Source organism: Urocitellus parryii, chromosome 12 (genome assembly GCF_045843805.1).
Source record: "Urocitellus parryii isolate mUroPar1 chromosome 12, mUroPar1.hap1, whole genome shotgun sequence".
NCBI lineage: Eukaryota > Metazoa > Chordata > Mammalia > Rodentia > Sciuridae > Urocitellus > Urocitellus parryii.
In genome coordinates this window covers 1,129,829-1,201,917 of record NC_135542.1, presented here as the reverse complement: position 1 = coordinate 1,201,917, position 72,089 = coordinate 1,129,829, and the positions used below count along the sequence as shown (strand labels likewise).

General features: G+C 37.1%; 1 pseudogene; it reads right to left on the bottom strand.

The window, feature by feature from the left end:
* Positions 1-21,227: 21,227 nt before the first annotated feature.
* On the bottom strand, positions 21,228-60,405 carry LOC144249831 (small ribosomal subunit protein uS10 pseudogene; annotated as a pseudogene).
* Positions 60,406-72,089: the final 11,684 nt, after the last annotated feature.

Sequence of the window (72,089 nt, the reverse complement as noted above, 5' to 3'; positions counted from 1 at the left end):
GTAGGTGGTCACTCATGTGTAGGCTGCTCAATTCTTTGTTCAGGACAACAAGGACCTGGACCCCTGCTGGACACCAAATGGTAACAAGAACAATGGCTGGGGGTTTGCAGAGTCAGAGCCACTATATGGCTGTGGTGAGGTCCTCACGGTCAGATGTGGCCTGAGCAGAATTTGTCAGGTGGGTCCTTGTCCTGATAAGACAGTTGCTCCTGCCTATGACAGAGGGTTTACCCATCAGACCTCTTGTTCCTGGAATCCAAAGTGACTGCAGAGGAGAACCACTTGGGAGGATTCAGAAAGAGAAGGGGGGGGGGCGTCAGAAAGGCAAAATGTAGACAAAATGGGCAAAACTAGACCCTCCTTCAGGTGCAGATGCACAAAAGCCCACAGGAACCATTCCCGGCCTCTGTGTTAGAGGAATTACAGAGCCAGGAAGAGGCCCCAATGAGGATTTTGGCTGTGCAAAGCTGAGGAGGTATGCTTGGCCTCGAGTCTAAGGTACAAGTAAATCATTGAGACATGTTGACACACACTGGGATGCCCGGAGACGTCTCTTATATTAAATAATTTAAAATGTCAAGCTGTAGAGAGCCACATAGAGCCAAGAGTCAGAGTTTTAAGATTTTCAAAATATGCTCTGCACACACTTTCTTTTTCTGAAATTGTGTGTATTGAGGGGAGGAGGGCTGCATTTTTTAAATCTCTAGCTAATGGCAGGGAAAAGAAAAATCTAAACACTGTCTGGACATACACGTAACTAAAAACGTACGTCACCACTGTCACTAGTAAACTGTTAAATGCAACTTATAAGCAAAGACATTAAAATCTCTGTTACCCAGCAGACTTTCCATAGTTACTGAATGGGACTGTTGGATGTCAGTTATTATTAATTTACAAGGCAAAAGTAAATGTATACAGAATCGTGACCCCCACAGGCCCAGAGGGGCCCTTAAAGGTTATCTAGATGAATTTGTATTGCAAATGAGGTTAAGTGAGGATCAAAGAGACAAAGCAATTTGTTAAGTCACCAAAACCCACACTCCATCTATTGCTTTCGCTTCTGTAATTCCAATAAAACTATTTTCTCTTCTTGGTATTTAGTTTCATGCAGCAGTATTTCCCATTTCCTTCTGAAGTGCTGCCATCATGATTTCCCTGTGGGACAGTGTAATATTTTAAGGATCATTTAATTTATAATGTTCAGGCAAACGAGATACATTTTCTGCAGATAGGATTTCCATGAGTAGTCGCAGAAATCCAGGCTGCCCCCAGAGCCTGTGCTTCTCACAAAATGTGTCCGGGGGAACATAATGGAGCCCATCGTATGTGAACAAAAGGGCACTAAGGAATTCATGCCGCCCTCCTTGTCTGTAGAACCCCCAGAGTCTATGCAGAAAGTGAGAATGATATCATATCAGGCTCAACTCTGAAGACCCCCCCCCCACACACACACACTTTGGCTAATGAGGTGAGGACTGCTTTGGAGTCAGTAAAACGTGTCCAGACCAATGTGAATGCAGAAGCCCTCGGAGCCCTTCTCGTGAGTATCTTCTGCAGTTACTTTTGCTGGTTAAAGTTTCTACATTGAATGTCACTCCTTAAAGGCCCCTGAAAAGGCACCTGGGTTCCTCTGAGTTAACAGTAAACATTCACTTGTCAAATACAAATCAAGATACTTACTTCACTTTTGGATCTAGGAAGGAAAATTCAAATCCATGTAACAAAACCTGATTGTTGGCAACCAGGGCATTAAACGATTACGATTGAAACCAGTGACATAACAATAGGCTCACAGAAATGGAAGCCGACGATCCTGAATTATCGTCCTCCAACACAGTCCAACTGCTGAGTAGGCTCTCACGTTGCCCAGCATCTTCCAGTTCTCTCACGTACTAAATCCCAGCAAGATTCAACAGGGAAGAAGTAGAAAGAGTGGATGGTGCGTTAAACTCCACTGAGCTACATGAGGTGGCTGTCGGCAGAATAGTCTAGTGGTGGAGGAGGTGACAATGAAGAAGGTGATTGTTGACAGAGGGTTCTACTATATTGACATTCAGTAAGGGGGTGAGCAATGCTGATGAACTGTGTCCAGAGATACTCAGTAGTGGTCTTCACTTACTGAATCGCATCAACCCAGCAAAGAGGCCCAAGACCCAGAGAGAACATGAAGTTCATGGGGCTATAAGAGGTACTGGAAAATAAAGCATGCAAATACTGGGAATGCACAACTATTAGACCAGAGAGAAGCCAACCCTCGGGTACAGGAACAACTAGAGGCCACACTGAACCTCCAGAGGAGAGACCCACACTCAGGATATCTCCTCTTGTGTTTATTTCTTCTCTCTTTTACTTATTTGTACAAATGTGGTCTTGTTCTACATTCTTTTTTTGGATACATTTATTTTATTTTTTATTTTTATGTGGTGCTGAGGATCGAACCCAGGGCCTCACTCATGCTAGGCAAGCACTCTACCACTGAGCCACAACTCCAGCCCCTTGTTCTACATTCTTAAGATTATTGATTTTAAATATTTTTTTTTTATTTTTCAGCATTTGTAGTATAAACATATATTTGTTCATGGTTTTAGCAGATCACACAATTTTAATATGTTGACTATTAATTTTCTTGGTTCAAAATATGTTGTTAGTCCTCCCCTGACACGGCTTCTCTGATGCCTGCATTACACTGAAATGTGTTTATTTGGCAGGGGGCGGGGCGATACTGAGGATTGAACTCAGGGGCACTCTGAGTTCTTGAAATAGTGCTGCATCCCCAGCCCTATTTTGTATTTTATTTAGAGATAGGGTCTCACTGACTTGCTTAGTGCCTCGCTTTTGCTGAGGCTGGCTTTGAATTTGCCATCTGCCTGCCTCAGCCTCCAGAGACACTGGGATTACAGGCGTGTGCTACTGTGCCTTGCAAATGTGTTTCATGATAATTAAATACTTGGTGATTTTCCAGGTGTCTTTCTGTTCCTTGGTTCTATGTGAATTTTTTGTGATCAAAGAAAAAATTCTGAAATGATTAGAATCCTTTCAAATTCAGATATAAACTGATGGTGTTTGGCATCCTGACACATGAACTTGAAAAGAATATGTAGTGTTCTAAAATTTTCAATTAGATCTGAGTAGTAGACAGTGTGGCTCAAATGCTCTGTCTTCCCTGAATTTATTGCCATTTATTTTATTAATCACAGAGAATCAAGTATGAAAACCTCTCACTGATTTTCAGTTTGTCTAGATCTCATTTTTGCCCTGCAGTTTTTTCTTTATGTGCCTTTATAAACTCAGGTACAAAAGCATCTAGAGTTTCTTCTGTTTATTAAAGGGCCCTTTTATCCTTGGGTGTCCTTCTGTTTGCAGATGCAGAATTTTCAAGAAGGTTAATGGGTCTTTTTCTAGAATGTTAATTTCTACACAGAGTCCCCAATATCCTTTTTGTTCTCTTTCCCTTAAATCCTTGCATATATTTATAAAAAATACCAGTTTTGAGAGCCTTATCTGATAAGTCCAGTATCTCTTCCTATAGTCATTTTCATTACTTTCTGAAATTGTGTCTATGTTGCAGAAAATATGACTTCTACTAATTTCTTGGAAGAAGATTGAGCTCTATTTTATTCATTTAGTAGCCAAACAGCTTCATTACATGAGTGATACTTTCAGGCATTTGGGGGGTAAGTCTAGAGCATCCCTTACTCTAGAGTGGGTAAAGACTTTTTCTGTGCCTCTGTGAGGAGGGTCTTAATTGGAAGCCCTAAGTGTTCACTGTAGCTGGTAAAATTGCTATCTCCCATGATGGCACAAAAGTCCCCAGCAACTAATAGCTGTTCAGGGAGACTCATCCTGTATGTATAGAGTTAAGTCTTTGGCCAAAGTCTTAAGGGTACTTCTCTACAGATTTCTTGACCTCCTTCTCTATTTATACACCTTGTTCTTTATATCCTGCTCCTCACATTTCCGCCGCCTCAGTGTGCCTGAACTTTGTTTTTTATTTTTCCCCCTCAACATCATCACTGGTCCCCAAGCTCCATTTCCTTATGGCATGGCTTGGAAAGAACCACCCGCAAGAAAACCAAAGGAAATGCATGGATTATTTCATGAGGGTCTCTCCTCCCAAGGACCCAACTGTATGATGTCTCTTGTCCAGTACATAAACAGTTGCTTCATACATTTTAACCTGCTTTATAGTTTCTCCTACAGGCAAGGTAAGTCTGCTGCCCATTACTGCATCATGAAAACTCACAAAGCTTTAGTGACTTGTGGTCTAACATACATGTGATTGGAGTACCAGAAACCACTACTGCATCATGGCTCAAACCAGCATTATTTTCAATGTAATAGAAACAAGTATTTACAAAGATGATCAAATGAAGGTTGAGATGCAATGATGGCAAAAACTTTTGAAATTTCTGTAATTAAAAATAGCTTCATATGAGTTTCACAAGTTTGGAATTTAGCTCCCAACTCAGTGATTTGAATTAATCACTTAATCTATATAAGCCTCAACTTCCTCATTTCTAAATTAAGGAGGGAATACGAGGTTATATTTAAAATCTGTCTTAGTTTTAATATTTTGCTTCTGTATCACAAGATGAAATTCCTGATTTTTCAGTTTTTAGGAAATAAAAAAAATGTCCTTTTATTATTTCTGATAATAGTGTATAAATGTTTTGATAGAAGAGATGGAAAGCCCTGAGCACTTAATGTACTACCAAGTTGTCTTTTATATGCTGTTCTGAATGCTTAACACATTCCAGGCATTTAAATTTCCCACAAGAATAAATGTAACGTAGTAAATAGCTCAATGAATAATACCATCAAGAAATTATTCCTCCCAAGTGGAGCAGACTGTGTGTTCTACATTAATTCTAAGGAGGAGTTGAATAATAGCTGCCAATTCACTCATTTAGTCTTCTTTTCCCTTTGAAGACTGTTCTGGTTTAGTGGTCAAACTTAAATAAAATTGAAGTTGTTGGCATAAGTTGAGGGCTGAAGAATCACACCCTTCCTCATTTATTTATTTATTCCACAAATGACATGGAGAACCTATTGTAGACCAAGCACTATGCTAGCTTCTGGGGACAAAATAATGAACAAAATAGACTTGGGTCTTGGTATCCTAGTTTAGAATCTAGTGGAAGAGCAAGTTAGTAATAAAATAATCAGAGAAACAGGAGAGAAGCTTCAGTTTTGAGATAATTTATGAAAGAGACAAATGTGGCTTAATAAGAGTTATAATTATAGCTGGGGCGGAGGATCAAAACATCATATGAGGAAAAAGGAGCAGCATGTACGTAGCATATGGTGGGAAGAATTTGGGCAAATCAAAGGGTCTAAAAGGAAGAAGTATGACAAAGCCATGGGAGTGAGGGAAGCCAGGAACGAAATATGGATGGGGTCAAGTTATTTGACTGCAGTAAGCCGTGATAATATGTTTTGTTTTGTTTCGTTTTTGCTAAAATAATGAGACACATGGGACATTCCCCAGGTTAGATCACAGGTTAAGCCATTAAAGAAATTTTAGCAAATTTTTAAAACTAAATTATCCAAAACATCTCCTCTATCACAATGCATTGAAAAGTAACATTAAGAGCAGAAGTGAAACTGAAATTTTAACAAATATGTAGAAACTTAATAAAACAATTCTCCTTTCAACAACCGATGGTCCAAAAGAAATTACAGAAGGAAAGTAGAAAACAATTTCAGATAAGTGGAAATGAATACACAATGCACCAGTACGAAATGCAGCAAAATTCAGAAATGTACAGCTCAGAAATTTTAAAAGAGAAAAAATCCTCAAATTGAAAAACCTAACTTTACACCTTAAGACCCTAGAAAAAGAGGTACGACCTAAACCCAAAGCTAACATATAAAAGTAAATAATTTCAGCTAGATCAGAGATAAATGAATTAGATAATGGAAAAAAATAGAGAAAATCAAAAGTTGTTTTTCCACAAAGATAAATAAAAGTAATGATTCTTTCACTAGTTTGACTAAGGAAACAAAAAGAAGATTAATAAATCAGAGAGTAAGGACATTCCTTACCCACATTGTAGAAATATACATAAAAAATTATAAGAAAGTCTTATAAATAATTATACACTAGCACACTTAGGTAACAGGTTAAATGGACACTCAAACTTCAAAAATGAATTGAAGGAAAAATGTACAACCTGAAGAGACTTGTAACCAGTGAACAGATTGAATCAGAAATCAAAATCCTCCCCAAAAAGGAAGATCCAGGACCAAATGATTTGCTAGGTGATTCTACCAATTATTTAAAAAAAAAAAAAAAAAAAAAAAACAGAAGAAGAAAGAATACTTTCTAAGCCACTTTTATGAGTTCTGCATTATCCTAATACCAAAGACAGACAAAGACATTGCAAAGCACAAGACAGTCACTGAAGAAAAATTGTTAAAAGTATGGATATGAAAGTTGTCTATAGAGTACCAGCAAAGCAAATTCAGTGGCTTGTTAGTATTAACACCTTAACCAAGTAAGATTTGTCCCATGAATAAAAGAGTGGTGCACACATGAAAGACAACCAGTATAGAATAACCAGTATAGAAAAGTACATGTTAATATCAACTGAAGGGAAAAAATCAATAAAGTCCAAAAGTCTTTATACTAAATGCACTAAAATAAACAGAATAGGGGCTGGGGTAGTGGTTCCTGGTAGAGCACCTGCCTACATGTGCAAAGCACAGGGTTCAATTCTCAGCACCCATATACATAAACAACATAAAGTTCCATTGACAACTAAAAAGTATTTTAAGAAAACTAAGAATAAAAAGGAACTTTCTCTACCTGGTAAAGAACATTTATGAAGAATCTGTAGCTAATCTGAGCCTGAAAGTCTTTCCCCTGAGACCAGAACAAGACAAGGATGATTGCTTTTACCAGAGTCATTGGGAAAGAAAAACAACTTAAATACATCCAAATTGGAAAAAAAAGTAAAATTATTCCTATCTGTAGTTATCATGAACTTATATATAGAAAAACCTTTACAACACACACACACACACACACACACACACACACACATTTTAGAAATAATAAATGAATTCAGAAAAATTATTAGAAACAAGATCAATATTGGTTATACTTCTATGTGCTTGGAAGGAATAATCTGAAAAGAAAATTTAAAAATCAATTGCATTTAAACCAACATCTGAAAGAATAAAATTCGTAGGAATAAATTTAAGAAATGGGGTGAATAGCTTGTACACTGAAACCTCCAAAATATTGTTCAAATACATTGAACATGACCTAAATAATGGTAAGATATCTGATGGTCATGTTTTAGATGACTTACAATTGTTAACAATCCAGAGACTACACTGAATGATCTATATATAGATTCAGTTAAAACACCAATGACCTTTTTGCAGACATAGAAAGCCAATCTTCAAATTCCTAAGGAATTGTAAAGGAATCAAAAGAGCCAAAATAATATTGAAAAAGAAGAAAAAAAAGGCCTTATACTTACTGATTTAAAAACTCATTACAAAGTAACTTAAAGAAGCTAAGCAAAAAGACCAGTGGTATAGAATTAAGAGTCTGGCCAGCTGTGATAAGGCGTGCCTGTAATCCCAGTGGCTGGAAGGCTGAGGCAGGAGGTGGTGAGTTCAAAGTTAGCCTCATCAAAATTTTTTTCTTTACTTTTTAATTGATTTTTTAAAAAAATAAATGACAGTGGAATGCATTACAATTCTTGTTATACATATACAGCACAATTTTTCATGTCTCTGGTTGTATATAAAGTATGTTGACACCAATTTGTGTCTTCATACACGTACTTTGGATAATGATGTCCATCACATTCCACCATCCTTGCTAATCCCCTGCCCTGTCCCTTCCCCTCCCACCCCTCTGCCCTATCTAGAGTTCATCTATTCCTCCCCTCCCCCCTCTACTCCACTATGAGTCAGTCACCTTATATCAGAGAAAACATTTGGCATTTGTTTTTTTTTTGGGGGGGGGATTGGCTGACTTCACTTAGCATTATCTTCTCCAACACCATCCATTTTCCTGCAAATGCCATGATTTTATTCTCTTTTATTGCTGAGTAATATTCCATCGTGTATAGATACCACATTTTTTTTTATCCATTCATCTACTGAAGGAATCTATGTAGGTAGCACAGTTTAGCTATTGCGAATTGTGCTGCTATAAACATTGATGTTAGCCTCATCAAATTAGCAGGGCCCTGAGCAACTTAGTGAGACCCTGTCTCAAATAATTAACTAACTAAATAAACAAACAAATAAATAAATAAACTGGCTAGGGATGTGGCTCAGTGGTTAAGCACTCTTGTGTTCAATCCTAGTATACAAAAAGAAAAGAAATAAGAGTCCAGAAATTAATTACTTCTTGCCAAATGATTTCAGAAAAGAGATTTATACCCCAAAGAATTGAAAACTACAGATACTCAAACAAATAATTTCATTTGCATGTTCATAGCAGCACTATTCACAAAAGCCAAATGGTAGATACAATGTCAGTGTCCATTATCTGATAATAAACAAAATGTAGTATATACATACAATGAAATGTTATTTAGCCAACACATGCTATAATATGGATAAAACCTGACGACATTATGCTAAGAGAGCAGACACAAAAGGTCACATAAAATATTTTTTCCATTTATGTGAAACATCTGGAATAAGTACATTAGTAGAGGGAAAATAGTAAATCGGTGGTTGGCAGGGGTTGAGGGTAAGGGAAAATGGAAACTAATTGCTTGATGTGTTTGGATTTTCTTTTGGGTTCATGGAAACACTTTAGAACTTGATATAAGTGGTGGTTACACAACACTGTCAGTGTGTTATATGCCAAAGAAAAAGAGAGTTTTGGTTTGTGTAGAGGGAGTCAGAGTTTTGAGAAAAGGAAAGACGATACAAAGAGACAGACATTATCACCCTACATACATGTATGATCACACCAGTGGAGTGACTCTGAACCGTGTACAGCCAGAAGAATGAGAAGTCGTACTCCATTTGTGTACTTCTATGTCAAAATACATTCTACTGTAAAACAAATAAATTATTAAAAAGGAGAGTTTTAAATGGTGAAAGTTATTTATGTGAATTTCATCTCCATAAAAATTTTACAAAAATAAAAGTATAACAGACTTCACAATAAATATCATGGAAAAATGCACACTTACATTATTAGGAACAAATTCTTCCTAGGATTAACACGTCAGATTTAGATTTTCTGATATTGGCTCATGTTTCCAGTAGATTCTTCACTATTCAGTTGCAACTTATGTTTCTAGTTCTAACAGAAACTTTATCCTACCTTCCATCAAACATATAGTACAGTTAAACACATTTCAACAATTCTCCATATTAGGTTCACTCATCACTCTGCATTACACACACTACTCATAGTATTAAGGCGACAAAAAACTACAAAAGATCCTAAGTTCTGACAATACCATGTGCACAGTCATCAAACATTATGACATCATTCATAAAATTTATTGATGAAACACGTTAATGGTAGTTTCCTAACTTTAAAAGAGCAGATTGACTTTCCCAGTGAGTAATTTGATGTTGGCCTCATCAAATTAGCAGGGCCTTGAGCAAATGTCATGATTTAAAACTTATTACTGATTTAAAAACTTATTACTGATTTAAAAACTTATTACAAAGTAACGTAACGTAACTATTACCTAATTTGGAAATATGTAGGTATGTTTGTATATACATAGAAAAATATCTAAAATATATGCACCACAGTTTTAGAAATAAACATTTTGGAATAGTATTTTTATTTTTTCTTTATAATTTTGTGTATGATTTACTGATAAATTGTGTTAATTTTATAATTCATAAAACCTATTTTATTTTGTGTTTCAGAAAATGAGAGTAAGTAAAAGGTTACTTTAAGCATAAAAGTGAGGTGATGAGATTTTCATATTGGGAGACTCACATTAGCAGATGTGTATATGCAGAGAAGACACATGTGTAAAAGATTTCAACAGCAGCAAAACCTGATGTCACTTGCACTAGGCATGTGGTGTTGGTGATAATGACAAGTGGACAAATTCCAGAAAATTTAGAAAAAAGTTCACAGAAATTTCACTAAAAAGAACCAATAAAAAAATCAGGGAAATTGGTGATGATCAATTAGCCTCTAGTCTAAAACTACTAAGCCCCTTTGATAAGCATAACCACATTCCCTGTGCCCCACACAAATAGGGAAAATTGCTGGAAATGGGCAACATTTTTATCCAGTAGCATCACATGTGATGAATGTGTCAACAGGTATTCTCCCAGGAGTGAGCACCTCCCAGGACCCTGGGTCAACAAGGACAGGTTAACTAGAAGCCAGGGAAAGAGGCTTGTTTGTTCTTGGAAAACCAAATGCTTTAATGATTCTTATGTCCAGTTTTCTTCTGTGTTTATGTCTAGCTAACAGAGGTTTACTGGACAAGTATTTTCAGTAATATCTATGTCAATCGTGAACCCAAACCCTTCCTCAGAAATAGGTGATCACTTTCCACTTTGCTCAAATATTTTGGATTGTCAGTGCATTCTTTCTGCTCCAGAGAATGTGTTGAACACGGATCACTCCGTTAAGTTAGCACTTTCATTTCCAGAGAGAAAACAGGAACTTCAGAATGTCCTTGGCCCTGATAATTAACCAGCAGAAGCTACATATAGAATATTGGGAAAGGGGAAGTTAAGGAGAAGCCATTGATTTCCAGAAGGAAGACAACAGTAGCATCCTTGGCTTCCAGTACTTTTCCTGAGAATCGCCCACCACTGTGCTGGAGAATGGGGATAATGGTCTATTTTCCCTTTATTCTCTTAAAAACACAAAAGGCATTTCCCCCTCCAACATTTTAATGGTTGTACAACCTCTGATTCCCTCTCCTGAAGGTTGAATGAACCTAGTCTCACTGCTGGTTTCACAATCGCAATTAGAATTTCTTATGAAGGCTTTTTTCTTATTTAAAAGTACATTTAAATACTAAAAAAAATCAATCTATGTCATTATTTGCCAGATTCATAGCAATCCTAAAATATAAGATCATCTTCAAGAATAAAGGTCCTTAATAAAGTAAAGGAAGGAAAATCAAAGACTTAATTACTATACACATGTGGGTATATATGTACATATGGATATATAAAATACAAAATTTGAATTTTAAAACCTAGACAATGTTCTGTGACATCAGCAATAATTTTTAAGAATTTTTCATCATATACGTTTAAAGTGTACAATATATTTTGATATGTGTATACATAGTGAAATGATTACTACAATCAACCAAATTAACAAATCTATCAAATCACTTAGTTGTCTTTTTAGTAGGAAGAACATCTAAAAGCAATTCTTTTAGTACATATTATTATATTACTATAGTCCTATTAACTGCAACTTTGTTCCCTTCTGATTTACATTTCCCTATCCTACCTCAACCTATCCCACTCCTTTTAACCACCCTTTATAAAACTGGGTTTATGTATTGAAATTTTTAATGTATTAGTTACCTTAATATAATGTCCTCCAAGTTCAACCACATGTAAGCAAAAGACAAGTCCTCCTAAGAAATGTATTTTAACAACACGATGACCTAATTTGAAAAGAACAGTGGTTAACAGTAATGGAGTTATTTGGCAAATAATGTGGCAAAATCTACAGAATATCTATTAGCCAACTCTGTGTTAGATAATTATCATAAGTTGGATAAGAAATGGTCTTTTTTCCCAAAGAATTCATAATTGAGGGAAGATGTTGAAGGAATAAAACATTAATGATATTTCAATGTAATAAGAATAATAAGAATAAATATGTATTATGAGTCAAAACAAGATTAAATAGTATACATTTTTTTTTTCCATTTAAGCCTCATGAGACCCGAGTGGCATTAGTTCATTTTGGAGGAAGCTAAGGAATTTCACATGGAAAATCTCACTTTGGACTCCAAAATCAAACTTTCTCATATGCTTTATAGTGTGTCGGAATTCAAGACAGGAGAATAGAAGAGTCGTATAGAAATAAAAACTAATGATAGTCATGTATCACTAGAAAACAGCGTGGAAGGAATGACAGATGATGGGGCTTCAGAGGAAGTAAAAGTACTTCCTGAATTTAAACCAAGTTCCTTAAATGTCAAAGAGCCAAGAATAATGTGCCTTCTATTCATCTAGTGTCTCACTAATTTTTAATGAATGGAAATAAATTTTATGTATTCATAAGGTTATAAAATGGTTACAAGAGGACATATCAGCAGAGAGTTTGCATTCTGTGGTTAAATGCTGTTAGAAATTGGAAGGTTTTAATTTATAGTCAGACAAACACATGTTTGTCAGTTGGATGTAGTTTACTATTATTTTAAAAAAATGATATACAAAATAAACAGAACATGTGGCCCTGATGGTTAGAAGGTCACCATAAAGCTCTGTGTGTCCACAAGTCTTTATACTAGAATATTACCAAGGAAGAAGTTCTCACCGTTAAGAGTCACTCTTTGGATTTAGAACAAACTTTTCAATAAAAGCACTATTTATATCAAAAAAGAATGCAACCACGTCTACAGCCAACAGAAAATTTCTCTTTATTTTCATGATTAAATTTAAAACAATGTGAATTAAAGATGAGAGTCTATAACACAGTCATAAATATGTAACAATAAGTATATGATATGTATGTGCCATTTCTAAAATCGTTCATCACAAGTAAACTGAAACTTTATGAAGACAGGATGTATTTTTCTTAAGACTCCAAACAGCAGGCACTACCTGTTGATCCTCCCGTTTAAGAAGCACCTGCTGAAGATGTGATGTTGGAACACAGTTTTTAGAACTTCATCCTCTGTTACATTAACTGGGTATAAGTTTCAAAATTATAATACAAGACCAAGAAGGAGAAGGACACACAAGTTGTAAGTTTTAATAGGACTTGAACAAAATACTGAATAAGCTCTTAATAGAATGGCATGACCATGAAAGAAAACCATCTAAAGGAGGACCTGGAAGAGACTGGCTGTGGAAAGTGGAGAGGGGAGAAAAGGAGGAAAACGCAAAGGATGTTAGGTCGTCCCCATACTGACTGGAGTATGAGATCCAGAAACTGTAGCCACAAAGCAAGATAATGAGTTTCAACAAATTATATGATTAATAGTCTAGAGTCATAATAATACAAAGGTTAAAATTTAAACAAAAATACCAATTTCCTTGAGAAGTAAAAAATGTATCAAAACATTAATTATTTGCAATCTGTATTTGGGGTAAAAATGGGAGTTCATAACCCACTTGAATCTAATGTATGAAATATGATATGTCAAGAGCTTTGTAATGTTTTGAACAACCAATAAAAAAATAAAAAATTAAAAAAAATCATTTGCAATGCATAGACATTTAGATCTTGATTAAGATGACAGTTAAATATCACTGAGAGATACAGGGAATTTGCATATTGAATTTGCATATTATGATGTGACAATACTCTTACTTTTAAAAATGAAATCATATTGGGTAGAGAAAGGTGATGGGAGGGGAGAGGAGGGAAAGGGGGGATAGGAAGGGCAGCAGAATAAAATAGACACTAGTATGGCTGTATGTATAAACGTGGCTGTATAACCAATGTGATCCTGCAACCTGTACACGTGGAAAAATGAGAAATCATACCCCATTTGACTGAAATGTATAATATGTCAAGATCATTGTATTGTCATGAGCAACTAATAAAAAATAAAATAAAATAAAAAATGAAATCATTAGAGAAATACTGGACTTTTTATTAATGACATGATATTAGAGTTTACTCTAAATAAATTGGTCTGAAGAAGAAAGTGAAGGAGGCTATATAATAACCAAGACCCACCATGAATAGAAATTGTGGAACATGAAAGATGAAACTGCATCTATATGGAGTTAATTAGAATATTTTCTCTTCTTCAGTGTATGTTGAATTTTCTACCCAATTTTTTTTAAAATAAATGGATTAGTAAATTGAAAAGTAAAAGTAGGATTCAGAAACAAGAGGAGAGGGCACTCAGGAGAAGACCTGAATGGGGAAAGCTCAGAAAGGGAAACCCTAATGGCAGGGTGGAAAGGGGGAAATTGTGGGGGGAGAATGTAAAAGGAGGAGCGGTCCAAGTTTATGAGCCACTCTATAATACTGACACTTTCCTGATTTTGCCTATAAAGTCTTAGAAATTCTTAATTAACTATCTAGTGATAGTTTGACCTAAACATATCCTTTCTAGAAATGTAAAGGGCATGTTCTATTCAGCAATGAGGATATGTTCTGAGAAAGGAGATTTGGACTTTACTTCTTTTGGATGGATATCAGGAAATGGTAGAGCTGAGTCCTATGGTGGGTCCTTTCATAGTATTTGGAGGAACCGCCATGATTTCCATAGTGTCTGTGCTAACTGACATTCCCTCAAACACGTGGAAATGTTCCTTTTCCCCTGTGTCCTCTCCTGCATTTATTAATATCTGTATTCTTGCTGATCGCCCTTATAACTGGAATGACATGGAATCTCCGTGTAATTCATTTACACTTTGATAATTATTGAAGATATTGCATATTTTTTCATATATGTGGAAGTTAGAAAGAAGAAAGAAAACAAGAAGGCGGGAATCTCATGAAAATAGAAGGGAGACAAGTAAAGCGGAGGATGGGGATTAGGGGAGGAAAGAAGAGAAAGGGAAATTAACCAGATTTTGCTAAACATGAGCTGAGTGAAACTGGCGTACCATTTTAGAGTACACTTTTTTTTTATAAATAGAAAGAGCACATTTTTAAATAACAAGTGTAATAAATACATGAACCAATACCATAGTTATTTGTTATCATTACTGTTCGGTACTGTACAGAATTTCATGACCTCATACATCCTAGGCAAGCATTCTACCACTGAGCTATCTTCCCCAAGCCCACAATTTATTTGAAAAAGGCAAATTTCAGAAGTCTAGATTTGGAGCAAGTCACTGTTATAATGTGAGCCCCCTGACTGATAGAGATATTCCCTAGGGCAGACATAGTCACTGTAGTGACCATACTCCAAAGACAAGGCATCCGGTCAACCAGGTCCACCAGAGAGCTATGTGGCAACCTCAGAAGAGAGAAAGAGAGTGAATGAAAATAAAACCCAAGTGTGTTTTGAGCTCAGCACAGGTTCCAAGATTTCTAAACCATGCATGTGTAGGGAAAACTGAAATAATGTGAAACTGAGGCATAAAGCAGAAATGAGAACTCAGCTCATTTGACTATTAAGTTCTATAGCAAAGCATTAACATTCTTCAGAGCAATGAGAAAAACCAGAATTTCTACAACACAATACTCACCATCAATATGCAATCTGGAACTATTACTATATCAATACAGTCAGGCATGAAATTTATAAAATTAAAGATTTATTTCTTTTATAAGAAAAGATATTAATACCAATCTCAAGATCAATCAGACACTGTAATTATTATAAATACTTTAAAGCAGCTATTATAACTGTACTTGATGGGGTAAAAATGATATATAGTAGAGCTGGGGATATAGCTCAGGTAGAGTGCCTGCCTGGCATGCCTGAGGTCCTAGGTTCAGTCCCTAGTACTGCTAAAATAAAGAAAAAGCTCACCTAACTATAATTCATACACACACAGGATCTATGCTGGAAATTCAACTCGTTTGAATAATAGAATGTTGATTGATAAGTTGAACATATAAAGGAGAAACTGACAATGAATATACATGCAGAAAAAGTGTTGATTTCAATCATCCATATATGCACATGAAATTTCCCAGGAAACAAAGAATACAAGGGGACATAATGACTGTTAACCCCTTCTAATTCTGTACTTTCTTAAAATAAATCAAACACATTCCCTTCACTGAAGAAAACTTCCCTGATGAAATGTTTATGTGCTTGCAGCAAGAAACCTTAAATGGGGATGGTAAATGCTGAAGGAATATGGGTCCAGCACCCATGACACCCACTTCCGTGCATGTCTTGCAATGCTGAAATCCTGTGCGAAAGTCATTTTCCTCTGTCTTCAGTATGGTGATTAGTAACAGTTTCTGAAAATAAAATATTTTGCACAACTTGTAGCAGAAATTTATTGTCAAGAGTTTCAGTTCTTACTATAGACCCTGTTCAAGTTCTCTCAGATTTACAGTTTGGATATGGCTTAATATAACCTCCAAGGGTTCAGGTGGTGGAATCTAATAGTCTTAATACAATTGTGAGGTGTTAAGAGGGTGTGACTTTTAAGAGGTGGGGCCTTTTTCAGGGTCCTAAAAGCAAGTCTGACCTCTGAATTCTTTTCTGGCTTTCTGTCTCACCATGTGATCTCTCCATGTCAAACATGCTCCTGTCATCTACCAGAACCAAGTTGACGCCAGTCTCAGGCCCTAGAATTTCCAGAACTGTGACCAAAATAAACCTATTTTTTTATAAAGTTATTTTGCCTCAGGTATTCCATTATAGTAATGACAAACAGACGAATAATGCACTACTCTAATAGGATGTCATATGAGAGCCATTTCTTTTCACATAAATATATTTATTCATCAACTTAGCCTGGAATTTTTTTTTTTAATTCACTCATGCCTGGCTAATCTGTCTTGGGTGGGCTGAGGGAGCAAGGTCACTGTAGCATCAGCTGTGATGTGAAGGTCTGAGCAACCTGTGTGTGGAACTTATCTGTGGCCCCAGGACCTATTTGGATGTGATCTGCAAAATACCATTTCCAATATGTGATGCATTGCTACTGTGCTCTCCCAACTTAAGAATGGTAGTACCTGTCCATACAGAGCAGTCCCAGTGACCTAGGGTCTAAATGGTAAATGACAGGCTCTCCATCAAGGTCTAGTTGGATACCAAGCTCGTTCGTTCTGGTAAAGTAAGAGCAGGGCACTGGAAAAGTCAGCTGAAGCCGAGCTGTCAAGATTCCTGGTGGAACGACAGTCTATGTCAAAGACCAACTGCCCAGCAGTCTAGCCTCCTCCTGGTGACCTTCCCTCAGGATCTCCTCGGCACATTCCCTGAGGCCCAAAGAGCCTCAAGTGTACTGTCATTTCACCTCCACTAACAGAAAATAGACCAGAGCACCATGGTCAAGAAATTGGAAAATCAGGAGGGAAAAGAGCCTTTGCTACTCACCAAACTTGCCATTTTTTTTTTTTTTTTGCTTCTCACTGAATCGAAACGGTAATTAAAGTTTTCCAGATGCTGTCGTTTCAGGGGAACACTAAAGTAGAAAACACAAAATTGCTTTAATTGCCTTGAGGTGATTAAATTTGGAAGTAATGGGCTCTCCATCAATCCAGCCTCCTTTTTTTAGAAGGAGAAACACCGACCTGGCTGCGTTGGTAAGAATATCGATCTGCATGAGCTGTGTGTGGGTTTAAATAACTGTAAGCAGGTTATAAATCTAATCTACTTTCAGGTTCTCAGTGAAGTGCCCCCAGCTGTCCTATCCATCCCACAATAACACATCTCCGTCCCTGGTTCTGCCTCTCTAGATCAGAAACTTCTCACCTGGGTGCACACACATCACAAAACTATAAAGATGGAGTCTGGGGTAGAGATTCTTAAGGTGCCTCTAACGTATAGATGAGATTGATGAGGTCAGTTTTAAAGTGGCTGCCTCTAATGACATGAAGACTCCCATCTGTGCTGTACCCTAATGTGGAAGAAGCCAGGGAGAACAGAACCAATAAGATGAGGCAGGCTCTCCATCAGCATTGCTGCAGCCGTATGTGAAACAGAGGGCGGGCGAGAGGGGATCCCTGCAGCATTGAGGATTCTCCTGACAATGTAAAGTTTTAATTCAGATATTCAGGGATAAACTAAACTGTTAAAAAAAATGAATTCCTTTAAATCTATAAACATTCACCAAACAAATAAATTCTCCCTCTCCAAAGGAAGATCAGTTAGATCGGTTGGCACGTTCATGTTTCCTTAGAAAACAAGACACACCATGCATTCTTCCCAGTGTTAATGGCACGAGTGTTTGGTGATCCATCACTGTCCTTCGAATGCTGGGAGACTTGGCTTCTGATTCTGTAGTTGGTTATTGCAGTGTTTGGTCTGTAGTTTCCTCCCCAGTGCAAGGCTGGGACTTGGACTTAGATTAAGACGAGTGTAGAAAGTAGGTGGCTGTCATAATGTGCTTATGTTTCAGGTTAAGTTATATTTACAGAATCTATGCTGAAGCAATATTCACATACCTGTGGAATGTTACATGTGGAAGGTCTCAGGCAAAGAATAAATCGGAATCTTCAAAATGTTGCATTTGTCATCTACTTTAATACTTCAAGGCACAAAGCTTCATTTTTCTGGCTAATGTTCAGAATTTATTTGTTGTATTTCAATTTAAAAAAACTGAAAGATGATTTTAAGAGCTGGAAAGGAATAGAAATCTGAATTTCCTGCATTTAATTTTTCCTTTTAGGTTCAACTATACTAGACTAAGTTCACTCTCCAGTCCTAATGAAATACCCCAGAAGACATCAACACCTCCTACAGGCAACCTGATTAGGTTTTCCAAAGTGGAATGCCCAGGGCAACAGTTAATTCAAAGAAAATGTTCACTGTCAGGGCAGAGTCCAAGGTTTTTTTGTGAATCAGCCTCCAGACCTGTCATCCTCAATTGCAATTGTTCCTTCGATAGAATAAATGCACAAACCCTTAGAAGAAGGAAAAACAATAGTAATTTAATGAGAATTCTAGACTTGTGGGAAGCGTCATGCTTACAGAGCAAGTGTCACTTTTCATCACCCTCTGAGATTAATGATATTTAAGTTCAGTATGAAGTGTTATGATCAAAATATTAAAATATTTTATACTCATCACAATTAAACATACATACAAAAGTGCATTTTTGTAATGAAGCGACAAGCCCGTCAATGTTTCAGAAACAGGACATTGCAAGCTAGTAAAATATTTTTGAAGCTTATATTTTCAAATTACAAGACACAGAGACTGCACATCTTCCCTTGAGGAAATAATCATCACATGTTTCATCACATCTCAACTTGATCAGTGGAAATATTTCCTTGTGCTCAAGGTTGCAACAAGACAAACACACCTGTGGGAAGCAGGGGAGAGGAAATTGGCTCTGTGCTAAAATGAATTGTTTATAGTTTCTGATTTAGCTCCATCAAGTCCAGCCTCAGTGAAAAAGAGCAGTGAACACCAGTAAACAGAAAGGGCAAAAGGCTGAGCTCAATGTCACTCAAACATCCCAGCCTCATAAATATTCATATGCTTCTTCAGCTATAAGTTTTTTTTTTTTTTAAATCATCTGTACTGATGTGTTTGGCAAAATCCTTCCTGAGGAAATAAATCGGTTGACCTGAGAATAAAGAGATCATGACAATGATTTTAAAGAGAAAATTCCACAATAGTCCTGACCAGGTCTTTCTTACCTCTAGTCCATTGTAACATGTTGAGGGGAAATATTAAGCAGAAAATATTGCCCTTCTTCTCTTACACCACATCTGATCTTCAGAGCAACAGAAGTGTATGGTTATCATGTGTTCACATCTGAAGAGATCTTTAAAGATAGTAAAGAATCTGGGAGGATTCTATTATAATACAGTTATAAAAAAGAAGGAAGAAAATACAGTTATAAAAAAGAAGGAAGGAAGGAAGGAAGGAAGGAAGGAAGGAAGGAAGGAAGGAAGGAAGGAAGGAAGGAAGGAAGGAGGAAGGGAGGGAGAGAACCTAGAATGCTTGGAGTCAGACTCGCCTGCACCTGAAGCCAGGAAACCAGGAAACCACAACCAAGGTGTCAGCCAGGGTTTGGTTCTCACCTGGAGACTGTGAGCCCCGTTCCTAGCTGAGTCCTGGTCAGAGTCCACTCTCAGCTCCTGGTCAGTGGTCGCTCCAACATGGCAGCCTACTGTTTTGAAGCATGTCAGCCAAGAAGGCATCAGAGTCGAGTGCAAAACAGAAGCCACAGTCTCCATGCCCAACACAGAGGCACCAGCCATCACCTTGGCCATGTTCACAGATCCCATCCAATCTCAAGGGACAGATGTACCCAAAGGTGTGGATATCAGTAAGTGGGGACCATCTTAGAGTTTCCTTAGATAATTTCCTTCCTCCTGGGACTGCTATAAAGAGTAAATCAAGCCACTTGGTCAATATTAGTTCTTTCCCATTGTTGGGACAACCTCTCCTCCTCAGTTGTCACTGTGCCAATTACTATTGCTGGAGTTTTGTGTACACATTGTCTTGACCCTAGGTTTTGCATGGATTATGCTTCAGAGATTGTTCAGTCAATTGCTGAAACTCCTTTCCTAGAGAGAACATTATCCCTAATGCTTTCCTAGTGGAATAATTGGAAAGTGAGCTCCTTAATGGACTGAAAAAGAGATAGTGAACAGGGCATGTGCAGAGACAGAAAGAACACAGAATTTATAATATGTGGGGGAACAGAATGCATGCACTGGAGGAGAATCTTCCTGGAAAGTAGAGGTTGTAAGTAAAATGAACGTTAAAGAAATCATCTTTAAAATCATATCTGTATCTTTATATAAATTCACTTGGGAAAATTATCATTTAACTTCTCTGAGCCTGCAAGTCTGACTATTTTCTGATGCTATGAAAATGAAACATGCTCATATTTCAAATTCTGAATTTGGATTTTTTCCCCAGGATAACGATACGAGGTATTATCCCCTCTCATGATGCTGGGCAGGGACAGCAGACCATAGCTCCCAATCAGCCATGAGAGCAACCAGTACTCTGCATTGTGCTGCATGGCTCTGCCATGATGTGGGTGTGATAGGTCAAGTATATTAAATGCATCTTCAATTTCTGATATTTCAACTTACAATGGTGCTATAGTTTGGAATGGAACATTCTCCAAAGGCCCATGTGTTAAACTCTTGGTCTAAGTGACACCATAGAGAGATGTGGAACCTGTAAGATGGGAGGCCAAGTAGGAGGCTTTTGGCCACTGAAGACGTGTTCTGGAAGAAGACTGTGGTGTGCAAGCCTTTCCTCTTATTCCCACCCACCACCAGGTGAGCAGCTTGCTATCTCATATGCTGCCTTGCTACAGGCCCAAGGGCATGAGGGCCAATCAAGCATGAACTGAGACCTCCAAAATTGTGAACAAAGTTAACTTTTCCTCTTTATGTCTACACACATAGGTTTCATGGAATGTCAAGGAACATCTGTAATATTGCTTCCCTAATTCTTAATCATTTTGTGGAATTCAGATAAAAGAATCCTAGTGAAAGAATTTTACATGGTGCTTGGAACAGAAAGTGCTTGATAAATGTTGTTATCATCATCATCATCATCAACACCATCATTGTCATCAGCATTATCTGTGTGAAAGTACAAGTTGCGATCAGATTATAGGGAACCCCAAAATGCTGGAACAAAGATAAATGTTTGATCTTATTCTGATGATAATAAGACATTCTAAGTTTTCCTGGGTGCCCTTTGTGAGTTTCCTTAAAAATTACTACCTCACAGAAATTGCCACAAGATTTTTAAATATAGAAGGCAAAAATTCCACCAGACAGTTTTATTGGTTTTTTTTATATAAAATGTGGTGGTTGGAAGAACACAGTAATTTGTATTAATAAGTAATTGTCCAATTGTCAAGGCTTATGGTTTCTTTTTGTCTTGAATGTACATCTTTATATCAACTTCAAGATCTGGAACACACCATTCACGAAGGGCGGGTGCAGTCAATCACAAGAACAAAGAGGACAACAGAGAATTCACTTTATTTAATCTGGATCCAGACACACTCACATACACACTTACACACACATTTGAATAAAAAAAAAAAAACAGGATTCACCATTGTCTCCAGACTCGTGAATGACCATGTAATTGGATCTGATAGAAACCAAAGGGACAATCCTGAGCAGTTATAATGGACAACTGCTTTAAAAAGTAGCTATCACCCAGGCAGCGTGTGGGGCTTGGTATTGGCTGCGCTTTTCTCCAGGGCTTTATCACTGTGTGTCTCTTCTAATATGTACGGATATTAATAAAATAGTTAGGAACACTGTTCATTCGTGCAGAGAAAAGATAAGTGATTCCACTCCTTTTGATTATAAATCCTCAGCATCTAAGGCAGCAAGAGCTCCTGTCCTTGAAGGAGAATAGAGGTGAGCAACCCTGGAAGCTGACGGTGTGGGGCATCTCTGGAGGAGTGACTCTGGAGTGTGCGGAGGTAATAAACTCTTTGAAGAAATATTGAGGTGAGAGTCTACTATTTGTCTGAATCCTGTAACAAAATTATCAAGAGTGGACTGTTGTCTGTAATTCAACACGTCTGGAGATGAGAAGTTTACTTGCTTCCTGGCAGCCAACTCCATCTGCACACAGTGAAGTGATTCAACAGGACTGCCTGGTGCAGAGCAGAAACTGGCCCACCTATGGGTCTCACCTTCCTCCTGCTAAATATCTCCTTCCATATTAAACAAATTTAGAGCCATTCCTATGCCACACTGCAGCTTCTGTGTTCATATTTCACTGACATCTTTTCTAGTATATCACTATGCTTGCAAGAATACATACATATATATATATCACTTGCAAGAATAGTGATATACACACACGCGCACGTGCGCATATACATAAATAGGTATATATATAATCTCCAAAAGCCAGAAAGTAGGAAATCTGTCCCGAACCTGGCAACTATCCCAACAATAAACAGACAATGTCATTGCATGAAGACGAAGACAATATGGCTCAGTATTCATGTCCAGATATAAAACAAAGACAAGAAAATACTATCACCAATAACCAAACTCCATTCTTTCCCTGCTGACAGGAATCACTATTGCTGTTTTACCAATGACAATTCTAATTTCACTTCATTCATTCTGACTTCTAAATAAAAAAAAAATCGTTAAATTCCCTAATCTCTATAGCAGCATTAATCCATATAGCCCCAAAGCAAAAAAAAATTCCAATGTTTATTTCAGGGTGACTGGAATTGTTTATGAACACATTCTACAACATAGATGTACCTTGGAAACATTGTGCTGAGTAAAATAAGCTGGTCAAAGAGGCCACCTACTTATCATATGATTCCTTTCATATGAAAGTTCAGAACGGGGAAATCTATGGAGACAGAAAACAGGTTAGTGATTGCTTTGTTCTTGGGGAGCAATGAGGGTCATAACTAAAGGGTCCAGGGTGTCACTGGAGAAGGATAAAAATGTTTAAAATTCATTTTGATGATAGTTGCACATATCTATGGTGGAAGTCAGTGAGGACCAATCAAATGAGAACAGATTCTACTTATTTATAGCTTACAGTAGCCAGAGAGTCATCCACCATCACTTAGTTGGGCAGAGACTGAAAGGCTGAGGGGTGGAAAAGCCTCATAATTTAAAATTACAAGGTTCCTGGTATGCCAGACTTGAGCCCCGTAGCATGGGGAAGCTGCAGCATTGTACGTGACTATTGAAGGCTGCCACATGACTTCCTCGGGTTGGTACTGAGCTGGAAGTAGGTGCAAAAATTAGGGAGACTATCAGTTATTAATCAAATTCTGAACATTTGGGACTGTTTTGTTTTTTGAATTTTTCTTTTTAGATGTTTGATGAACCTTTATTTTATTCATTTATTTATATACGGTGCTGAGAATCGAGCCCAGTGCCTCACAAGTACTTGGCAAGTATTCTACCACTGAGCCACACCCAGCCCTGGGACTGATTTTTATAGAGGTTAGAGATTAGATTTGGTTTCCTAGGTTGTTTTTACTGCAGATGGTAGTCTGATTTCCTACAAGTCTGACATAGAAAGTAGATTGAGTCCCTGGGCTGGTTATGATATTTGATATTTTGGCTTCCTGAACTTGTGGGTGTAGAATGTTTGTCAGAATTCCATTAGTATTTATGGTCTGGCCATTATTCATAGGTGTATCCAGTCTTTGGCTGTGAATATCCTAAATATCATTGAATTGTATGCTTGAAATGGGTCAATGCTACATTATGTGAATTATATCTCAATAGGACTTTAAAAATTCAAGGGAAAAGATATTTTAGGCAGGCAAAGTGACACATGTCTTGAATCCCAACAGCTCAGGAGTCTGAGGCAGGAGAATCATGAGTTCAAAGCCAGCCTCAGCAACATAGCAAGGCCCTAAGCAGCTCAGCAAGACCCTGTCTCTAAACAGAATATAAAATGAAGCTGGGATGTGGCTTAGTGGTACCAATCCCTGGTACCAAAAAAAAAAAAAAAAAAAGAAAAAGAAAAAGAAAGAAAGATACTGTCATCATCAAATTGCTTCTTCTTCCTACAGCAACCAATCTAGAACCATTCCTTGCTTTTCCACTAATTTACCCAAATTATTCACACCAGCAAAATCCCAACCATAAACCTGCCCTTCTTTCCTCTTGCTGAAGTGCCCGTGGTTTGTGTGCTATCTTGCTGTTGCAAGTTCACAAACTGAACTTTTGACTACAATTATCTTTCTAGTAGTTTTGGTCACTATGTTTCATCCTTATTTCCATTTCTCTGTTTTACTAATATCAAATTTTATTCTATCCTTCTTGCATTCTTTTCCAGAGAAAACCTTCCTTTGTGTAGTCATGTCAGCATGGAAACAAGCAGCATTTTCACTTTGCCCATTTTTTCACTGAATTTCCATTAGAAGAGGCAGATTATTGTTTTTATATAATCAGATCCTTCTTTGAGGACTCACTAGAAAATTGAAATACATGAGTATATATGTGTATGGAATATGTATATGTGTGTGTGTGTATGTGTGCCTGTGTGTACATGTATGTGTACATGTGTATAATATCCCTATATCCATATACATATGTATACATGTGTACACATGCAAATACGTATGTGTATGTGTAAGTAACACATACATAAATATGTGTGTGGATATCCAGCAGTACTTCAGAATTGGCTTTGAACAATATTAACTTTCTTGAAACAAGCATTCATATGGAAATAGTCAAACAAAAGGAAATTGAGAATCAATACTGCATAATTTAAGTCAGTTATTAACTTTATTACATTAGCAGTAGCACATTCATTTTCATTATTGATCTGGCCTATATAATTATACCAGGCAAGACTTCTTGTATTGGCAATAAGCCAAATGGAAGGGGTTAGAGGAAGGGAAGGGAAGAAATTCTCTACATCAGTCTGACTTCCTCAGTCTTTGGAATGAAGAATTCCACTTCTCATAAACATCGTGAGCTCTTTTGTTTGTTCATTTTTTTTTTTTTACATTCAATCTTCAACGGCGTTGTTCACTTAGAAACCCAGGGTTGCTGCACTTCCAATGATCAGAGGAGACCCAGGATAAAAATGCTGACACCAACTAAATAAAGCCTTTATTCTGCTCTTGAAGAAGAACAGGTGATAGACATGGAAAGTGTGTGTGTGTGTGTGTGCATTTGTGTTAATGTCCCCCCAAAGTATTTGATTGGTCCCTCACTCCCAGACAAAAGGGTGGTCCTCATGGGGATCTGACAGCACCCATGCATATCACCCAGAGCCCAATCCTATTCCAGACCCATACTTCAGTGGGTTGGCTGAACCAAAGGTGCAGCTGATTCTAAAAGGAGGAAGGAGACAGCAAAACACAAATACATGCTTAATCATAACTCTTTGAAGAAGGGAAATTAAAAAATTGAGCCACAGTGTTTCATGTCTTCCGTGGAAGAAAAAGTAGATAACAAACCTATGCTCTTACAAATAACAGCAATAAGCTCTGGAAAAAATATAAGAAACAACATCCTGAGAGCCCTAGAGACTGATTTGTCCCTAAAGTTGGATATAACAGAGAGGGGGGGGGAAGGAAAAAAGAACAAAGTAGCTATTCTAACTATGCAAGTGAAATCAGAAAAAAAAAGTGATCCCAATAAAATAAAATTATAGAAAAATTTAGTGGCTAGGACTAAACAGATAAATAATCATAAACAGACAAATAAATAGAAACCATTCACCTAAGAGGAGAGAGAGTGTACTTTGAAATTAACAAAATCTTAAGGATCAGTGAAGTGACTTTAGAAGGCCTAATCAAGTGCTAGTTGGAGTCTTAGGGGAGAAAAGAAAAATAATGAGATTTAAAAAAAAATATGAAGAAATATCCCTGGGGCTGGGGTTGTAGCTCAGTGGAAGAGCACTTGCTTCGCCTGTGTGAGGCAGTGGGTTTGATCGTCAGCACCACATAAAAATAAATCAATAAAATAAAGGTATTGTGTCCACTTACAACTAAAAATATATATTTAAAAAAAGAAATAGCACTAAAAATTTTCCCAAATTTGGTAATCAACCCAAATTTGCCAATTTAAGAATCTCAACCAAATATTATCCAGTTATTTTTGAAGAAAATCATGCCTGACATAGCAGGTCAACTTCTAGGAAACTGAAATTAAAAGAAAAATATTTAAAGCATAGAAAATCACAAACAGGAAAAAATTATCCCAAGATTGGTCATCAGAAATTATGGAGGCCAAAGCACAAAGAAGTTTGTCTTCACAGTCCTTTTAAAAAGGGGGAAATTCAACATAAGAATCTATTAGCAAAAAATGTCCTTCAAGAATAGTCAATGAGCCTTTTTTTTAGGAATGAGAAAGGAAAAATCTCCCAATATCTGCTACTTCACAAAAACAATGAGAACACTAGAAAAATTATTGAAATAGGCTTTTTCATAACTGGAAATTAGCCAAAGGCTTAGAGCACTCAGATGAGCATTTATTCAGAAAAAAATGGTCAAATTTCAATATAATAATTTTGAGCTTTGTGGCATTTTTCACTCGCTCAACTCACAATACCCTCTCCCCAACTCCATAGCATCCTTGAAAACCAACAGCTTTGAAAACATAGAATTGGCAAAAAACAGTATTTTAGCAAATGTTTTAAAGGGGGCAGAAAAGATTCAGAGCTCCACAGAAAGCCCCACCCCTCAGAACTGTCCTGATTAGAAAAATGCTCCCAAGAAACAGTGCCCTTAGGCAAAGGGAGACATTGGTGTAAGGTGTTTGAGAATGCTTCATCTAATCATTAACAGATTAGTAAGATATCGGAGCAGAGAATTCATTGACTGCAGCACCAAAAAAGAAAAAAATAATAATAATGCAGATTACATAAAATTAGTTAAGGAAGGTCATTAAACTAACAGCAACAACAAATAACCCAAATAACACCAAAAGCTACAACAAAAACCCTGGGTAAATATCACCCTCATAGTCGCTATAATATAACTCAGAGGTATATTACACAAAATGGTCAGTTTTCAACAGAAAATTATGAGACTTGCAAAGAAAAAGGAAGCATTACCCATGCTTGAGTGGTGGAGGAGAATCAGTCAATAAAACCTTCCAGAGAAAGCCCAAACAGTAGTAGCATACAAAGAAAATAAAAGATTTTAAATCAACTCTTATAAATATGATCAAAGAGCAAAAGGAATCAATGTCTCAAGAATTAAAGTGTGAAAAGTGTGAGAATGTTTCTGACCAAATACAGTCATTAAAGAAATTATTTTTGAAGAATCAAAGAGAATTGAAATAAATATAAGAAAATTAAATGTAGAATATGCTTTTAAAAATGACCAAGTATTGGGGCTGGAGTTGTGGCTCAGTTGCCTAGCATATGTGAGGTACTGGGTTCGATTCCCAGCACCACATATAAATAAATAAATGAAATAAAGGTTCATCAATATCTAAAAAATATTTTTAAAAATGACCAAGTAGCACATATGGAAAGATGACTTAACAATTAGAAATCCATCTATCTAATTCACTAAATTGAAATTATGAGAGAAAAATCATTATCAACTCAATAGAAAAATCTATTTGACAAAAATAAAAATACAACCATGATTAAAACTCTCCAAACTAGAATTAAAAAACTTCCTAAATTTAATAAAAGATACCTACAAAATACCTACCGTATATTGTACCTAATGGTAAAATATGAAGTACTTGAACACTTTCACCCCAAAGAAGAGAAATAAGATAAGAATGTATGTTCATATTGCTTTTATTCAACAATAAAGCCATTGAAAAAAAAGGAAGTTTCTCAACAATGGTGCTATTTGCATTTGGGGTTGCATGATTTCATGTTGTGGAGGACTATGTTGTACATTGTATCATGTTAGGCAGCAATTGTGATCTCTACCCACCACATAAAAACAGCAAGAACTACACTGTGAACCAAGAAAATGACATATTCCCATTTTCCCTTGGGGGAACAAAGTCACCCCCAGTTGTTAACCACTGCAATAATATAATAAGTAAGTAAATAAAATGCATTGCAATCTGAAAGTAAGAAGTAGAACTGTTATCTACTTAGCAGATAGCATGTTTGTTTACCCAAAAATGACTTCACACAAAAATTTATACGAAAATTACTAGTCAGTTTAGTGAGATTACTAGGTACAAGGTTAATATAGAAAAATCAATTCTATCAGAAACAAGAAATAAGACAGCTGAAGTTAGAATAACAATTCACTTAGAGTATAACAAAAAAAATAAAATAATTTTTAAGAATGAATTTAACAAAAGATGTAGGACTTCTCTATATGGAGTACTGATGAATGTTACGTGGAGAATATCGCTGACAGATTCAATTAGAGCCCTAAGTAAGTGGAGAGATACACCATGTTCATTGACTAGAATGGAGTAAACCAATCATTCCCACAGTGTGATAAGTAGAATTTGTAAAAAAATAACTTATATTATGGCTTTCTCAGGATGTACTCCTAGGTTGGATGATAAAACGCAGGTGAAGTTCATAGTATGATATCTGGCGCACAGGAAGCTTGCAACAAATCTTACCTATTGTCATTAGTTAATTACAGCTTTCTTTACTTTTAAATTCCATCTGTTTCTTCCAGTTTTATCTTTCCCTCTTAAAACTGGTGAATTCCTCACTGGATTAGTCAAAGCTCTTCCTGAATTTGAGCAAACAGGCTCTTCTCAGCTATTTCTGGGCCAACTTGGAACTTACAATGCTAGAGCTGGCCATATAAAGCAGCTGATAGATTAGCATGACTGAGTAAATGAGTTGTTCTGCTTTCTTTACAGGTGGAGGTGAATATCATAACAAAAGTCAACCATCATCCTCTGTCACATTTCTTAGCTACTAAGCTCCTTCAAAGAAAAATAAACTCAAAGGGTGATTCTCATGAATCAGAAACATTGTATTGCGGAAGGAACAAAATTAACTAAAACCCCTTTTACATTATAAGAGCAGAATCTAAGAAATATGTGCAGAAGTAAAATTAAAAATAAAGAACATGTTATATAAATAAAATGGCCATGAATATGAACCTCTAGCCTACAAATTCGTCTTTATATAACTTTGTCTGAAGAGAGATCCAAGTTAGATATTTACCCCAGCCTTTTTATAGAGTACAACCATGGGTGGTCTGCCCATAAAGTAACTCATTTTACTTCCTATGGATTTTCTGCATGTGCTGCTGAGGTTATTACTGGAACAAACATTTAATATGGAAAAGTAAAGAAAAGTGAAAGTGTTTTAATGATATAAACTAAAATTTGGAGAATGATCAAGAATTTAATCTTGTTTAGCCTTTGGTTGGGACCCTCTTTTGACCTGCTCAAGGAAAGCAAAACAGAACAAGCAGTGATGGGTAATTTCTTTTGGAACTAAGTAATGGAGCCATTATGCAATGATAAATCAAGGGAAGAGTCTCTTCCAGTAATGTAATTAGCAGTTCCAGGGTCAAGGCAGCGTCCAGAAGAGAATCTGATGACGTAAGCGGATAACCTTCATGGCCTAATCAAGTCTGCTACTAAAGAAGCTCAAATATTGCCATTTTTATTACAGTAGCAACCAACCATCTGGGTCAAAAATGGGGAAAGAAAACAAGTCAGGGGCAATCACGTTTAGCCACAAAGAACCATATTTGTTTTTGTAGCAACTGAATAATAACGTCTCTGGTGAGCTGCTAATGAAATCCTCTTCTCTTAGCATCTAATCAAAATTCACAGCCAGAAGCAACATGGAATGAGTATCCCAGCTAAAACATTAATTATTCTAGTGTTAAAACTGTCTCCACAGTGGGCTTCAAGCAGACACAGTCTTTGTGAACAGAAATGCTTAAAGTGTCATCCCCACCCTTTGATGTTTGAACGTTTCAAATTAAGTAGGAGGAAGGGTAAATCAGCTCCGAGTTCCCCAGTGGGATCCTGATGGGCAGCATAGGGAAAACGCAAACTTATCTTTCGCCCTTCAATTTTTGAGAAAAATAAATGACCCTTAGATTCTAAAAGCCATGAGCATAGGAACTAAGCCAAATTAAAAATGATCGATGGCTTTGGTCCCATTTAGTTAGCAATAAATAGATTGCAGTTGTTTTATTGCAAATGTATCTGAGACCAGTATTTGTTAAAATTAGAACAACCTTGTACCCACTCACCCGATGTGATGTTTTCTTTAAATGTAGAGATGCCATTGGCAAGGCCTTGAACATGAAGTATCACAGGCCATCATCATCCGAATAAAAAGCAGTTTGACACTCTGAGTGCGTGCAGAGCTCTGGGCATGGCGATCTGTAGAGAAATCCAATGTAATTTACCTACCATATGGCCTCTTTTCTGCTTGTTTTCTTACGGCAACTACACATGGCCTTCAAATGTCATTTTGTGAACAACCATATTGTATAATTTAAGGCTTAAAAATAATCACAGGTGTTTAGAATCCTGGTTTGCAAAAAGTTAGTTTCCAATTAATGATGATAACATTGATTACTATATTTAGTGTGTGTTTGACATCTGGTGGATATTTTAGTAAACACTTTACATGGACTATGTCATTTAACTCTCATATGATGAACTTTATTGTTGTGTTCACTTCGCAGCGGAAGAAATTTGGTACTTAAAGACATTTGTAACTTAATGGAGGTCACACAGTTCTTCAGTTGAGGAGCAGGGTTAATAACCCATGACTGTATCAGTTTAGAGTGCAGTTACCCTGCACCTTGGCAAAGAACGAGCAGCAGCAGTGAGTCTGACAGGCACTGAGCTGTCTATGCCAGCATCTTCCAAATGCTTCAAGTCACTCAACTCTCACAATCCTGAGATCGACATCACTTCTATTATTGTTGTTGTTATTATTGTCACTTGCATTTTACTAAGCAGAGGAAACGGAGGCATGGAAAGACTAATAATCAGTGACCAGGATCACATAGTTCTCTGGCAGTAGAACAGGGATTTGAACATTTTGCTGGCTCTGGAGTCCACATTCTGAACTATTTGGTCCATTACTGACATGACCATTATCCTTTACCTCCTCCTGAAGCTTCCTTTGGGTTTTTGGAAATTAGAAAATGCAACTGTCTTTTTTCTGGGGTATGAATTACATGGTAGTGTACAATTGGATCTCATTGGGCAAGGGTGGGCAATTAAATGAAAATCAGAAAAATAAAGAAATAAGACCCTGATCCTGACTTAGGCAAAAATCTGTTATAATTACTTTATGTGACTCTGATTCAGGTTTTTTTTTTTTTTCATATCTCTTGGGCTTGATTTCCCTCATTATAAAATAAATAGGTTACACTAGGTGACTTATAAAGTCCTGCCACTAAAATCTTCTTAGTCTTTGCCTTCCTTCTAAGTATATGCTTATATGAGCGCTCAACCTGTTATAGATATTTTACTATTTTGTCTAAAGCCAAGTCATGGTTTCCCATGTTTTTATGAACTCTCTTTACCCATATTTAAAGACAAACCTGATTATGTATTTCTGAATAGATAAGATTTTAATTCCAGAAAAAGTTCTCATAGAAAAACATACATCACCTTTCCTGGGCATTAGTTTTAACATGTTTATAGGAAAAAGAAATAATAATAATAATAATAAAACCCTTTCCTCCATAAGCCTTGGGGGAATTCATTAACATTTGTTAACCATAAAGAAAGCAACTTTCCATATGAATTTTCAGAAATAACTGAGGAAACAGAGTGGTGATACTCAAGTATGCCCCACTTGCAGACATCTTTAAATGGTTTCTAAACCTTCTTTCTGTCAGTGGACTCATTGGGACATTCCTCAAGAGGGTGTGAGGAACAAGGTGTGACCACTATATCCCTTGGGGGGTGTGGAAATAAAATGGGTCTGAGAGAATGAAGAGTGGAAATGTGTTTGGGATAGTGAAGCGAAGGAGGCCCTTTCCACTGAAGAAGCAGGCTTTCAGGAGCAGCTGAAGCCCAGGAGCAAGTTCTTCTTTTTTTAATGGAGACGTATACAAAAGTCATCAATGGTGACCCACCCTTTAAAAAAAGCATATTTGTATACTTTTATATAAATAACATGATTCAATATGACATTTTTTTTGTATCTGGCTTATTTCTATTCTAAACCCACTTCAGGAATGAAGTAAATGTTTGCATTTCCTGAAGAAGCCTGAGAAAATAAGCAAAATACATGAAACAAGAGACTGATTCGGTAAATGTACCCCATACCTATAATAGAACGTGGCTTGGTCACTAAAAGTCGTGATCTAGAAACACTTTTTAAAGGAAAGATGTTAATTATGTATTTTGACTTATATATTACCCTCTGTATTAATAAGTGTATCATAAAGCAACTCAGCTTTGGTGTCGTCTTGCAGCATGTATGTTCCAGTTGGTGTGTATTCCAAAGTAACAGCTAATTATTTCTTACTGGAGGGGTATCCTATTATTTTATATTGATAGATAGATATAAATATATGTTTTCTGATTTTTTTCTGCAGTGAACGTGTCAATTCTATAATAAGAGCAAATAGATTTTTAAAGCAACCTAAGAACAGACGGTGTGTGCAATCATCAAGAAATAATGTATCTCAAATCACACGAGTTGAGACTGGAGATTTATTGGTATGAATCTTGCCCACTGAAAGCTGTTCTGAGCTCCAAGACATGGCTGCTTGGCTGTCAATAAATAACTCCAGTCTGGTAGGCTTAGGATGACCCGCTTTTGGACATTGGCTCAATATCCAAGTGGGACCAGGTAGTTATTGATTATCTAAGAAGAAAGCCTTACAATGAATATAGCTAACTCTACATCTCCACAAGAATAGCTCCTAAAGGTTAAGAAGAGGGAGAATGCTTTTCAAAATGGCCACAGTAAAATAACAACTTGAACCTACTCAGGATATTTAACCTTGTCACTGGCAAGATCAGATTTACAGCTGGAGCCGGAGAGTCTGTTGTTTCTCTTGTTGTGATTTACTCTTGAAAGGAAGAAAGCGTGTTAAAGAGATCAAAATGTCTAACTCTGGGAAAATCTATCATAAACTACCTCATTCTGTTACTGGCAGAAGTATTAGAAACCAGAAAAATAAAAGAAGCCAGAAGAGAAGACTCTTCATATGTCCTAAAACAGCTGTAAATCCTTTAGAGCAAACCCTCAGAAGAAAACAAGAATCTGTCCAGAAAAAATCTTCACATTTATCTTGCCAAAAACATTTTTTTTCCCAAAATGAGTCCTCACTTTCTAAATGAAAATAGAGTAAATAAAATTTATCTACTACTAAAATTGTACATGCGTTCTAGTGAGGCATAGTTTACAACTCAATAATCGACAAGTGACACAAAAACAAGTGTCCTTAATGGTAGGCTAAACACTGAAACCAGGTAACATGGTCGCACTGGGTACCACCCTGTGTTCACAGAGCACATGGCAAAACAGTTTCCTCCACCGAACGGATCTCATTCAGTTTTTAAACGCAACCAGTGAAGTAGGTAGAGCAATTATGGTTGTTACTCATGATTTTTCAGATAAGGATACTAAGATTAATGAATTGTCTACAACGAGAAACTTCCTTTATTTATGAAAATGAGACTTCTTGACCCGTAAACTGACAATATCCAGCTAACTCTGAAAACCATGGACATACCAGCCTCATCAATATTTTCTATTGTCCACTATGTAAAATAAGAACATTCTTACTATTTAAAAAAAATTTAACTTCTCAAAGATCTGCCTATATTCCTTTTCAGAAAGCAGTTTATTTTTAAAATCTAGGTGAGATTCATGTAACATAAAGTTATCCATGTTAAAGTGAATCATTCACCGACATCTGATGTGCTCCCGGAGTCGTGCCATCATCATCTCTATCTGGTGCCAACATGTTTTCATCACCCTAAAATAAAACTCCATGCTTGTTAAGCAATCGGGGCCATTGTCCTCCTTTCTCAAGCCACTGACCACCACCAACCTATATTCTATTTTTATAGACTGCCTTTGTATATTTTTACATAAATAACATGATTCAATACGACATCTTTTGTATCTGGCTTATTTCAAATACCATAATATTTTCAAAGTTTGCTGTGTTGGACAACACTTGCATGAGGACTTAATTCTCTTTTATGGTTGAATACCTACCCATACATATTTCTCTGGCTACTGATTACATGACACATCTTTTGTTATCTTTTTACTTTCACCAGCCTTTGTCTTTGAAACTATAGTGCTTTTTCTATAAACAGTATATAGTTCAGTCTTGTAATTTTTTATCTAATTTGTCAATTCTTTCTTTTTTTGCATTGTTTAATCCACTCACATAATAAATGTATGCTAGGTAACCTCTTGTTCTCTATGTCTCATCTTTATTTTGTCCCTCTACTCTTCTTTTTTGAATATTTTCTAGTGTAGCATTTTAATACCTTTAATTCTTTTCTGAGTTATTTTCTTTGTGCTTACTCCAGAACTTAAAATATAGATTTAAAATTTTTTTTTGTATTTATAGATGAACAAAATACTTTTATTTTATTTGTTTATTTGTATGTGGTGCTGAGGATCAAACCCAGGGCCTCACACATGCTAGACAAACACTCTGCCACTGAGCTACAGCCCCAGCCCAAAATATATATCTTAACTTACAAGAATAAACATATTTATACTAATATATTACACTTATATAGGTCAAAAACCTAACAATATATTGTTGTAATTACGAATTTATAGAAATTCATATTTATTTAAGTAGCTAAGAGATAAAAAGAGAGCAGGTTTATAAAAATATAAAAGTATACAACTCTTGCCAAGAGTTCGCTATATTAAGTTTCCGTCTTAGTCCATTTTCTGATACTACAAAAGAATACTGGAGGTTTCACAATTTACAAAGCACGGAAATTTATTGGGCTAATGGTTCTGGGGGCTAGGAAGACCAATAGCATGGTGACAGCATCTGGTGAGGACTTGGCTGCCGTGTCATGCCATGGCAGAAGGCGGAAGGGCAAGAGATGATTCGAACAGGGGAGCAAGCCAGGGCCAAGGTGGCTTTTGTAATAGTCAATCCTTGGGATAACTACCCTAATTCCATGATAAAGATTTTGATCCTTTGATGTGGGTAGAGCCCCTGTGATCCAATCACCTCTTTTAAACCCCTCCTTCCAACACTGCCAACACTGCGGCCCTAGAAATTAAGTTTCCAACACACAGATTTTGGAAGACACATTCAAATCATGGCATCTTTCTATTTACTATTTCTAAATCTCATCATCGATTCTTGTGGTTTTAAAATTTCACTTGGTTTTATTTCTTACTCCAGTACAGCTGTTCTTCTAGTCAATCCTTTATGTTACTGAAAAATTATTATTATTTTACATGATTGTTTTTTAAAGTGAGTTAAGAGTGAAAAAGAAAAGAAATATTCATGAACACTATTTTTGTAATTACCTAATAACCTTCAATGGAGCCCTTTGTGTTTTGCATTTGGTTTGAATTACTGCCTATTTTCACTGCTTTCAGCCTGATGAAAACTTACTTCAGTATATCTAGAAAATCATGACCAATACTTTGATTGCTAATTTCTATCACTCATTTGATTAACAATAAATTCTTGCAGTCTTGTCTATTTTAGAATGTCTTTGTTTCATTTTTATTCACTGAATATCATTTTTCTGGATTAAATAGTCTTCGAATTTTTTTTCAACGCATTGAATGCATAATCCCACAGAATTTCACCTATTATTTATCTCAAAAAGTCAATGATTAATCTTGTTGGAGTTGTTTTGTAAAAAAGGAGACACTTTTCTCTTGCCACTTGCAAAATTTCTTTTTCCTTTGTGTAGATTATTTATGTATGTACTAGTTCTGTTTGTAGGAGTGTTTGATGTGTGTGTTAATACTTTTGAATAAATTTGGAAAGTTTTCAGTCATTATTTAAATATTTCTGCCCTCTCTTTATGGTACCACATCACGCATTCATTGGTGCATTTGATAGTGCTCTACATTTCTCTGAGACTTTATTCACTTTCTTCATCTATTTCCAGACTGCATAATCTGTATAGATACTTTTTTAAATTTTAAAATTATTTTATGACAGTTCAAATCTATTTTCAAGTCTACTATATTTTTTCATTTCAGTTATTTTTCAATTCCAGAGTTTCTATTTTTTTAAAATAACTTCTCTCTCCGTGTTGATGAGATTCTGTCACCATACCTTACTTATTTAAGAGTAATTTCATTAGATCCTTGAACATACTTAAAATGACTGTTTTCAGCCATTTTTATTTTAAATATGACATCTCAACTTTCTTACAGGCAATTTTGTTTTCTGGAGTTTTGTCCCTTGTGGGCTGGTCATGCTTTTATGTTTTTTTACAAAAGTCATATTTTAAAAATATGAACACATTAAACAATATGTTATGGCAACTCTGATGCCGAACGTCTCCTTTAGGAGCTTGATGTTGCTGTTAATTCCTTGTTTGTGTAGTGGCCACCTAGATTGTTTTTGTAAAGTCAATTGTCCCCAAAGCATGAGACCTGAAATTGTTCCTCAGAGGGTGCAGCCTTGGGTAAAGGCACAGTCACTCTGTGGTGAGAGTGGTTTTAGCAGGCCACTTGGACTATTGTTTTTCTCCAGACTCACCCAGATTATAGTCCTCAACAATTTCTAGATCACGCACCATTGTTTTTAACAACACTCTGAAGCATAGATTATTGCCACAGTCTGATCCAGTTAAGTTCAGAACTCTTTGTAAGACTTTATTCTGTTTTTTTCTTTCTTCCTCCCTTTCTCTTTTCTCCTCTCTCTTCTTTCTTTCTCTCTTTCTTTCTTTCTTTCTTTCTTTCTTTCTTTCTTTCTTTCTTTCTTCCTTCCTTCCTTCCTTCCTTCCTTCCTTCTTTCTTTACAGAACAGTCTTTGATATCTGTCCTGGTCGCAGAGAACTCATCTGAGTGACCTTTCTCCAGTACCCTCATCATGAACCTGACCTACAGTGTAGGTTCCCACCAGCCTTCCCTTAATTGCTTTCCCCAAACTTTATCACTGATTTTGTGAGTGCACTTGGGTAGAAGTTTTCCGTGTTCTCTTTCAAATACAGTCATTTCCTTTGGAAAGAGTTTGGGGACCTCTGTTCTCGGTGTCTGCTGCTTCTGCTAGGCAGACATTTCAGAGCCACACCTATAGAAAGACATGGGCACAGAGAGCTGCTTCTCCTGAACTGTTGTTCTGTTCTAGAGCAGAGCTATGGATGAGAACCACAGCCTCTGGTCCCCCCACTCTGAGGAAGTAGAATGTCCTATTCCAAATGTATTTCACTGGCATATTTCAAGTTGGTCATTCAGGGAAACTTCAGGCCTCTGCAAACACAGGAAAGGATCTGAAAAAAAATCTGTCCTTTTGTTAAAAGAAATTCACATTTACTGACCTTAGTAAAGTAAATAGAGGACACAGGCAAAGGTTTATGAATACCTCCTTTTCTGCCTGGGAAAAAAATGTTTACAAGAAGAAGAGATTGAGGATCTGACACCTGGCCCAGACAAAGATTTCTACCAGTATCTGTTGCCTGGAAGACTTGATGTACATAATAAGACAAACACTTGCTTGCTGCACATCTCCCCACAACCTTCAATAGCCTGGCTACCCTCTCCTCCCCAAACCCAAGCCCCTACTCACTTTTAAAGCTCTGTGTAAAGTTCAGCCATAATCATCCTCTTTGAATTCCATGTTTAATGTGTGTGGCTTCCATGCTTAGACGTGCGATAAAGTAGCAGCTTCTTTTTCCTGCTATCGTCTATTGTCAGTTACATTTCAGAGAATTCGTGAAACTTCAGAAGAAAATAAGAGTACACTTAAGACTTCCCTATTCCCGTTGGCGGCTAACTGAACGGAACCACCTCCCTTCAAGAAAACAAGGTCAAGGGCACCAGGGTCCCAGCACAAGCCCTACTCAGGAGAGAGACTCAGTTCTATTAGTGGGTTGGGTGGAGAATGGGAGCCCAGCCTCTTGGTGGCACTTGCCTTGAATTTAGCCTCTATGACACGTAGATGGATAAAGGTGCGGAATTCTGCTGGGCTGCCTTTCCAGAGAGAAAGCACAACTTTCTCCTGGGAGCTGAGAGAGAGACAGATTCCTGTGTCCTGGGCTTCCCCCTCCTAGAGTGGAATTCCCATCAAGTTGAACGGAAAGGAAGGAGTGGGAAGTAGATCATGATTCAAATGATACAGACTCAGATTGCTCGGACCAAATGTAGTTGTTTTTCTTAAATAAAAGCTTCTTAATTTTCTGTGTGCTCTTAGGACAATTTCCATGAATTTAAATGGCCCTCTCTTGAAAATAAGCTCCATCAGTCATGCTTCTTTCCTTGGGGAACAGGATCACAGAGTTCTTCTAATTGCTTTTGGGAATGTGGAACTCCACTCTCTGGTATTTTCATGCCAGAGATAAATGTGATTATTGAGCAGACCCAGATGAGAAAGAATCTCATAAAATTTTTGGAAATGGCAAGAATTAATCAACTAATAAACTACTTCTACCACCTCGTTTAGCGTTCTACGAGTTTCTGAACAGATACTTGGAAACAATAGGGACCATCCTAGGCACATAGCTATGTAACGCCACTTGAAGGGTAAGAGGAAGTCACAGATGGGCCACTTTAGGTAGGCATTACACTTATTATGGGATAAGTTTCCGTCTTCTATCCCTAGACAGTCTTGTGATTTTCTAGGCTCAGTTTCCCCAAGTGGCTCCTGATTAGCTTCTCTTTGCTACACTGGTCTTCCTCCATTTGTTTTTTTTTTTTTTTTTTTTTTAAAATAAGAGTCACTTTTCTTTTTTTTTTTAAAGAGGAGAGAGAGAGAGAGAGAGAGAGAGAGAGAGAGAGAGAGAGAATTTTTAATATTTATTTTCTAGTTCTCGGCAGACACAACATCTTTGTTGGTATGTGGTGCTGAGGATCGAACCCGGGCCGCACGCATGCCAGGCGAGCGCGCTACCGCTTGAGCCACATCCCCAGCCCCTTCCTCCATTTGTTGTCAGCTTCAATGCATGAGGTAAAATATTTCAGTTTTAGTTCAACCTTTCACAAGAAAAAAAGTACTTCAGTGCTTTAGAGTTATTCCTTTTATCAGTAATCATAACAGCATACATATAATCTTAATATATTTTATACAATACAGGTTTTATATGCCTGCATATGCAAATATAATATATGAAAATATTGAGGTTAACATATTTTTCCATTTCTTGTGAAGTCCAGAAAAAAATAACACATTTAATGAATACTAAAAAATTCCCTTAGACTGTTTTCTGATAGCATAAATTGAGAATTTAATGTTAAGCCATAAGCCCCAGCTTAATACTATAATAATCTTTTTATTATATTCCCTAAAATATGTTTCCACAATGTTCATTATGTTAAAGCAGAAAATATCAATATTTCAGTCTTTTGAAAAGAAACAGATAATTGAAGGGAGTGAAGGGGGGAGAAGACGGTACAGGGGTAGAAAGCGTAGTAGAAATGAACTGCATATTATTACCCTAGGTACATATATGATTATACAACCAGTATGACTCTACAACACCCATGACCCAAAGAATGAGAAGTTACACTTCATTTATGTATGATGGGTCGTCATGTGTAACTAATTAGAACAACTAATTTACAACATGATGTTTATATAACAAGATGGTAATCAAGACAAAATTGTGAAAAATATGTGTCAAACTGTATTATCTAATAAAAACAAAGTAAGCAAAAAATTACAGGGTACTGAACATCTATATAAATTTTTTAGAAAATGCTTCTAGTAAAGAGATTAAAAAGGCAAGGGAGACAACCAAGAGACAGGTTTCACTACTGGCCAGCCTCCTGGTGAGCCCTGAGATTTCTTCTTTGCCAATCTTGCAGAACTATGTTAAAATTAGGAATTTTGCATTCTGCAGTAGAAGACTTATTCATCAAGCTTCTGCCCATGTCATTATGTGATTCAATAAAACTAAAATATATTTTTTACTTTATGTTATCAGACTTAAAAAATTCCCTATTGTGATTTTACTAGAAAATTCTTCAAATGTTACAGTAAAAGTTATTATAATAATAAGACCATAGACTCAAAATTTTATAAAAAGGTGATTTTTTTCTGTATACAAGAAAGAGGAAGAAAAAGGGAAAATAATAAGATCCTTCATAAGAAACGCTCTACTGATCTACTCATCTGTTAATATTTTGAAATCACAGATATGTTCAAAATATATCTGAATGCAGAACAAATGTGAGAAACGAGGCTAACTTAAGAAATCTACCTGGACATTTCTTGAACAATTTCTTGTTCTATAGTGATGGGTTTGTGTTTCAAAAATTAATTAGTTTTTTTTTTTTTTTTTATGTTTAGATATCCCTTGTGTCCCAGAAGCCACAGAACAGAGGAGCCTTTCAGCATTTATATCATTTGTCATAGGGAAGTTCTGGATAAAGATATTTTTTGATAATTAGATAGGAAGAGGTCTTTATAGAGAAGAAATAAATGGAAAAAAGTTTTCATCAATGGTTAGTTAGGGAAAGAATCTGGGTAGAATCAGTACTTTGATTCCAGAATGTGGAGTCAAATCTCATAAAAGTCAGTCAGCCAACCGGACGTCTATTCAGTCTAGGCCACGAGAATTCCACCCCGATAGGCCCAGGAGGTCTATGACTCCCTTGATGCCATCTGTAAAATGCCGTGTTTGCATATCTGTTCATCCTTCCAAAGACAGAGTTCATGGCTTCTGAAATATGCAACTCGGAAAGTTCTATGAACCATTCAATAGTCAGTTCCTACCTCTGCTATGTTGGATTCTGAGTCAAACTTAATTAATCAAACTCTTAATTTGTAAAAAAAAAAAAAAAAAAAAAACAGAAAAACCTCTCCAACCCCATTGGTTCAAAGCAGTAAGCAATTAGTTCTGCTCAGGACTGTATGGCCAAGTTAGAACACTGATTTGGACCAGATTTGGTTGATTGTAAAGGACAAACCTATAATCCCACCAACTCAAGAGGTTAAGACAAGAGGGTTACAGACTTGAGGTCTGCCTCAACAAATTATCAAGACCCTGTCTCAAAATTTTAAAATAAAAAAGGGACCAGGATGTAGCTAAGTATCTGTGTCCTGTGTTCCATCCTCAGTACCCACCCCTCCCCACCAAAAAAAGCTCACAGAAGGACTTGTTCATATGTCCATGGACAATACATGAGTTAGCCAGGAATATCAGGTCTCCTATAGTCCCACACATGTGTCTGGAAGTTGCTTTCCTGGGACAATGATAGTGACCAAGTCACTAGCCTCTCATCACTCAGAAGGGTAGTTTAGACATATTGGTATGGCAGCATCAGGGGTCCAAGAGAGAAGAGAAGCATGCAAATCCCTTCACAGCATAGATGTAGAATCAAAGTACACTATTGTCACTTCCTTTTCTATCAGTGCAATGATTCAAGTACCAAGTCCATTCCTTATTCAAGACGTAGAGGAAAACATTGCACCTCTTGATGACAGAATTCTCAAAATCACACATACTGATGGCATGCTGTATGGGGGAGTATGGAATTGAGGGAATGTAGGCGATCACCCAGCGTCCCTAGTGGTAGTTCAGAATGTTGGTTCTAATCCATTACTGTGCCTGTCATCCACACCCTGGCCACAGCCTCATCACGGGAACACTGTTCTCACCTCTTGTTTGATGCATGAAAACACAAATTGGTGTCAACATACTTTATATACAACCAGAGAGATGAAGCATTGATGTTTTCATTGACCATGTAAAATGGTCTGACTAAGAAGAGCATACAGGTGGAAATCCAAAGTCAGTTCTCAACTTAGACCTGGGGAGACCTCTGGGTTCTCCTCACCCTCTTACACCTTGCCATCCTTACAGGTAGAAATGAATTCTCAAAAGAAGAGGAGAAAAATAGGGAGAAGATCTGGACATGTAGAATTGCAGTGTGAAGAAGACTGTCTCTATCACCACAGCCTCAGGAAGAGACACCCTAACTGTTCCCCAGAACCATGAAAATAAATGGCTAGAGCACCAAGTACTCTATTTTGGGATGATTTGTTACACAGCATTGTTGGAAATGACCAAATGATATACCAAATTACAACAGATATGAAGGTCTCTTTCCTTATAGATCTTACAGTCTAATGGGGAGAGACACACAGAAACTAATAAACCAGCAAAATCATATCAAATATATAGTTAGTGCTATGGATAAAATGAGTCAGGAGGTGGTAAGGAACTTCTTTAGTTGGGAGGATGAAAGATTTTTGACAAAATACTGCTTGTGCTTTCAAATACATATGGGGCACTGAACTCTGCGATAGTGATTTTCTACATTTTACTACAATGTTTTTAAGATGCCCTAATTCTTAACCCCCATGTGTTAATAAGATTTCCATTCCTAGAATAAATGCCTGAAATAATTAACTTCTAAAGAGAAAAGTTTATTGCCTCACAGTTTCATAGGTTGCAGACCATGGTCAGTTAGCCTGTTGCTTTAGGGCCCACGGCGAGGCGGCACATCATGGTGGCAGAACGGCAAAGCTGTTTACTTCATGAATGGCAATCAAAATAGAGAAGGAAGAAGGGACTGGGGTCGTGCCTTCCATGACATAAGACCTCCTAATAGGCTCCATCACTTCAAGGTCCCTTCACCTCCCAGTGGTGCCAAGCTGGGGATCAAGTCGTTAACACATGAGAATCTGGGGGACATTCCACGTTCAAATGATAGCACTTCAACTATCACTCAGCCAGTCCTCAATAAGGGGTCAAATTCAAGTGGATTAGAGTGACTCGCAATCCAATAAATAAACATTGATATTATCCGATGACATTATAGCAGGTTACAAGTAAAATATTGCTGTTCATTTTATTTTTGTTAATGGAGCAAGAGAGAATTTATGTCACTCCAATGGTTTACTTGCTTGATCTGATTAAATATATCTTCTGGTAAATAAATCAACAACTCTTCAAGACACTGCTTATTGCACCTGCTATTTCATGCTGATCTTGGAGTCCCTATCTTTCCTTTGGGTTTAATATTATAGCCATTGAACATCCTGAAGTCCCACTGTCAATTATTTTAAGGAAGAAAAAGCAGTAACTAGTCTGTTTCAAATTGCTCAGAAAAGCACCAGGGAATGAGGCAGCCACCCAATAGTTGCAGAGCCCAGCAGCAACAGGTGAGCAATCAAATTTTATTATTCTTCACCAGGTGGAAAATCACCTTTTATTTGAAATCTTTTTGATATTTGGATGGTTGCAATGATCCAAAAAGGAGAATATGTTCCCAGCAGACCTGAGCTGAGCTCATTCTTAAATTATGTTATGCCTTCCTGATGATGTGATCCCACCATGCACACATCAAAGGGGTATTTCATGGTCGGCTTTTACATCTATCTGGCCATGATATAGGGGAAAGGCCACAGTATCATGTACTGGTCCTGCATGAGAAATGCACATGATTCTGAGTAAAGTCCTAATCACTAAAGGGCAGAGAGGAGGCACCATTGGGAAGTCGTTAAGACATACTTAATTGGCAAGGCTTTGATAATGGTGGCGAAAACATGGGGTGTGGTTGAGAAAATGAGAAAGAAGAGAGAGAGCAAAGCATTTATGCAGAATAAAAATGTTCTAGGCCATAGATCTACCATCCTAGTTTTATAACTATGAGTTTTTTAGAAATGTCATTGCTCCCATCATAAAACCCCTAAGAATTCTTGAAATATTCTGCTAAGAAATGCACAGTTTCTGATCACATTCTGGCTATTTCTCAAGATTTCCAGGACTCTTTCTCATGGCTCCTCTCATGGCTATATTGAAATCTGAATCCACCCTGCAGGGAGACAAATCTATACATCCAACCTCCTTTTCTTACATACAGTCAACACTATTACTAGACAATGATCAAGTACCTAGTAACTGAGATGTAAGACTCAATTTTATTATTTTGTCTAGCTTCAATTTTATATTTAGCAGTAACCTAGTCTATAGCTAAATTATGGACTTTTGCTTTGAAATCAAAGAAGAAGGAATAGGGCATAGGAGAAGACAATATACCCCTATAGAGTCATTTCAGCACTGTGGACAGCTATCTTGAGCATTGTTTAAGAATCATTTAACCTTGACCACCTTTAGAGATCCTTATACAAGTTATCTATTCAGACAACACTTAGAAGTAGTGTGAGACAGTTGTGAGCCTATTTAATAAACCGTGTTTATTTGTTTAATCAACACTTTAAAGTGCAACACATTTCTTTTCAATATAATTGAATTGTATCCATGACCTCATTAGTAACAGAACTTGATTTATACACAGAAATGTTTACATACACCCTCTCTATATACACTCCATTTTCCTAATGAATGGAACACTAGGAACTTTGTGTGCTCTGGCCACTGATTAAAAATAGAGGTTCTGTGGTATCGTCCTAGACCATCTTGAGCCAGAACTTGAAGATTGACTCCTAAGGGTCAAGTATGTTTCTAGAAGTACTAAAAGACCTTTTGAAAATCTCCACTCTACCCAGTGACTTGTTATGCCTTTAGATTAATGTTAATTCCAAACGTGATTGTTGATTTTATGTATTATTATCTGTTAAAGAGAATATAAAAAGCCAGATAAAGAATAAGGAGCCATAAAAATAAGTCAGGAAGTTCTGAGTTTTTTCTAAGAGCTGGTACACAAAGTGATCTGGTCAAGTCACTTAAGTCTCTAATCTCAATATCTTAAATTAGAGTGTTTTATATTAACCTTATAAGTTCCCTTCCAGCTAAAAGTTGTTGTTGTTGTTGTTGTTGTTGTGTGTGTGTGTGTAATTATTGTGGCCAAATAAATCATCTTAAAAATTAATTTTACTTGTGATTTTAAATGATTCTGCCATCAACTGGAAATTAGCACCATATCAGTGTTCTATACCTAGTTCAGTGTTTCAGTTTTAATGTGAATTATCATCGTGACAATTTTTAATGTATATAATTCCATTTCATATGTTGAATATCTAGTCCCAGTAAATAATGTATATAAACAGAAAGGAAAAAATGACAATTTTTGTTGTTCAAATTAAGGATTAAACAATCAAACAAATTTTGACAACCAGACATAATTATTCAGAAAACTCACCAAAACAAAAATGTCAATTACATTTTACAAAGGTATTCACTTTCCCCCAAAATATATTTCTTTTGATATTGACTCAGGTCTTTGAGGCATTTCCCACAAGCCAGTGGAAAAGTACTTATTGGTTTGGAATGGTTAACTCTTTCTGTTTTCTCAAACACATTTCTAAATGTAGTGAAAGAAGACATTTGGGGACAGTTGCTATGGTACCTCTTCCTTACGAATATCTAGTAAATAGAGTTTTTCTGTGACACAAGTTCTTTCTACAGCCTGGTGACAAAAGTCTCCCATGAGGAGAAACAGAGGGTGTCAAAACTGAGTCCCTGGAATCCAGGAGATAAATCTAGATGAGACGGTCCTAAAGACTTGGCTCTGAAATTATAAAACTCTTGTCAACATAAAAACACAAGTTGATATGCAAAGAAACCCATTTATAAATTTATACTAGGAACCTTAATGAGAAATAAAGGGACTGTTAATGCAGATAGAGAAATCTAGAGTTCCTTCACCATTTCCTAATGGAACTTGGATATTTGGTCATTGTGAGTATCCTGGGCCCCTGATTGAGTGTTTTATAAATTTTAGCCCATGCCCTGATATAACAAAATTAATTTTGAGCCATCCTGTGGCCACGTTGTTTCCTCAGTTTGGAGAAAAGTTAAAGGAGATGATGTCACACCCAAAACAAAAAAGACATATTAACAAACTGTCAATATTTAAGTGTTAAAAGAAATTCCTTATATCTTACACTTACTTTTCACATTGACAGTTTACACTATTGTTGGGATGACTTTACTAAGCTCTTAAAACACTATTATTGCACCTGTTAAAGTTTTATATTCTGTGTTTCTAAACCACCATTGAAAATGTTCTATATATCATATATAATGAAAAAAATTGTAATTGCTTTTTGTGAAACTAGAAAGAAGACAAGATATCCACTCTCATCATTCCTATTCACTATCATAATTGCAATTTTAGCCATAACAATTAAGCAAGAGAAGAAAATGAAAGGAATACAAACAGGAAAGGAATAATTCAAATCATCACTACTTGCAGATTATATGATTCTATATTGAGAAGAGTCAAAAAACTCCAACAGAAGACTTCTAAAGATAATATAAAATTTCAGCAATGAAGTAGGAAACAAAAATCAATGTACAAAACTAATATCTTCCTTTTATACCAATAATATACTTTAAAAAAATCAGGAAAATTATTCCATTCATAATAACCTCAAAAATTAAAATGCTTAGGAATAAATCTAACCAAGAAGAAAGACTTCTACAATGAAAATTACAGAGGACAGAAGAAAGAAATTTAAGAAGATACAAAAAGAAGGAAAGACCTGTGTGTGCACAGGTAAGAAGAATTAAAATTGTTATATGGCTATATTACCAAAAGCAATTTAGAGATTCAGTGCAATCTCCATCAAAACACTAATGACATTCTTCCCAGAATTAGAAAAAAAATCCTTATCTTCATATGGAAGAATAAAAACCCTGAATAATCAAAGCAATACTAGGCAAAATAAAAAGCAGTGTTGAAGGTATTCCAACACCTGACTCAAATCATACTATAAAAACTGCATGGCACTTGCACAGCAAGATGCATAGACCAGTGGAAGAGAGTAGAAGACATAAAGAGACCAATTCACATAGATATAGTCATCTGGTTTTTAAAAAAGACTAAAAAAACATACAATGGAAAAATGATAGCCTTTTTAGCAAATGGTGCTGAGAAAAATGGATATCACATGTGGAAGAATGAGACGAGACCCCTTTTACATTGCACAAAAGTAAACTAAGAAATGGATGAAAGACCTGAGAATTAGAACGGATGCTTTGCAACTTGTAAAAGAAAATGTAGGGTCAACATTTCAATATTTAGGTATAGGCAAGGACTTTCTCAACAGGACTCCTAAAACTTAGGAAATAATACTAAGAATCAATAAATGGGATGAAATCACATTAAAACTTCTGTACAACAGGAAACCATTAGGAATGTGAAAAGAGAACCTATAGAATGAGGGGGAATTTTTTCCAGCTACTCTTCTGACAGAAGAATAATATCCAGACTATATAAATAATTAAAAAACCTTTCATGCCACAAAAACAACCCAAACAATTAATGGGCATATAAAAAATGGATAATTTTCAAGAAGAAACACTAATGGTTAATAAATACATGAAAATAATCAACATTTTTAGTGCTTGAGAAAATATAAATAAAAACTACACTGAAATTCCATCTCTGGTTAGAGTGGCAGCCGTCAATAACACAAAGAATGATCAAGGTTGAAGAAAAAGGAAACCTTTGACGCTGGTGGTAGAATTTTAAATTAATACAATCACTATGGAAATTGGGATGGAGATTACTGAAAAGCCTAGGAATGGAGCCCCCAAACAACCCAGCTATCCGCTCCTTGGTATTTATTCTTAAAGAATTAAAGTTGCCATCCTATAGTGACACATGCACACCTGTGTTTGTAGCAGCACAATTCACAGTAGCCAAGCTATGGAACCAGCCTAGGGGTCCATCAAGGAATGCATGCATAAGGAAAATGTGGAATAGATACATAATGGAGTTTTATTCAGCCATAAAGAAGAATGAAATTGTCATTTGCAGGAAAATGAGTGTCTCTTGACAGCGTTATGTTACTCAAAATACGCCAAACCCAGAAAGTCAAGGTTTGTCTGCTTTCTCCCATATATGGAAGCTAGAGAGAATAAAGGGAAAAAAGGAGGGAATCCATGAAACTAGAAGGAATACATACAGAGTACAGGAATAGGAGCACAGGAAGGGGAAAAGGGACAGAAGAGGGAGGTACTGAGGAATAAAATTCACCAAATCCTACTGTTACATTCTGTGCACATACAAATATGTAACAAGACATCTCATTACTATGTATACTTATAATACACCAATAAAAACTAAGCCCTGAAAATATCCTATATAGATTAATAGACTGAATTCTGACATTAAGAACTCTGGAATGGAAAAAAAAACAGCATATCTATTCAATAAAGATTTCTATTTTTATATTATCTTTGTTCCGCATACTAAGTCTTATTTTACTTGACATAGTCATATTTCTTCCAGGGCTTCTTTGTCCATAGGTTTCCAAATTAAATGAAATTACTTAAAAGGAATCAATAACAAAACTAAGACAGCTCAGACCTGGATTGGTTCCTAAAATAATTTCCAATCTTTTTTACCAGAACAATGTTAGTCAAGTTTGAAGGATATTTTAAGAGGTCCTAAATCAGATTAAGTGCTGGCTCTCAGATCTGTGCACCTCGGAATGCTGCCAGATAGCAATCTCTGAGACTGAGTCATTTTACATTAGGAGAGCTTGTTCCGATGATGCCCAAATGACTCATGGCTTCTAATTCTCTTAAAGAGAGCCATGAGACCTGCAATGTTAATTACATTATGGCACTGAGTGGAGAGGTATTTAATGGAGATGGATCCAAATTATGCATCTCAGGCTCCTGTCAGCAGAGTATTTTGGAGTACAGGTTTGTCCTCACAGAGAACGCATGCTGGTCTCACAGCACCAGGGTGGTTAGTCTTTCTACTTTGTAAATATATCTTTAATGAATGAAATACTAGCAATGAGGACCCAAGTAATTAGAATGTGTGTGATTTGCCTGGTCTGGCCAGGCTGCTGCAGGAGACAACAGCACTGGGCAGCAGCTGCTGGGTGCTCACGTGGTTTAGTGAGTGTAGATTTCATTCTGAAAGGAGTATTTTATTGGAAATGGCCATTTCCCTTGGGTATGGATGATAGATCTGGTGGACAGCTTGCTCCAAACAACATTTGTTTTGATGGAAGGAGATTTTGTTATGCCTTAACCAAACAGACACTCTCTACATTAATCAAGGACAGGCTGTCTTCTGTGTTCTTAAAGGAATGAAACAAAGGAGCTTTGTTTAGTAGGGTTTACCCAGAAGAAAATATCTTCCACATCTCATTTTATATGTCTGCTTTGGTGGGATTTGTGCCTTTGCTGAAATGTAAGGAGTCAGATTATTCATCAACCCCACACCTGCATTCCTAGTGTGTGTTTACAGATATTGGGCCTTATTTCCCACTCATTTAGAACATACTTGGGGCATGAGCAGTTAAATGCTTTGAGAGGGTTTTATGTATGTAAAGTCTACATAGATGTATGGCTTTTAATTCTGTTAAATAATGAGAACAACACTGTCTGCTTCTCTCAGTTCTAGAAGCACCTTGAGACTGGAGACAAAACCAATCGGTACAGTTCATTTCTCTGAAGTCTTATAGATGCAAAGACTGCCTTGTCCTAGGTACCAAGCTGTGAAATGGGCCAGGGAGGCTGGAGTTGACTGAGCTCACAGCTATGAGGAAAGCACCATTTCACCAGATCTGAGCCAGAGCAGGCAAAGCTGGGCCACCATAGAGAATGATGTTCTTGAAGGCAGGGCCACAACTACACAGAGAGAGAAAAACCCTGCCCTGGAGAGAGGCAAAAAAGAGATAAAGATACCACAGACCCGTATTTTACTGATATGGATGTATATCTGTACAGGTAGAAGATTAGATATGTGTCTATCTATGCATATCTACACATGCACATACATATGCTTATTAGCTTGATTTGTCATTTATACACACTTAGATGTACAGTACAGAAGCCTCCAGTTGCTCTCTCGTCCAATGCCCTGCTCAGCACTGAATTTTTCCTACATTAGACTTCACTTTAGTTTGCATATTTATATTTGCATCTTACCTATTTCTAAGTTTCAGAGTTGATCCATATGAAAACATACTCATGTATATAAAGTTATCAGAAACTACATGTATAGCCTGTTTGCAAAAAAAAATGCACATGATGAAATACTATTATAACATAAAATGTATCTAAAGGTAAAAACTGCTAAATGTGTCTTTTAAATCTCTTAAGTCATCTACTTTTAACTTTTCTATGTATTTCCTATTAACCTGAGCCCACACATAAGCAACCAGTTATACATTTCTCCTTAATGGAAAGTGGAAAACACAAAGTTCTCAAGAAAAGCAAAATTTTGAAAAGAGCATCTTATGTGGAAGTCTACAGCCTCATTCTTAGAGCAAATACAATAGTAAATAAGGTATGACTTATTTGGGGTGTAGACTTACACGAATATTTAAATAAATTAAAATACAAGTTTAAAATGATTCTGTTATCCAACAAATAATTTTCTAGTGATCAAAACTGTATTAGAGAAAGCCAGGAGTTTGCTATTGCCTGAAAAATTGATAGTGATATTCTAAATCCTGAATAGGAAGTCCTAAGTATGCAACGACTGCTTTTGACTGTTCTTGATGGGGCACAATAAAATAAAGAATTAAAAATTTCAGGGTGCATGCATATCCTCAGAACTTCCATCCATCCCTCCCTGAGCTGAAAGGACGTTGGATGGTGACTGAATACGTGTTCTTACATAGACTAATGACAGTCATGCAGGGCCCTTGTGGGAATCTCTTTAATCTGATCTGGAATTCTGGGAATGTTACTGCCTGGTCTGAAAGTTTGTGACCCACCCATTTTGTAAGATTGTCTTCCTTTTTTAATTTCCCCAAAGCTTTTGGTCTGAGTCCCAGAGCAGAATATATTTGTGATAAATGGCTCTTAACCGAACCAATGTACAGGCTGAGTTAAATAAATTAAAAGAGTATTTATTGCCAACACATCCATTTCAATATCTAAAAGTCCTTTCCATGTACTAAATATGGTAGGGTTGGCATTTTTAGCCATCATGATGAAGTTTTCTCAAAGAAATTTTCTCAAACCAGAATAAAATGAACTCGTTTCCATTGTATGAAATATAACTTAAAATTATTATAAAAGGGGAAAAATATGTGTGGCATTTATTATTTTATCCTCAGCTGAAAACAAACAAACAACAACAACAACAAACATCCCTTTTTGCAGACTTGAGCTTATTACACAGGTTCCAAGTTAGACCCACATGGAAATAACTAACGAGCTACCCCACCCTCCCTGAGCAGGGCCTAAGTATGCAGCACACTGAAATGTTTGATTGAAGGGCTGCCTTCTTGTATGTCTCATTTTTCATGAGGAACAAATATGAGAATTCATTTTAGGATCAAAATAGAACATTTCAATGTTATACTTGACATTCACATTGTCTGTAGCTGTCAAAACAAACACCAATTGGATGACACATCATCTTGTTAAAAGAGCCTTGCTTCAGTGGCTTGGAACTCACAGGCAATTTAGTCACACTGGCCACAGCTCCCATTGATGTTGGGCATCATTTGAAATAACACAGGCACACTAAATATGGTCTTATTGATAAAATAAAGCCTACGAGCTTATTAACCATGAAAAAGTATTGGTTCTCACTTTTAATATTTATTGGTTCTTTACTTTTAATATTAAACACATGGAGATAGAAGAATATTATTATTGAGGGTTAGGCTTGTAACTCAGTGGTAGAGTGTTAAGGTGTTTGCCTAGCTTTCATGACACCTGGGTTCAGTCCTGAACCCACGTGTATCTTAAATGATATATATCATTTTATCCTAAGCTAAAAAAAAGAAACAACAACAAACAAACAACAACAACAAAAAATCCCTTTTTGCAGACTTGAGCTTATTATACAGATTCCAAGTTAGACCCACATAGAAATAACTAACAAGTTACCCAACCCTCCCTCAGCAGGGCCTAAGTATACAGCACACTGAAATTTTTGATTTTTCATGAGGAACAAATATGAGAATTCATTTTAGGATCAAAATAGAACATTTCTCTGTGTATGTATATATTATGAAGCAAAACTCCTCTTAAGGATTTGGTATAAGATGTTCTTTATTTTACCATTGGAAATAAATATTGCAAACATAATGAGGTACTTTGTTATTTTGTTCTTACAAATCTACAGTCATCTTTAAAGCCATTCAATCCAAACTTTCACAATAGGAAAAGTTTGTCAAGTAAGAATTTCACTGTAAGAAGTCATGTGCCTAAGCCGTCTTCTTTTTTTTCCCATGCAACAAGGTAAGTACAATGGTGAGATACTTTCAGGCCAGCGACTGCTCATGATTTAATAGCAGTGATAGGTATTTGTATTTCCACTAAATAGGTGCATAGGAATATCCAATAAGTCATCCCACCACCAATTATTGTGTGCAATTTTCTGGGAACTATAGGTCCTGTTCATTAGATTGACCAGAAGCAATGTTATGTATAAGGACAAACCTTGTTTCCAGATCTTTCAATTCTCTTATCTCTATGCCTCTGCCTTCTAAAAGCACTCAGTCTCCCACATTACAAGCTCCTTCCACTCTTCCAAGTGGGAAAGAAAGGCATTTAAGATACAAGCGAGTTACAAATGGTGAATATAGGAAGCTCATGGCAGTGGATCTCATCCTTGGTGGCTTGAAAACACACACACACACACACACACACACACACAAACAAACACAATACATACACACACACACACAAAAATAAAAATTAGAGGTGTAATCCTGAAAAAACAAAGGGTCTTTCAATTCACAGTTATACAATTATATGTCTGTCAATTTCAAGTGGAGGATCCTTTATCCAAAATAATTGAGATCAAATATGTTTCAGATTTTGGATTTTGTTCAAATTGTAGAATATTTGCATATTAGTAACAAGATATCTTGGGGATGGGACTCAGGTCTAAATACAAAATTAATATCTGTATCACACACACTTTACATGCACAGCCTGAATGTAATTTTATTCACTTAATTATTAATAATTTTGTAGAGGAAACAAAGTTTCATGGTGTAGAATTTTCCACTTGTAGTCTCATGCTAAAGCTCAACAAGTTTCAGATTTGGATGGATTCTCAAGCTACATCATCAATTTATATAAATTGCCTTCCAAATTAAAATAGGTTCATTATTAGTATAATTAAATTTAGAATCAATTTTTAAAATGAATTTAATATTTAATTTTCCTTCCTCAATTATGGTGAGGCCCCTAACTTGCACTGGGGCATCCCACCTGGGTCTACTCTTATTTCCTTCCATAGGGAAATGCCTAATACATGATTTTGTCTCTTTAAGAAAAAGTATTCAATGGGAAGGGGTTCAAGAAAGCTCTAAAAATGACCCGAGATGTTGAATGTAATTCAAAATATCACTTAAAAGTAGTGATAAATCATAAAAAGGGATGAACTGTTAATTTAGACTAAGATAACTAGAAATGCCTACAGTAGTACTCAGGCTGGTAGGAAATCTCTAATTTAAAGGGAAGCACTACCAAATATGCAAGCCAATAGTTAGTTTGTCTCATTTATTCTATTTTGGCCACTAGTCAAAATGCTAGCCAAAAGTCATGCATAAAGATTGAGTTTGGGGATCAAAAAGAGCTGGGATCAAAGCCTAAATTCACTTTGGTTATCTCACTTATAAAATTAGGAAATTAAGGCACAACTTCACTGGGCTGCTTGAAGTTATAAGAGTTGATGGATGCCAATGCTGAGACACCGAAAATGTCCCCTTCTCTGCCCTCTTCCTTTCGTGAACTCAAACAGGGAAGACGTGGATCGCCACAGCAGCCCCACACCCTCTTGCAGAGTGGCCACAGAGGCCAAATGTGAAGCTCCTGATGGAGCTCAATGGGGGAGTTTCTGGGGATTTTAATTCCAACTTAAGGAAATAAGTTTTGAATTTTGATAAAAATAAACAACCCTATCAGGTACTGTTTTAAGCTTTTTAAACCATCTCCTTTCATACAAACAATAACCCTACAAAGGAGATGCTGTAAGGATGCCCAGATGAGGAAACTGAGGCACAGAGACTTGTCCTAGGTCACAAAGAGGCCTTTCTAGACCTGGAAATCTTGCAGAAATTGAGTCATCCCAAGAGGTTTGGATGTTGTAGGGGAGGGCACAGGATATCATTCTATTTTGTCTGATCCAGATGATGTGTTAGCAGGCTTTGTCCCTGTTTCACCTTCTGCCCCAGGAGGACACAGCAAGAATGTCCTCAGAAGTTGGCCCCTGATCTTAGACTTCTGGCCTCCAGAATTTGAGACATAAAATCTGTTTTATAAATCACCCAGTCTCTTGTATTCTTCTATCACAACACAAACAATCCGAACACGAGTAAATCAGCAATCTCCCCAATGTTTAAATTGTGGTGATGTACACCAAACATCCATTTTGTGATTGAACTATTTTTGAAGTGCACAGTGTACTCATAGTCCATCATGACCCAGGACCACGACACCTGGCCACACAAATCCAGAGTCCTCTATGCTACTCAGATGGCCCCTGCCCCTGCTCAGGACACATCCTCCAAACTGCTACAGAATCCACCAGGCACAGGGCCTTGGTACACACTGGCCTGCAAGGACCTGAAGGAGGAGGGAACCTATGGCTGGGTGGGACCCAAGACCCAAGATCCTGGGACCAGAGATGCCCACTGACATGCAAAGACAGCTCATGTGCACAGTCACCACTGACTGTCACTCAGAGTCCAGTTGAGACATCGGCAGAATTGGCAGTGGACCTGGTACACCCAGGAGTAGGGGTGAACTGCACCTATTGAAAATGATGGTGTCCAGAGAAAGACAAATTTTGTAGGATTTCACATATCTCAGATTCCCAATAATCAGATTTATCAAAACAAAAAATACAGTGTTCTTTCCTGGGCCTTGGGAGGGGAGCAAGATTCAGTATTGATGGTAGGAGTAGGTCCACATGACTTTTGGAGATGGATGTAGGCGATGGCTATCCAACAACATGAATATGCTTATGTTAAAACCCAAAGGTGAGTCAATACTTAACACATCAGCCATTGAGTGATTTAGTTTAGTAATAATGAATGGTTCTTACCAAAGACTCTACTTTTCCTTAATTTTTGAACCATTAGTTTTTATTTGAATGTCATAGAAAAAAAAGATAAAGTACAATATTTCCATTAAAATATACCATGTTGGTTGTTATTTATGCCCCATCAACTAATTTTGGGCTGTTTTTGCATTTTATTCTCAGCTTTTCTTCAGTATCAGGGCTGGCCTGACTGGCCAGGGGTTAGAGCCAGGGTTGGTTCTGATGGGTTGGGATGGGGCATTACTGTTCAAGACAGAAGACACCTGTAGCCAGATAAATGAACAAAACTGAGGCCCGAAGGAGAAGGTTCAGGTCTTTGGGAGAACGTGTAAAATCACCAAATAAGGAGGAATCAAAACTGTTAGCAGATTAAGTATTTCTGGACCAGGAGCTGAGAGTAAGATGAAGACCACAATGGTGGTGGAACGTGAGAGCAGAGGCAGTAGGATGGAGAGGGAGTCATGGAAATTCAAATGCATAAACCTAATAATTCCTGATATAAGAAAGAGACACTTAAAGTGTCAGGAGAAAGTTGGACATTTTTGTGTGTTTAGAATTCTACTGTCAGGCATGCAGAGACCAACATGGGGCTAGCACCAGTTGGTGGGAGCTTGACTTTTCCAGGCATCAAACACAGCAGGGAAATACCAGCTTCTGCCAATCGGATCTTCCATGCCCAAACCTAAAGAGTGAACTTTAAGTGACATCCTGTGACCCCCTCAAAATTTATTTTCTTATATTCCATTTCCACATGTCTCAGAGAAAGGATTTAAGGATTAATTAATTTTACATTCAGGTCTCAAGGTCCTCGTACTACCTCTGCCGTCCCTGCCTGGTGAGTCACAGAAGACAATGACTCAACTCATAAATAGGACAGGACATAGTGGAAGCCAGAGCCAAAGTCCTTATGAATCTGAGATGACCCATGGCCTTCAACAAGGATGTCCTTTTCTGGGGGAACTTGTCTTTTACCAAGGATTTTGTCATTAAGAATCCATTAAGAAACTGAAGAAGTCCTGGGTGAAAGTGAGATACTTTAGTGAGTGTCTGAATCTGACAATAATATCAGCTTCCATTTATTGAGCAAGCTGGTCCATCACAGTTACCATGCTTTACACACACACACACACACACACACACACACACACACACGTCATATTTAACACTCAATGTAATTAATATTATTCCCCCCATTCAGTTGACTGATGAAACTAAACCTCAAATTATTGAATGATAGCATCCAAATACTCATAACTAGTGGATCTAACATTAAAAACCAGGTTTCCAAAAGTCACCCTTTGAATTATTATGCTGGACTGCATCCAGGCACAGGCCCATCTGTAGGATGCTTCAGGGGTTCTGTTATGCTCAGTGCCCTCAAACCAGTAAGAACCAGGCTGACTCCAGATCCCTGCCCATCCCAGATATGTCCATCTCAGCCATACGCCTGTCCCTGGGAGGAGGTACTCAAGTTATACAGGAAAATTGGAACCCAATCCATTATTCTCAGACATTTCAATATTTACTGGCAGCATAGATGTTTGTCATTTATTTATGACAAATAAATTTATGTACTAACAGGAAATCTACAGGGACCCAGTACTCAAACACCCAAGTTTAATATGTTACATCTTTTTCTTTTTTAATTCTTTTCCAGTCACTGTGATCAAACACCAGATCATTCTATCAGCCACACAGCAAGCACATCGCAATCACTGTCACCGTTTCCAGGGACTCAAGGAAAGGCCTCAGAAGCACAGTGGCCTGGGATGGCTGATGGGACCCACTAGGACAGAGCATTGCAGCAACCAAGTCCTTGCAGGCTCTCAGTGAGGCAGACTTTCTTTCTCTGAGCCATCTATTTTGTCCCGAAGCCACATCACGGGGCTGAAAACTTAAAATAATCCAGTTAATGCAAAATATTTCTTCTGCCCCTAACTGAGCCTGCTTTGAATTCGTGCCAAAATAGCTATTAGTGGTGATTGAAAGTGCAAGATGACTGAGAAGAAATGCTCTCAGGAACAAAAAAAGAAGTACCTTTCCACCCTGGGCTCATCAGCACTAATGAGAGACCAGCCCAGTCAGGCGTGTGGCAAAGAACCAGGACACAGGCAGCTCCGGACACTTCTTCTGATTAATTCATCAGTTGTATGTGATATGAAAGAGCCAAGCAGGATTTTTTGTTTTTGTTTTTTTAATGTTGCTTTTGTTTGGTGAAGGGCTAAAAACAAAGTAAAACTCTATTACAAGTAGACTTCATCTTATTCGGAAGCAAAGTCATCTTAATTTACTGTCACTGGCATGTGACCCATTCTAAATAATGAGCTTTGCTTAGAGGTCTGGAACTTCAGAAGGAATTGTCCCAAAATGGCAATGCCTTCACTCATCCTGGTAGCTGCCCCAAATCCCCAGTCATAGGGTGACACCTAGAAACAGGTAAGGCAAGGTGCATGGAGCTTAATTTGGGGAGGGGAGCAGAATTTGGAGCAGTCTTCAAATTAAAATCTGGTCTAATCTTTCTGGAAACAAAAATCAATATAATTCTTGAAAAAGGGTTAATATCCAACCTGGACTGACCTGTCATTATACAGCAACACTTGAAAACAGAGGTAAGAAAAATAATAGGCATGTTGGGTAGCCTTGAATATTTTTTTTTTTTTTCTGTGTGATGCGCTTGAACTTGCAAAGGTGTGAGTTAGCAGGTAAGTCTTCGGTCTGTCTTATAGAATCATACAAAAATGGTGCAAGACCTAGCTTCTCTCTGTAGAGATGACAAACACACTTTGGCTTTCATCTGCAACAGGTGCACATGCTCCATAAGTGCAAAGAAATTAACAAACCTAGGGACTGGTGCCATTCAAGGAGACAAGGTACTATGGATAATGAGTTTACTGTTGTATGCTTCTGCAAGGCTAAGGATGTGCCATATTAGAACAAAGCCTATTGGTTCTTATGCGTTTGGTTGCCAGTTAGGTTTAAATCTTATTTCCTGCAATGCTGTTAACTAGCTTTCCTCTGAGACATTAAGCCAGCTATATTAACTCTAATTTATTATTTAATTTAAAGGTATCCAAACATTGGCTTAGACATTCTAGATAAGCTTCATAGTTCAATCAAATTTGAAATAGATTTATTTTCACACACATACATGCATACATAAAAGCTAGTAGGAGAGGTTGTGAAAAAGGCTCAGGATTTTCAAAATTGGGATAAATCTTCATTCATCTGTTCTCACTTAGATGATGAGAAAGGAAAGACTCACACAAGGTACACTTTTCATTAATAATAAGTTATGATCTCTCATCTTAATCATTTTTACATAGTCATTATACACAAATCCTAAGACCAATCACGCTATTAGATCTGAGATCAAAATTGGCATAAGTGATGTTCATAGAAATTGTTCACACCTCTGGCTAAAGGGAGTGGTCAGAATCTTGGAATATTTAGTAGCTTCTACAAAATATCGAACCCAGATGCACAGAAAATTGACCTCTTCTCAAAAATGACTTCTTGATCTTCACATCCTGTGAAGATGTTAATTTACAGACCTAAAGGGACTTTGCTGACAAGATTAAATTAAGGACCTTTTGATGGAGAAATTCTGCTGGATAATTTAGGTGGACTCAATATATTTACAAGAATCTTTATAAGGGAAAGAGGGAACCAAGTGTGTTAAAGAATCAGAAAAGAAGACTTTCAAAATAAGTAGAGATCAGAATTATGGAGGGCCCAGAAGCCAAGGAACACAGGCAGTCTGCACAAGCTGTAAAGAGAAAGGAAATAGAGCTTGGGAAGGAATGCAGCCCTGCAACATATTTTAGACTTCTGATTCCTAGAAATCTAAACAATAAACTTTATTGTTTAAATTTATGTTAATATGTTATAGCAGCAATAGGAAGCTAATATGAATTTAAATTTGTTAGATATGGTTCCATTAGAAAAAAACCCAATCAATCGGGACATATATTAACAGATTTATTGCAAGAAGTTGGCTTACACAATCGTGGCTGAATAAGCAAGTCTGATATTCATAGGGCAGGCCATCAGGAAGGATGGGAGGGAACTTTCATACATGAGAAGAAGTTTCCAGCCACATAAATATAAAGAATTTCTCTATTACTAGGAAACCCCAGGCTTTCAACTAATTGAATCAAGCCCATCAAAATTATTTGGGATAATCTCTCTTAAAAATCAGAAGATTACAGATTTTGATAACATTCATAGAATATCTTCAAAGTAAGACCTAGATTAGCATTTGGTTGAAAAACCAGGGGCTGTGGCCTAGCCAAATCAATGTTATGTAGAAGTGGATGCATAGATACCATGTGATTTCAGGCATGATACTTTAAGGATACAAAATGACAATACAAACATTGTATCCCATCCCAAAGAAACATCAGACAAACCCAAGATAAGAATAATAATACTATTTTTTATAAAGATGACAGGTGATGATTTGGTATTCTTCAAAAATGTTAATGTAAAAGCAAAGAATGACAGTGGAAATGTTTCAGAGTAAAGAAAGTCAAAGGTACTTGGTGCAATACCCAGTTCCAGACTGGAACCTGTACAGGATGGTAAATGCTTTTCAAGGATGTTAATGGATCAACTGATGAAACTGGAATAGAAGTGGCAGGTTAGATAAAAGGCGTCAGTGTAAAATTTACTGAAGTTGATAACTGCACTACTTTAAAATAAGATGATATTCTTTTCTTAGAAAATCATCCTCAAATGGTTTAGAAATAAATGTATTTCAGTGCATGTGCAGGGAGAGAGAGAGAGAGAGAGAGAGAGAGAGAGAGAGAGAGAGAGAGTCAATGATTTGCATAATGAATGAAGCATTTCCGTTTTGCTTTAAACAACAGATAATTAATTCATTAAAACAGTTGTCTTTGGCATCTGCCATGATGACTTTAACCTCCACCCAGCTCAGTGCTGATGGTAGTGATCTGGTCAGCAACCCTAAAAGGACTTTGCAAGTCCAGGAGCCCAAATCCCATTTGGAAATGATATCAGGTGTTAGAATCTTTTGCACAAGGAAGGTTTCTTGTAGTAATTCTTAAGGTCTTGATAGGCATCCAAACTGGTCTTTTCACTTTCAGATTCTTTCTCGCTGTACCTCTGATCAAGCCAGCCACACCTTCTCTGGGGATTTAATGCTGGCAAGAGTCATTCTGTTTTGGTGAACCACCACCTCTGGTTCCATGGGTGTCTTTCCAGTATCTTTCAAAGCCATGGCTGAGGTGTGGCTTCCTGAACCACTTGCTCCTGGGCAGGAGTGAACGGGGGTGAATTAGGAACAGAAGCTGACAAAATGTAGCTCCACAGCACCCACAACCATGTCTGCCTCAGAAAAGCTCCAGGAAGCATTTTTAAAAGGAATAACAATTGGAATTGTGGAGGATGAAAAGAAATAGGAAAACACATGGAATTTACAAGTGTGAGGTGATCACAAGGCATGAAAGACATATTTCATTCAAAATGCAGACTTAAACTTTCTAGAATTTAATTTTCCTTATTAGCACTTTTAATATTTAGTGATTCCCAGGTCTTTCAAGAGTAATTATAATGGTAATAATCATAACTAGAATTCTAGAACCGACTACTTTGGCAACATATGAATTGAGTTTGTTATAATCCAATTATAATGCTACAACTTTGATATTAAAAACATATCAAAACTAAATTAAAATTTAATCTATGCTTATGTATGTGCAGATTTGACAAATTCTAAGTCAAATTTCATCAAAGACTTGAATACTCAGAAACCACAATTACCAAAGAACACTTCTTTGTTCTTTGGGTATAAATTATGCATCTTATTTGTACTCCAAATTCGTATTTAAACTTTGCACTATAAATTTAATATATGACATCCAAATAGTCAGCATAATGGCACTTCCATGGAGAGGAGAGCAACTTTTTGAGTAATGATGAAGTAATATGGTTTCAGAAATAAGAGCAGCATGTGATAAAATAACAAAGGCCGGAACAGAACAACATTCAGTATCAACTACCACTGTAGTTTTGATTCCCCACCATAATTTGCTTTATTCATCCTACCTCAAACTAGTGGATTTCAACAGTACCAGATAAAGCTACCCTGTATACCCCAAACCTTGCTTTTAATAATTATTCATGCATATTTTTATATCTAACTATACTCAAATTCTGAAGGACTTTGCCTTGACACAGGATCAGAAATTATTTTGGACTTCTCTTACCTTCCAAGTGTCATTAAAAATGTCTTCATTTGCACTTGAAATTATTTTAACAGACAAGAACCCATTCCTAGCATATAGTGTAAACTTTTCTAGTATTACACAATTTTTCCAGAGCTTAAACCTACAATCCTGATTTTTTTTTTTAATAAACAGAACTAGGGCCATTGGTTTAAAAGCAAAATTGCATCTTCCATTCAATCCAAAATGTCATTTAATGAGTACATCCTACTGCCAATTACATTTTAACCCAATCCTTAGGTCATAAACTTTCATGAACACTGTTATTAGTCTTCTGTTACTAAAAACAAGTAAAGAAAAACTTAGCAGTTTAAAGCAACTCCCGGGATACTATATCTCAAGCTTTCACTGTTGAAGAGAAGGGTTATGGTACTCAGAAAACCTAAGTAGGTTATTTTCCAGAACTCTTTCAATTTATACATCAAACAAACCACCCTATTTTCAATTCAGCAAAGGGCTCTGGAGAACAGTGAACAAGCTTGAACTATGACAAACACTGTGACTTCTCCAAGATGACATTGATGGTAAGTAGAGAGAAGAACCTTGAACTTGCTCATCTAACCTCAGTGAGCGTTACTTTGTCTAGGCTACCTCTTCCTTTAAATGTGCATTTGTTTCTTAACTGAAGACAAAAATATCCAACACCTTTGAGTAAAACATGGAAGTGGATAGAGCTTCATTTATCTTTAAGGTTAAAGATGTTTGTCTGCCTTAGATGAAGAAGAATGTCCAACATATTCTAAAGTACATGTGAACCTGGTAGAGATGAGTACCAAAAATCCTCTTCATTCATTCTGTAAAGTTTTAAATTTTTGGCAAGACCAGTATATGTTCTTTTAAGCTCTGAGGTACAGATTCTTATATCCAGTTAAAGTTCTTTAGGGTATCCAGAGGATAATTATTCCACATACACAGTACTTTTTCTTTGAGTGTCAACATCTGCTCAGTAACAGAGATGAAACCATCTGACATAGGAGACCTGAAAATAAAGGGAAACAAGGTTCCAGACTGAGCTTTAAAAATGCATGGTGCATTACATAGTGTATCTCAATTTATGCAAAATATTTATGATTTTCTTCTCATAAAAGCATAACTAAACTCCTAAGAAAGATCTTAACAAACAGATTTAAACACTCACTGAATACCTAGGTTGGAAAAACACAACATGGAAACCTGTTTAAAAATGCTTTTTGAAAATGTTCAACATCTCTAGCAATTAAAGAAATGAAAATTAAAACTACACTGACATTTTATCTCACTCCAGTCAGAATGACAATTATCAAGAATACAAGTAACAATAAATGCTGGTGAGGATGTGGAAGAAAAGTAACACTCATACATTGCTGGTGGTTCTGAAAACTGGTGCAACCACTCTGGAAAGCAGTATGGAATTCCTTAGAAAACTAGGAATGGAGCAACAATTTGACCCAGTTATTCCTCTCTTCAGTGTATACCCAAAGGACTTAAAATCAGCATACTATAGTGATGCAGCCATATCAATGTTTATAGCTGCTCAGTTCATAATAGCTAAACTATGGAACCAACGTAAGTCCCCTTCAATTGATAAAGGGATAAAGAAGAATGACTTCCGACATTTGGCAGTGAATGAATGAGTCTGGAGACCATCATGCTAAGTGAACTGAGTCAGTCCCCAGAAGACAAAGGTGGAATGTTTTCTCTGATACATGGAACCTATACTACAATAAGAAGGGGAGTGGGAGAGAATATAATTTCAGTAGATTGGACAATGGGGAAAGAAGGAAAGGGAGGAAAGAAGGAAAGGGAGGAAAGAGAGAAAAAGGAAAGACTATGGAATGAATCTGACATAATTTTCCTATGTACATATATTAAAATATCACAGTGAATCCCACCAGCACGTACATCCACAAGAATGGGGTCCTAATTAGAAAAAGTTCATGCCTATATATTACATCAAAATGGATTTTATTGTCATGGATACCTAAAAAAGAACCAATAAAAATTTTAAAAATGCTTTTTGATTAAGACAAATATCAGGATATAAAGTTTCAGGCAGGCAGAATTATTGACTGGCAGAATCTTTCAGGACGAAGGTGTTAAAAGTACACTCAATTTTAGGTACTTTATTTTTGGTCAGTTTATTTTTTAATGCCTAGAAAATCTCAGGAGCACAATTGCACAGCCATTTCTTCATCTCAAATGTTCCATTGACTCCAAATCCATAAAGGAGCAAAGTGTAAATCTTCTAGTCTCAGAAATCTTTTTGGTGTGTTCCAAAATACTTGTAGTATCACTCAGTGGAAGTGATAACTTCTGTTAAAACTTTAAAAAAAATTAAAAACAGGAAGTGCAGTAGTTTGGATCTTAAATATCTACCCCCGCCCCAAAATCCATGTGTGAGAGACTTGGTCCTCAGTCTATGGTACTTCAGAAGGTGGTAAAAACTTTAGGATGCGGGGCCTAATGGAATCGAGTCAGGTCATGGAGGAAATGCCCTTGTAGGGTGGTTGGGACCTCTCTCCCTTTGGGTACCATGAGATGGGTGGTTTCTTTTACCTTTCACTCCTGCCATGATGAACCAACTAAGTCTCCAAAACTGTGAAGTAGAATAAATCTTTCATTCTGATAAGTTGATTATCTCAGGTATTTTGTTACAATTACACAAAGATGATCAACATAGGAAAGATAAAAATAAGGGTTTAGATAGTATGCCAGATGGAACGGTGACCCAAATTTACTTGGAAGCTGATTCTAAATAGTAATGCAGATGGTTGTTACTTGGTACCTTGCCATCACTATCACAGCATCACCCCATGTGCAAACGAGAAATACCAGCAATCTGATGGAGAGTTGTGTGTTTATGTATTTCTCTTTTCTTTCGGGGCCTTCCCATCTCTTTCTCCTTCCATTCTGACCTGCAGATGCCCCTGCTGACACCAGTTCTTCCACAGACTCTCAAGGCAGTGCCTGAGAAGTAGAGAACTTCTTTTCCTCCCAGCGCTGTTCTTGGCCTTCTGGGTGACTCTAGTCCTTGATTTTCCCTTCTGAAAACTGGAGAGATTTAATAGGAACATTCCAAAGGCATCTTCCAGCTCTAACATCTCAAGGCTGATGCCTCTAAGACCAATAAGATTTGTGAATTTCAGAGACAGATGGGGAGTGGTAGACTACCTAGAACCAAATCAAACCTGAGGCTGTACCATTCCAGAGAAGAAGGAAAGATCTTGAATTGGAGGCAGAGAAGAAGAGCCGAGGGAATCTAAAACACCAGCTGGCATAAACATTCCAAAATAAAGAGATGCTATTGTAGCGGGGTTAGAGGTGGCATTTGAAGAGGATGAAGCAAGAGAAACAGGGAGAAAAGCAAGCAATTAGAAGTGCTGCAGAATCTAAGAGACTGAGCTGGAGATAATACTTCTATGGTAAAGGGAGAAACTGCTGTGATATTAGATTTAAATCAAGTTATTGTGTGGAATTGGAAGTTTTTAGCATTTGTTTAGGCATCTAATAAATGACTTAATGTATTCAGCGCCTGGCATGGCTCAGTGGTCCTGGAACATGAAGTGGACAGACACCTAGGTACTTTACCTCACGTGGTCCCTAATGAGATCCTTCCTCTCACTTGGTGAGAATCTCTTATCAAAACGCTGTGGCTCACGACACTGGGGGCTTTTCCTGGCTGAAACACATATAAACACTGTGTGACTGATCACAATGAATAGGCATAATGAATAGAAAGGTGCTTTCTTCCCTGTTCTGAGCCTGGTACTTGGTGCTACTTTAAGGACAGAAAGACAATGACTGATATTGCAGAGTGATCAATCTAACTGAGTCGAATTCATCGAGTAAGCCTAGCAAGTGTCCCACACAGAGTGAACCTCCTACTTCTGGAAGCGTAGCTTTCTAGCACTAGAATCTTCCAGTAGCCACATTTTTCACTATAATGCAACCACAGAAACTTATGAGCCTTTTAATTATTTTCAGAACTGCATGGGAGCCATTTGCGTAGATGCTAAAAAGAAGAAAATAATTATTTGTAAATCTTTGCCATCTATAAATTTAAAATAAGAAATGTTAATAATTTAAGTTTTTCTTACAGAACTATCAGATTGAGCCACATCAAATTTAGAAATCTCAATTCCCTTTCCAAAATTAAAAAATATATATATTTTTCCTGAAGTCTACTAAACTGAAGGAAAAAAAATCAAACTTCCAATTTCTCATTTCCACTACCCGTCACCTACTCTAGCTGTTAAAAAAAACAACTAATGTTCAATTACCTCTGTCAGCATACAGTTCCATCTTAAGTCAATCTTGTTTAAATTAGAGAAGGTGTTTATCCTGGCATTGAAGTCTCCAAGCACCATGCCTTCTTATGAATTACTTTGGCCATTTCATTTCAACAACTTTACTAAACCTAATGAGTTATTAAAAAAAATAAAAAATAAAACAAACCTGTTCTGATTCTCTACCTTAACATTTGTGCATGCTGGTGAACCATATTGATATGGCCTTACTCATCAAACAGTGCAGCTGTGTCTTTCCATAGTAAACATCCTGAACACAGAATTTTATTTCAATCAATTTTGCCTTGCAAACTCTCCAAAGGAGATTGATAAGATGTAACTGCAGACTTTAAATTATTAATACTTGTCATGAGCTAAAATAAAAATGTGAAATCAGGATGAAAGCCCAGGGTGAAGCCAAGTTTACAAGAAGTATTACAAAATTAAGAAAAAAGAAATATAGCATCAATAATTCAACACCCTGGTAGATTAAATATGCAACCTACACTGGCTAAAAGAAATCACGACTTGTTTCTAGCTTTTAGGGTTTTAAGGAAGTTATTTGATTTTTTTTAATTGGACAAGGGAAGCAGGAATAATCCTTTTACTTCTTACAAATCCTTAATCCTTCTATTGATGCTCTGGATTTAAAGAGAACAAGATGGGAAATTTAGGAGACATAGAGGAGGTCATTTTATCTTTCAAGAAGTCATTGGCTTTGTTAACAGACAGTAACAAAAAATATATAGAATATTCTAGTTCTCTATCCAGAAAGAGAAGTTGTCATTCTGTCATAAACAATACAATTATCTTTAGATCCGTGAAGAAGAGAGTGCTATGAAAGAAAAATGGGAAAAGTGTTCATATATCTCAAGGAATTCTTAAATATAAATATTAAATATAAATATGAAAACACGAAATAAACATTACTTTTTGGCACCCAAAGACAATAAGTGCTCATTCAACCCCTCTCTGGTTATACTGGGGGCTGGGACCCAATAATATCCCATACAGCAAAGTCAGTAGTGGGGTAGCTTTGGCCTCCTGCTACCTCTACTGCCTCTCAGTGAGCACCCCCATCTAATTCCCCAGGCTCTAGACACAGCCAGGGACCAGAAGTCTCTTTCTACACTTTATGCTTCCTTCTGGGTGCAGCAACATAGACAGCCAGTAAGTTACAGCCTCACTGAAAACAGTTTATTTCACCCAACAGCCAATGCCTGCTGGCTTGGCTACCTGTGACCAGTTTCATTAGTGACAGGAGCACAGGCGGGTTCCAGGTGGGGGACCATTTCTGAATGAGCAGGTTTGGTAATTCTTCTTGTCTTTGCCTATCAGCCTCACTCATGCTACCAGGGCAGCAGCCTCATGACACCGTGGATTTAAGAATTCTGTCTCAGCCTCTTCTTGGCTGATACCTGCCTCAGCCATATCCTAGAGCACCACTTCCAAAAGAATAAAATCCTTACTGGTGGACTTACGACAGAGCCGTCAGAATTATATTCTCTTTAAATAAGTGCTGGATGAATAGCTAGCTACCTCTAGCAGCTTTAGACCTAGCATCTAGAGTACTAGCTGTTCCTGGAGGGACCAGGACAAGGTGTGATTGGTAGTAAAATCGGGCCACAGAATGGCAACTTTCATAAAAATCTATCCAAACTTTTTCCTAAGATACAGGTGCAAAACTCTAGGACCTGACCTAAAATGATCATGAGAGCCTGGTAGAACCCAAAATCTCCAAAAAGTGGAATCTCAGGAGTGATAAGAGGACCTTGTGGACCTAGATTATAGGTGAGGGTTTCTGTCAACGGCTGCAAAAAGACCAGAATCATTCACAAGTTCCACTTGGATCTGCATACCAGCTACAGACTATTCCACCAAGACTCCTGGTCACCACCAATCCTGGCTCCCCTTGTCCAAACTACTTACATTTCTTTACTATCAGCCATTGACCTTCAATAAAACTCTTTTTGCAAAGACTTTGGTACCGTGGTGTTGGCTTTTATGTGTGGGGGGCAGTGAATCCTCGTGCAGTAGTGGCCAAACTTCTCTGGACTTGTTTCTTCATCTGTAACAGGGAGGAAGTTGGGCTGGATATTGGATTCTGATCACTATGATTCTAGTTACTATGTTTCCAGATATTCTGAAATAATGTTGGTTCCTTAAATCAGAGGGCCAGGGGCCAAGAGCATATTTTCCAAACTGTTAAATGAAATCTGTGTACCAGATTTTTTATGTGCATCCAACCCCTGTATAGCCTTACCAGACAATGTTCCAAGTGCTTAATAATATTTACCTGATTTACATTTTTATTTGCAGATGCTGAGGATGCAAAGACTAGAAGAAGGACTCATAGTAGTTCTGTTTGATCAAAATGGTCTTTTTAAAAGGTTCAAATTTGAGTGACTATGGATAGGATATAGCTTTCCATTTAAGCCCATTCTCCACTGCTATTATTCATTTCTTGCTTGGTTCCTGTGTGTACCTTCACATGAATTGCTTTCTGGGCACTGCATAGAGTTATTTTCCTATGGGAAATGAGGCCTTCAGAGAAGACACAAGTTCTCTCTAAGCAATGAAGAAGTTACTTACCGGACTTTAATGATGTGGGAATTGGAATTGAGAGGAGAATAAGACTGTCACAGAGAGTGACTAACTGTACAGACCAATTAGATAGAGAAGTAAGAGATATGCTATACAGATTAGACTTAAAAAAAATTAGCTTAGACTCCATGTGTCTGATCAATTTCTGGATTTTTCCATTAGAAAATTAAGGGGCCACAGATACAAAAAGAGAGGGTTTAATGTCAGCTGCAGAGAAGAAGTGAGGTCACTGAGCAGAAAGTAGTAACAGTATGAGAATAATACAAAGGTTGTCCAGATATTCAGGCTGGTTACCCTAAGGAAGGTGCTAACATTATTTATGAATGAGGAGACTGACCAAGAGTATGGAAATGGTACCCAGCAAGAAAGAGGTAGAAGGTTGCATGTCCAAATGAGATGTGCTACAAAGGAGTGAACAAAATGACAATTTGGAAGAATCAATAGGGAAGAGAATAATACTCAGCCCTTTGCTGAGGTTGTGGTTCATGGCGAATCAGAGAAAGAAACCCTCTAAAGTGAAGAACCATCCATCACTCCTAGTACAATATGGAGTGGAGAGACTTTTCATCTCTCAAGCTACTTGCAAATTCAATCTTCAGCACTCTTGGGACCACTAGAGCGTGTGGGTTGTCTGTCATGAGTAGTGACAGATCTGCAAACTGTATCTCTGAGCAGTCCTGGAAACTCATTCCTGGTACCTTGTTTTACTTGGCTCCCCAAGAGCTCTCCTGCTCACTCCCCCTCAGACAATTTTCTTTCCACTGCAGAATGTTGGTCTTTCCCAGAGACAGGGCACACCTTTTCTTCTACACAGGATGGTGCCATCGATTCCTGTGACTTCATTCAAGTTCTGACTTCCAGAAACCTCTGCCATCCACAGCTATCAGTGGTCAGTGTCCAGTAGCACCATGTAAATGCACCATATGCCTCTCAAAAATTAGTTCAAAATAGAACCAATCGTCTTCCCCCATAGATCCTCTCCTTCCCTATTGCATCTCTATCATCCAAATAAATCTGAGAGCAGGAAAAATTCAGTTTAATTTGGAAGCATATGTTCCAAGGCCTGTCATCCAAATTTGGGACTTCTAAGGCCTTGGGAAGCAACCAGGCACTTGTGAATTCATAATTTTGTATGAAACTCCCACAGTTAGAAAACCATCCAGGCCTAAAGGTCTGATCTCTCCTGATGTCTATGTCTTTTTCCCTCACAACTGCACACCCATTCCTATTAATCCTCTTCCCAAATCTCTTTCAAACGCAATGCTAATTCATAGCTCTGGCCTCTGTGGCAGGTCACTCTCTTCCTGTTCCTCTCACAGTCATTGAAAAAACTTCAAAACTGAGTTTTTCTGCCTCATCTTACGGCCCTCAAATCCATTCTCCATACTGAAGCTAGAATGAGTTTTCCAGAACAGAAATCCAATCTCATCATTCTCCTGATAAGGATCCTTTAATTCTTCTTTTGATTTTCAAGATTGAACTAAAAAGCTTGAAACACAAAGGTTCTGATAATCCGAGCATTGTTCACCTCTTGAAACACGGAACCCTTCATTCCTACATAACAGAGAGCCTCAGCTACCTGCAGTTCTTCAAACTCCCCACCTTGTCTCATGCCTCTGGCCCCTGCTGGATGCATCCCCCCCCCCCCCCACCTCTGAAGATGCCATTTCCCGACTCTTCTAACCCTGTTCATTCCTTCAGGACTCAGCTCAGACAGCAAATCTTTAAAGAACCCTCAGTTCCTCCCCTCCATCACCAGCAGCCGCAGTCTGAATGTGTGTGCCTCTTCCTAACTCCCATGGCCCCTTAAGTATGAATTAGCAGCTTTCATGCTATTTTATGTAATTGTCAGCGAGGTCCACTGCCCCACTAACCTGGGATCTTTGGGGTAGCCGCTTTATTACTACGTTGTGCACCTTCAGTAAGTGTGAGGAACCCCATAAAAGTTCATTAATGGACTGAATGGAGAGAAATGGGTAGAGAAGTTCCAAGTCATAGGGAGTCTCTATCAACATTTAGTTAATACAGGTCTTGTTTAGAAATGCAAAGATAAGCTTTATTTGTTAGAACAGTTCCTGGTACATAGGAGAGATTCAATGTTTTAGTGGATAACAAAACAACTTTCTGATATTCTTCCTGGATACTGATATGTGCATTGATTTCCTCTATGGAGGACCAAAACTTGTACACACACACACACACACACACACACACACACACACACACACATCTCTGCATAGCCAAAGACACTACTTTGACAAGGATCAAATTCAACACAATGTACTCTAAAAAATAAAAACAGACACTAGTATTGCTGTATGTATAAACGTGGCTGTATAACCAATGTGATCCAGCAATCTGTACACGTGGAAAAATAAGAATTCATACCCCAATTGAATCAAATGTATGATATGTCAAGATCATTGTATTGTCTTGAGCAACTAATAAAAAAAATAAAAATAAAAACACGATCCCTATTCAAATCAGTGGTTCTGAAAATTTACCCTTTTTTATGAAGAAATAAAAGAAGGAAAACATATCAGTTGGTGTAACATGGTAGCTATCAATTACTGGCTATTGAAGACTTAAATACAGGTTATCTGAATGTAAAATATTTCACTGGTAATTTTGATATTGATTACATGATGAAACCTTAAATTTTGTATATTTAATGAAATTAAATACTTTGCTGAAATGAATCTCACATTTCTATTTTATTTATGTCAATATTGTCTCAATGTTGTTTCCAAAAACTTTAAAAGTGCAACATGGCTCTTGTTATATTTTTATAGGATAGTGCTGATTTGGGAACTAGGGAACATGCTCTTACTACTACACTCTTCTTTGTGTCAAAGTTTTGTAGGTTGTAACTTTGGGATTCTTTTTATTTAAAGAAACCTTAAAATTCAATTTCACGTTTCTAAAGGAGCTGACCCAAAGCCTATTCATTCAAAACATCGCCATCTACTGAGAAAACATCATAATAGCTTCGAAAGTAATCTCACTGTTTTTCATGGCACGGAGTCCCTTTCCAGCTCCCATGAACAATTCAACTAAAATATACTGGATCCATAGTCAGAGCACAATCAGACCTGCTGTATTTCAATGTCTGGTGACTTTTTGTGCACTGCAGCCTTCCTTCCCTGCCTCTTTGTGTTAAATAGCACAAAGAGCATGAGAGCCCCGGCCCAAACATCTGGGCAGGGCCCAGTGGAGAATGAGGGGGACATAGGTAGAGATGGACATTTCCTGTAGGGGAAGCTGTTTATTAGTGGAGCGTTCTCCTTGCTCACAGATCCTGCTTTGGAGCGTGACAGGACTTAGAGCCTGCCTCTACCACTGAAAATATTTTAAATGCTTCCAAGCGAAATCTCTAGAGAAATCTTTCTCTTGAACACATTTTAAACATCCTCATCCTTAACCCAATTCCTCAAGGGTCTTTTGGAGCCTTTTCCCAGTGCCAGGCTGGCTGCACCCACTGCTGCAGAGCTGGGGGACATGGAGGAGGGAGTTCAAAGAGGCACAAACCTTCCTCTGATGGAGAAGATTCAGAGACTACCTGCCCTCCTCCTCAAATCATATTCAGAACGACACTAGAAACAGAGGAGACAGTCTATGTCACTCTATGGAAACTTATTCTCAGAAATTGCATCAGCTTTTTAAAATTCATTTTTAATTGGTATACAATAATGGTATATTTTTATGGAGTACAGTGTGATGATTCAATACATATATGCAACGTATAATGGTCAAATCACAGTAATTAGCATCTCCATCTCCTTAAGAATTTGCCTGTTTCTTTGTTTGGA